This window comes from Sorghum bicolor, chromosome 6, assembly GCF_000003195.3.
Source record: "Sorghum bicolor cultivar BTx623 chromosome 6, Sorghum_bicolor_NCBIv3, whole genome shotgun sequence".
In the NCBI taxonomy this organism is placed as follows: Eukaryota; Viridiplantae; Streptophyta; class Magnoliopsida; order Poales; family Poaceae; genus Sorghum; species Sorghum bicolor.
Window position 1 is genome coordinate 55780162 of NC_012875.2, and position 63655 is coordinate 55843816.

At 44.0% G+C, this 63655-nt stretch overlaps 4 protein-coding genes across 4 annotated transcripts; 2 read left to right on the top strand and 2 right to left on the bottom strand.

Annotated features, from left to right (window-relative positions):
* Positions 8668-14596, bottom strand: LOC8072310 (galacturonokinase). Its single transcript, XM_002448448.2, has 14 exons — positions 14322-14596; positions 13370-13483; positions 12796-12867; positions 12487-12530; positions 12135-12243; positions 11992-12057; positions 11606-11685; positions 11226-11325; positions 10463-10638; positions 10256-10296; positions 10148-10176; positions 10010-10079; positions 9475-9564; positions 8668-9341 (listed from the first exon to the last, which is right to left on the bottom strand). Exons 1-14 carry the CDS (start codon positions 14379-14381, stop codon positions 9073-9075), a joined length of 1320 nt encoding a protein of 439 aa, XP_002448493.1. The 5' UTR covers positions 14382-14596; the 3' UTR covers positions 8668-9072.
* On the top strand, positions 31047-31997 carry LOC8072311. The gene has a single exon (XM_002447017.2). It carries the CDS (start codon positions 31062-31064, stop codon positions 31692-31694), a length of 633 nt encoding a protein of 210 aa, XP_002447062.1. The 5' UTR covers positions 31047-31061; the 3' UTR covers positions 31695-31997.
* Positions 36771-46491, top strand: LOC8063938 (nuclear pore complex protein NUP88). The gene is made up of 9 exons (XM_002447018.2): positions 36771-37241; positions 38224-38375; positions 38633-38755; positions 38891-39035; positions 39591-39652; positions 39886-40099; positions 44219-45133; positions 45363-45612; positions 45700-46491. The coding sequence occupies exons 1-9, from the start codon at positions 36831-36833 to the stop codon at positions 45966-45968; spliced, it is 2541 nt and encodes an 846-aa protein (XP_002447063.1). The 5' UTR covers positions 36771-36830; the 3' UTR covers positions 45969-46491.
* On the bottom strand, positions 47092-53555 carry LOC8063939 (26S proteasome non-ATPase regulatory subunit 1 homolog A). The gene is made up of 13 exons (XM_021463337.1): positions 53296-53555; positions 52094-52157; positions 51894-51999; positions 51687-51798; positions 51441-51609; positions 51174-51308; positions 50747-51093; positions 50515-50650; positions 50190-50438; positions 49889-50109; positions 49550-49808; positions 48648-49391; positions 47092-47740 (listed from the first exon to the last, which is right to left on the bottom strand). The coding sequence occupies exons 1-13, from the start codon at positions 53442-53444 to the stop codon at positions 47405-47407; spliced, it is 3027 nt and encodes a 1008-aa protein (XP_021319012.1). The 5' UTR covers positions 53445-53555; the 3' UTR covers positions 47092-47404.

The window sequence follows — 63655 nt, forward strand, 5'->3', positions numbered from 1 at the left end:
TTCAAATATAAATCCAGCTATATATATATATATATATATATATATATATATATACACGACTAAGTATACATCTTATTATGTCTAATTAATCAATACTGTAGTCAGTGGCGAAGCTAGAGTAAATTGGAGGGGGGTGCACTTAGCTTGTGGGTGCATAGACATCTTCCGTGGAAGGTGCATATATGGTGAAATTTTGAGTCTAATCACTGTTTTTATAATTTTTGGAGGTGCATTTGCACCTCCTAATCAACACCTAGCTTCGCTACTGACTGTAGTAGTTGAAAAGTGGCATGTTTGAAAATTGTTAAAGTGCAGAGGCGCTTTATAAACAAAAAAAAAGGTATTGAGGGAGTACATGCGTACCCTCGTTTAAAATGGTGCATTTTTAGCAGCTTGCTTTATTTGTTCTCTAGCCTCTATTTATTTGCCTCTCAGTATGTACCTTGACGAGACATAGTAGGATTATAAAAAATGTGATTGTTGGTACGATTAACCACCATTCTGACCAGTACGCGCTGTCGGAAGAGCTTGGAAACACACGTGACCTAATTGACGCCTTGAGCATGCATCCTTTGGGGCTCGATCCATTCCCGACGTGCTGCTGGGTAGTCCGCCGCTGCATGCATGCATTTCCAGGGCGCAACACGGAGTTTGGTGAGCAGCAGGGAGCCGGCCGGCCAGTGTCGGTGCGTGCGTGTGGCCGGCGCGCATGCAACCGCACAAACCAAACCCGGCTGGCCACGCGTGTTCAGCAAGCAGGAAGCAGGATCTCTAAACCATACTGCCATGGAGCAAGGGGGTTCCATCCTAGGCACTATGTTGAATGGTATTTTGGCCCTTGCTCTAGAAGGGTCCCTACGAGTCATGAGCAGCTTAGGTTTACTCGGGTTAGTCGTACCGCCCATTTGGTGCCAGGGTCGTGTTAAGATTCATCTCTGCTCAGAGGGCCATACGTCAGGTGAGCTCGGGAAGCTCCAACACTAGTCACTGGGGCTCGCGCTTGCAAGTTCAAACCCATCAGGAAGGCATATGTGCATCATATGTGTAGCCCTCGAGTCCCTTGCCAACTGGGCATATTTGGTCGGGCCGGGTTGGTGCATCTTTGCCTGTTGGTGACGGTACTTATGATACTAGTACTCATTAGTAGTCCTCGAGCCTATGTGATTTGGAAAATTTCATGGAGGTTCCAGCATAGTCGGGGTGTCCCTCCATTTTTGAGAGCATAAGGTACTAGCTGATTTAATCATAGTAGTATATGATGAGTTAGATATTACAATCCTAATTAGTTCATTATCGTGTTCATATGAGTTATAAGATCCCTAGTGCAACCATGATATAGACCTGATTTCAAAATTTATTAGCACAAATGATGATGATATAAATTCTGTTCCAATGCATGGTGCTGCACTTTCTTTTTGCATAAAAAAGTTTGACAACTAGAACTCCCTCCACAACAGATTGTTCTCGGCGTGATAACCTAGCCTAGACCAACACACAACAGGGGCTTGATCCAAGCAAGCCACCACAAGCAGATGGGTAAAACTTGAACATATTGGATAACTACCTTATTTTCCAAGTTTATTACTGAACAAATTTATCCTGGAACATTACGTACTAAGGCCTTGTTTAGTTCTTTTTTTTTGGCAAAATGAGCACTGCAGCACATTCGTTTGTATTTAACAAACATTATCCAATCATAGACTAATTAGGTTCAAAAGATCTGTCTCGCAAATTACAAGCAAATAGTGTAATTAGTTATTATTTTTATCTATATTTAATACTCCATGCATATGCCGCAAGATTCGATTTAACGAAAAATCTAAAAAAATTGCATTTTTTTTGGGAACTAAACAAGACCTAACTACATCATCAGATAACAAGTCTCATGAGCCCACTCACAATGCACAAAATGCTAAAAAAATGTATGATGCAAGTATATTGACTAAGCAGGGACGGAGGGTGAATGAAAATTCAGAGAGGGGGAGGGAGAGGGGCTAATTCAAATAGATCAGCTGGTTAGGTTCCTTGTGGTAGAACCTGTCCAGCCGAGTTCAAGTCTCGGACTTGACACGGGTACTCACATTTTTCTAGATTTATTCTAGGATTCAACAACGCTATGCTTTTAGTAGTAGGCGACGTGCCCGTCGACAGCGAGTCGCTGGTGGTGACTTCGTCAATTTCGAGATTTGTCGGTCCAACTTGGTTCTTCGGAGGTGCTCATAGGGGTAGAGTGTGAGTGTGTTCATAGCAGTGAGTATGCGCTCGTGTTTGTGAGCGTCTGCGTCTGTGGGTCTCCCAAAAAAAGAAGCGGCCTTATTTAGTTCTAGAGTGCAAAGTTTTGACATACACATGAGGTGTTCGGATACTAATAAAAAATAAATTATTCCATAAGACGAATTTATTAAGCCTAATTTATTATGAAGTTTCGGAAATCCTCATTAGCACATCGCACAACCTGTAGGGGAACTACCCACAAACCATTAAAAAAGTTGAGTTCTTATATATGTCACTGCTCTAAACTTTTTTGTCATTCACGGTATTTCTGTTAGATGTCAAACTGCGGGTATAAAAAGTCAAAAATACCCTCAGATCTGAATATGCAATTAATATTTTTAAGCATCTTAATTATCTCAAATGAAAAAAAATTCAAAACTAGAAAGTAAAAATTATCTTCATTTGATTCCGTACAAAAGATATGATTTCTTTAAGACATATTAAACATATCAGATCATATCTTTTTGGTCTGGAATTAGATGAAGATAATTTTTATAAAAAAATTATAGATATTATCGAGATCTACAACTTCCTAGTTTTTAGTTTGTTTCATTTGAGGTTATTAAGATGCTAAAAAATTAATTACATATTCATATCTAAGTGTATTTTTGACTTTTCACAGACGCAGTTTGACATCGTTAGAGCCAAATCTAACGAAAGTGGCGTGAAGGACAAAAGAGTTTAGAGCAGTGGCATCTGTAAAAACTTTTTTTAATGACTTGTAGGTAATTACCAAATTTTGTTATGACATAGAGGTAAAAGCCTCTAGAAAATAGATAAATCTAGACCCTTACTATAGTACCGGATGCAGCTAGAGCTCCACCAAACAAGACCTCAGGTCACTCAAAACAATTAATAATTAAGAGTTTCTGTCTATAAAGTGAAGCCAAAACAATCGAAGACGCCTTACAACTTCCTTAACTCTTCGATTAACTCTGTGTCATCATGTCACTAGAAAATTATATGTGACAGTCATCTAATGTGCATGATATGATGTACACATTGAGACTTCTCTCAGGATTAAAGACCGCATTATTTCAATGTTAATGCCGATATATTTGAACATTTGGGAATGAATGCATTATGTGTGTAATTAACTAGTAATCATTGTGTTAAGTTCAGAAAAACTAGTAATCATTGTGTTGAGGACTTAACTACTACTACTACTACAAGCTTAATATATCGTCAATAATGAGAGTTTGATGATATGGTGATGAACAACTTTGAACACGTAACTAATTAAAAGCTTAAACTGCCAAGGCCGGGGGGAACAACCAGTTGAGAGCATCTCTTTCGCATGCTAGCTGCAGCTCCGCCAGTGACATGATTCGTGTAGTCATGTTCATGTATGACCCGTTTGTGATGAACTATACTATGTATGGTCAACATCTATCCTCTCTAATCGCCTTGTAATGATTGGTGATTTTATACTACATACAATCTCAATCTGTGAAGCCAAATCCTCTTGGCAGCCAACCAACAAGTAGTATGGCGAAATTCTGAAACCACACTTGAACTCAGCAAAGTAACATGTGTCGCCAAACCGTCGTAGGCTGCATCCAGACCGGCCAGGCCCCGGGAGTAGGCAGGAATTGAACTAGCTAGGATATGATGCCAGGACGCAACGCAACTGCCGCCAGCCTTCCTCGCCACCGGTCGCGTTCTAGAAACCACGTCTTCAGCTAAAAGATTAAAAGATATTTTATTTTTTTCTAGATACGTAATGTTTCCTATATATTTAGGCAGTGCTCAAAAGATCCATCTTATAAATTACAAGTAAACTGTATACTTTATACATTTGTCGCAAGATTCGATGTGACGAAGAATCTAAAATTTTTTGTAAAACTTTTTAGGAATTAGACAAGGCCTTAGATATACACTATGTCTAGATATATAAGTAATAAAGCTATTTCAAAATCCAAAAGATCTTATATTTTTAAACATGAGTAATTAAAGAATACACTTTGGTAACTCAAAAAATAAAACTTTCGCACATATATAGTGCATCCATATGTTTACTCACACGCAAAAGTTGAGAGACAAACTTAATTACTTTTGGAAGACTCATATGAAAATAGTAAATTTCACTTATTAAGCTTGTATGTGCACTCATTGAGGGAGCAACCGCACATGGGCTCCTCGGCAAAGTAAAAAGGAAAATTCTTTGTATTATAGAAAAATATTGTATATTTTTAGATAACTAATTTAACATAATATGAATTGTCTAGGTTGCTAAAAGTTTCTTGTTCTGACACAGTGAAACTACAAAAAAAGGGTTTTTTGTGTTTTACAGTACACATTCGCATGGATTTTTTTTTTATTTTCTATTAGTATTTCAAAAAATAGTTTAAGTCTCAACTTTTCAATGACTATATACATGGATGAACTAAAATTTTCGAGTCACTGAGGTATACTTTTTAATATTTTATATTTTTTCCACCGAATTTAGTCTTCACCGAAAATCATGTCATCTTCATAGGAGACGGGCAACCAGCCCGGCGGTCACGTGATCATGTCTGCTCAGCTCGATCCTTAGCCGGCCGGTTATGTATATTATTACATGCTGCCAATCAGTACTCATTAATTAAGATTCTTATAGGCGTTTAATAATTCTCTATTATTGTGTCCAATCTTGTATTATACCCTGAGCCTGAGTTGGTTAACGTATAGGACGATAGCGAGAAGACCTGACGGTGACGGCCAATCATGCCGTGGGAGCAGCGCAGCTGCATGATTGCCGTACATAGGTAAGAAGATGGCAAATCATCAGGCACATTGCATCTCATCCCGTCATCTGTGGTCCAATCCGTTGGTTTAGGCCTTGTTTAGTTCCGAAAAGTGAAAACTTTTCGGAACTGTAGCAATTTCGTTTGTTTATGACAAATATTATCTAATCATAGACTGACTAGGATCAAAAGATTCGTCTCGTGATTTACAGCTAAACTGTGTAATTAGTTTTTATTTTCGTCTATATTTAATGTTTCATGCATGTGCCACAAGATTTGATGTGACGGGGAATCTTGAAAACTTTTTGGTTTTCAGGGTGAACTGAACAAGGCCTTAGTGCCCTTTTTCTGAGCTTGAAATAATTGCATAAAGTACACGGCTGCACATGTACGGTCTAGGACATGCCTTGTACACGTACTACGCTGGTCCGAACAGCTGCTTCTGCATGCATAGATCATTGGTGCCTACTGTCTATACCTTCGTCTCTCGACGTACGTGCGAGCCCGTTCGCTTGTCTTTATTTTTTCTATCAGTCAGCAGCGTTTTTTCTTATACTTCCTCCGTCTATGAATACTGCTATTTTTAGGAGAAAATTTTGTCCACATATACTGCTATTTCTACTAGCATACTTGGTCCACCAACTCATTTAATTTCTTCTCAGAACTTTCATGGTCCACCAGCTCATTTAATTTCTTCTAGGGAGTAGTACTTTGGCTCATGGTAATTGTTTGAGTCTGTTTAGTTGACATTAAATATAGCTCGTTGGAACCAGAGAACCATGGCTTAACGTGCATGATTAAATGGTGGAACCCAAATTAATTGAGGGTAGAATGGTCTTTTATTTGCCACACTAATCTGTCTGAAATCAGCTAGAAATAGCAGTATTTGGGGACGGAGGGAGTAATAAATCAACTAATAGTAATTTTAGTTATAATTTTTCAGATCAGCAAACAGTTATGTTTTGAATTTAAAATAAACAGCGAACTGTGAATTAATTTGACTCTCGGCGTTATGCGTTTGGGTGTGAAATAATGCTCGAGCAATATCCGAAAAACTAACATGCGTCCCTTTTGAAGTTGGAGCTAGCGCACATTAGTCCATTATTATCGATCGCTCGTCACTGTGAGATTCTGCAGGTTGACACAGCGGACTTTAGCAACCAGGCAAGCTTCTCACCTGATTAGTGGTTAGACTCGTTCGATCACTAGCAAACCTCTCAATGATTCGGCTTACTTTTATCCCTAGCAACCTCGCAATAATGCACATTATTATTATTATCATTAAGCGTTAACTCTAGGGCTCGATCGTCCGCGAGCAGAGGCCGGCCGGGCCATATATGCCGGAACGATGCCATTAGCACTAGCAGCACCATGGCATCGTCATCGATCAAGCAGCCATCAACTCACACCTGCTCGATCTGCCAGTGCCACGTGCCCACGTACGTCCCTCTGTCATCCTTGCCTTGGTACGGTCCTTGTCCTTTTGCTTTCTCAACCAGTCAACCGCCAAGAAAAAAAAAAGACAGTTGACAAAGAAACATAAAGAATCGCCTATCGTGGCTGTGTGGACTCTTTGAGGCCGCCGCGGATAAGACGCGTTGGGGAATCCAAACCGCCGCGCCATCTGCTGAGTGGCGCGTAGCGCTCAAGCGTTGGAAGCAGTCGTGGATAGCGATTGGGGGCTAGTAAGGGCTTGTCCAACGCGATGACATGGCGTGCTGCTCCAAACTCCACCTCAACCCCGTGTATCCATGTCAGCTATGAGCTATGCTAGTGGTCTCGCAGAGCTGTAGAGACTCCTGCAGAAGTAACGTTGGCCTCCGCTGACAAAAAGCCGAGGATAACACTCAAGCAAGCGTTGAAGAGCGAGAAGCTGAGACTATGTGGTCCCATTACAACAAAATAAATTAATATATAATTGAAGTTTGAGCTGCTTTTCTACTGCTTGTATTGGAAGATTAACTATCTCATTGTGCTGCTTCATCGATGTGGCTTGTCTTTTAACCGAAACCACCACAGAACGTTCGCCTCCATTGGCCCTGCCCTAAGATGAGATTGCGCCTTGGCAGCCATGCATTTTCTCGGAAGAGAGTGAAAATGTTGAACAGAAACAAGAATATCGGCGCGATACTTTATAATACTTTTTTTTAATGTCATCACATATATTTTTTCTGAATCTGAGAATGAAAATATTCCTGAAACAACATTTTCTAATTGAACTTATTCATTTAACTCGAAATAGTAACAAAATTGCTGAATCAAACACTCACCTCTAGCTTTCAAAAATCTTGGAGCTGAAGCGAGCTTAAATAAATCCTAACAAAACGTATGCTGGTTTAAGCATGCACAGCGGTGAGAACACATGTAAATTAAAAGCACTGAGCCAAAGCTCGACATGAGCATGTGTTCATTCTCTTTCCTTCAACCACCACTAAAACATTATGTGCTATTTAGTATTTGTGATGATTAATTGGTTGTACTACTTTCTAATGTCAGTTGTCATGTTTATTGGGACCTATTATTGATCTATGATGTAGTATTCCTGTTTTCTTTTTATGTGTTGTTCTAGAATGCTACTAAGAGCAACTATTTATATTGCTTAAACTTGCTGATATAGTTCTATCTCTTCTAAATGATTTTATGGTTTTCGTTAGATTGGGATACCAACCTGAACCTCAAATACCAGGTACTATTTCCTCAAGACAAATTTCAACAAAATTTGAAATTATCAAGTAAACCGAATGTTCACCTCTAAGCAGAGCACTTTTACTCGTCCTTGCTCATCGTTCTTGTCGAATGATGACTTTACTGGACTAGCTAGTACTAGCTAACTACTACTACTTGTCCAGTTTATAAGGTGTCTTTTGATAGAGCACAATCACCTAAGTTATACTTTAACTGTTTATTTATTTTATTATATTATATTTTTTATATTTATAATCTTATCATTATTGTTTAGCAATTTATCAAAAAATTCTAAAGATCCACATTTAGAGTGAGATTAGTATCATATGGAAAATTCACCGTAGGAAGGTGCTCAACTTAAATAGAAAATTAGTAAGTGTTTCTATAGACAAGTTGAGGATGAGAGTTAAGGGAGGAGGGGCACACGTGTGTGTCGTCATGCCGAGCCACGCCCATGGCCTTGGCCGAATGTGATGGGCCGCCTTTTAGACAGATAGTCAAGGCAATGGTTAGCAACGATGTAAAAGGGCAAATGGGTAAAAAATGTGTTATTTACCATTGTGCCCCTCCCAGAACCCATCTAGGTTCATCCCCCTCTAATCCTGAGCTTGCTTAAAGGCACCTCCTCCTCCTCCTCCTCCCAGTAGAAGACTACATTTCATCTTACTCCTCATTCCACTATGTCCTTGTACTTGAAGCTGCTCTTAGTGTTCTTCAGTCTGAGCTCCTTGCGCGCACAATGGGTCCGCCTTTGCTCTTCCTTCGTTCTGACGACTTTGATCTAGCAGCTACAATCTTCACCAAGTGAACGACTACTTGGCGACCGCTCGAGGGTGATAGGATCTGCTATTACTTTGTTTCATAGTAGATCTGCATATGCGATGATGGATTGCTCATGCTCGTTTATGACATGATGTATGTTATGTTTGGTTTCTAGATTAAAACATGTCATAAAATATTCAGCAATTATTAGATAGTATGATTACGCTATTGGTATTGCGTTTGTATTACAATAGTTAGTTAAGAGCTGTCAACCAAACCATTGATCAAAGTTTACAAAATTTAATTTCTCATACGTGAATTGAAATGCCTTACAAACTGGACGGAGAGTACTAATCCAGTAGATCGAGTTCCAAGCGCAACGGCAAGGACCAAGCGCAGCGGCAAAGACTACTGGACTAGTTCCACTTCTTTTTACTCAATACAACTTACTGCTACGTTTAAGCTAAAACCAAACGCTTCGCGTCTCAGCTCTACCATTGCCTGCGAAAAAAGCGAGATTTGGATTGCGTGACGCGTCCCCGAGCTCGCTCGCTTTTCTGGCTTCACGCAGCGGAAACAGGGCCGCCACAAACGAACCGGCCAATGCCACGCTTATTGCCATCGATCAGGAGCGCAGGTGAGGATCGGGCAATATGACGCGCGCGGAGTCCCCGGGCTCGCAGACCAGCACGCGGCGATCCGCGGGGATCCTGGAGACCAGCTCGGGCTGGGCCTTCTCGTACTCGGCACGGACGTACGCGGCCGCATCCTCCGCGCGCTCGCTCTCCACGATCGCCAGGCAGCAGCCCCTGAAGCCGGCGCCGCTGAACCGGGCGCCGAGGACGCCGGGGGCCTTGAGCAGGATCTCGTACAGCTGGATCATCTCTTTGCTCCCTGCGGTTTCAGATAAACCATTGCATCACGTACTGCTTACCTGACGATCAACAAGTATGATGGCGCTAACGAGACGGTTAAAATTATAGAGTGAAGCACAAGGTGCCAAGTGTTTCGAGTACAATTAGCATACCACATTCGTAGTTGAGTATGGAGCTGCGACCAGATGCAGAGATCAGCTGTCCAAGTTCTTGTAGGTTCCCACGACCCCATGCATCCCTGCCTGAACAAAGATCGGCGATGAATTATCAGGCCATTGCATGGAAATATAAGTTAAAAGAGTGAAGCGTTAACTGTTGCTGGATAGCATTAGCATACCCAGTGAAACTGTATTGTGAAAGGGAAACAATAAGTGGTCAGTAAGGTTAAACTAAGTCCAATTCATTCATGAATACAAGGTAGAGTAGTACTTATGCAAACAGTACATTTATGCTTATGCAGATGCTGGGAGGTGGCCAACTGTATTTCTTTTTTTTTTCTTCTTTTTTTGAAAAGAACCTAACCGTATTTCTTTGTTAAGATTGTGGTGTTGGTGAGTGGTTGAAATATGGCGAAAATATATTTGAAATAATGAACAAACACTTTGTAGTCACGAGCATGGAAATATGTCATGAACAAGTAGTTTACACACTGCAGGAACACATGCACCAAATGTGTGATTAGCTCACCCTTAGTAACCCGCTTCATTTCAGAAAAGTAGTGCTCAGCTCTCCTGGAAAGATTTTCTTCTAATACACACTGCAGGAATAAATTATGTTAGAATGACATGAAAATGTTAAGAAATTGGACCTAAAAGCGATAAGTACCTTCTGGGCCTCATATACAACTGGATCAACTGTAATAAAAAAGAAAATGTCAGACAAATTATACTTTTACATTGGGTCATGACAAGAAATATTACTTAGATCATGTACCATTGCAAAGTATATTTGGTGTATCTTCGCAGCCTGAAGCACTGAGGATTCAATATCAATGAATCAGACTACATTGAACATGACAATGAATAACAAATACTGTAGCAGAACCACAAATGTCAACCCATATAAAATTGAAAAACATAAGAGTATATTTGTTTACATGATGAAATATAGCTATATCAAGTTATTAACAGAGGAACTCACTGCAAAAGAGCACGGGCAGCCTCTTTGCACTCAAAAACCCGCATATTATACCCACTCTTCTTTGGCAGATTATGTTGCAGTCCTGAAAATGCCAATAAAATCTTGAATGGTAGCTGTCCCTGAGGCTGTTGGCTTTTACTCAGCTCCGAGAAGCAGACGTAGGAAGGTGAAGCAGTCTACTCAAGTAAGAGAGTCTCAGTCACAACAAATGCAAACACTCTCTCCAGTCACAAATACTTGACACGTTTAACTTTGCATGGTTCGATGCGTATCTTTGACCACTGATTACTTCTAGAATAAGTCGTAAAATCCTTATGAGATTTTGCAAGTATTTTGAACACAAATCAACACATATAACTTACACTTCGAAACTAAATAATGTAATAGTTATTGATTTTGTAGTAGTTTTTAAGGTATGACCAAATCTTGGCATAAACAACAAGTTCTTTGTAACTGGAGGCAGTAGAGAAAGAAACACTGCAATGAACACTATCTAACAAAGTATGTACATGTACAACACAAAAAAGAGACACTTGGCAGAATTGACCCAATTAAAGGGTCCCAAAGTTTAGTTTTATCAACAATTGAACTTATGTAAACATATATCCTCATATGTGTTTTATGGCACTAGTTCATCATGCAAACATATCATCATGTGTGTTTTATTAAATAACCCAGTGGCCTTAAAAGTTGAAACATTATAAGAAAAAAAACTCTATCAATAAGAAATTAAATAAATTCGTATAAAATGAAAATATATTACCTTGCAGTCCATGAAGGTGAGATAGCCATACCGTGAAAGCAAAATGGCAGATGGATCTAGAATGCCATTTTTGAGACCCAAGTATTTATTTTCAATGTACCTGACATATAGGAACAGAGTTAAGTGGACAGCTGAAATCCTAACGACCATGAATATCCTTCTAAGAGGGTGACAACAATTAATTTAATATAAAGCAAGCAGTAAAGTCTAAAGTACGAACAGCACTTTCTTGCATTAAGACATTGCTAAGGCGTTAGCTTATGGTAACAGGCTTGCAGTGAGCTCAACATAGCTGTTTGTAATTAAAACAGGTATCAATCAGGTGCATGCACCCATGAAATTATCCTTGTAGGATATTAACGGGAACCAAACAAACTTACTTGTCTAACTGAATGTTGTCCACTGGTGATATAACCAGATCATTTACATGTTCTAAAGCCAGCAAGTAGGCGATGCCAACCTGTTGAAGCAAACAGACAAACAGTTATCTTATAATCAATATCATTGGCCAAATTTTCTTAAAATGCATTTTGAGGTTGTAGGGTAACGGAAATGTACTAGAGAAAAATCAGTGATCTGGGACAAATTTCAATCTATATGCTCGTGAAGTTAATCAGGTTATATATCAGAGTTTCATTGAGATGAAAACACATACAAAAATTTACTGCCACCTTCCAGCACCTAATTTAACACTATCAACAAACAATAGATAGGCCTAGAAGTAATATCAACTCAGTAAATGTATACAGTATATCAGTAAACTTACCGCCGCAGAAGAACTGAGCCCTGAACTATCAAGACCTTTCACACCAGAAATATATCCTATGATACCCTACAAGAAATCATTTGCCAAAATTTTTAAAGTACAAAACAATCTGGACTGTTTAAGAGATAAATGTGATGGGTTACCTTCCTTAGATCATATCCACTATTCTGCAGTGCATAAACAGCGCCTCTTGCATAACTTTCCCAGTTTATGTTCTCAGGTTTATCAATAGGCTTTTGCAAGTCATCAACTCTGTTGGGAAAGAAAAGGATGGAATATGTATGATCATCTTAGCTTGGTGGTATTGGAAGCTTAAATAAGCAAGGATTCAGGTATAAGAACTACAGCTGTTAGCCTGTTACAGAGTGACCTAGAGTATTTCCTAAGCAATGTTGTCAGACAGATGGGGCTAGTTTTCAATACTACGCAGTGTTAGAAGTGCTGAAACACAGTGGAAACTTTGATCAAGGAAAAACAGACTTTTCACGGCATTACCTGAATCTTATAACACCTTCAAATTGACCAGATTGAAGTAACACCTGAAAGAAAAATAAAGTTTGCTGACTTTATAGATAATATAGCACTGTCCTGAATCATGAATGATGCACAAGAACTTCAACTTTGCACAGGGACCATCAGTTCTGCTTGTGATGCATTTTTACCAAACATGTAAACAAGCAGACATGAATACCAAAACACGGACTGATGAGGAGCCAAGGCAGTGTCATATATTATTTCAGGACAAAGAAGCTGACTTGATTTTTTTTAATAAGAAAATTAGGTAAAATATAGTAATTTACCAACCTCAGAACCATTAGAGGGAACAAAACCAAGGAGTACTCCATAATTTATGGTCATAGCTGTGACAACTCCACCCTGCCAGATTGCAGACGAGAATTTAGATAACAATTATGGTGTGATGACTGTCTATACACTGTTTGAAGTTAAAATCAATTATTACTGTAATAGTACAACACTCAAGCATTAATCAAATTGAAATTATGGGTTCGTGCACTCTGATCAGTTGGACTATCTTTGCCATAGGTTTTGAAAGTTTTTACCAAAACTAGTATAAGGCATAGTGTATTCAGGCATCATATTCCAAATGAAAATACCAAAACATGTTCCAAACAATACTCAGATGGTTTTTTGTTTATAGGTGGTGATCAGTTATCATCACAATGTCAAGCCATAATTTCAACAGCGTGACCTCTGGAACATGCTCTGTGTAATATGTGTTGTCAGAATAAAGACTGAATTAATATCAATGACCAAACTGAGATAAATTAAACTAATATGTACTTTAACTTCTCGATTCTAATCGTGACTTGATCTTCTGGAAAAAAAATATATGAACAACATAGTAACACAAGGTCACCTGATGATCAATGTGAGCCCCCAAAGGGCAAATTCTGTAGGGGCAAGCAGCAACCCTAACCTCTTGTTCATCCCTTCCACTAATGTCCACCACCTTCTTCCGTACAATGTCAAGCTGCAATACCAGCATCAAGATGTAAACGGAAAACATAGCCATACACTAACCAACAAGATGAACCTAAGGTCAACCACCCTGCACTAACATGGGGTTTCCCATTTGAGATCATACAACTTTGACAAGATCAGTTTCAGTCCCATTTGTTCGGTTATTTACATGAGCAGGTGGGGTCATCGAAAATTAAGAGAAACGCAATAATATGGACACATCCTTCCTGTCCACAGAAAGTTGAAACTAGGAAGATTCAGGTTGTTGCTCACTTGAAAGTTGAAACTAGGAAGATTCAGGTTGTATTGAGACAAGATGAAAGGTACAGGTCATTATAGCCAGGCACGAACCAACAATGCGAACTCATTATCCAAACAAAGCATACTGGATATACTTTTTGTTTCATCAATCAAATCAAAAGGGAAATAATAGCACCTCACTTTCCTCTACAGGACACATCATCAGAAAGCAAAAGCAGGGCACGATCTTATCCCAAACAAGTCAAGTATCACTAACATTAACTCGGAAGCTAATAGAGACGTCTCAGGAGCATAAGCTTAATAATCAAAAGAGATGCATCTGCAACAAGCAGAAACGGCACGAACGGATCCAGGTAAACTACTCCGAGATTGATTTAGTGACAAATAAATCGAGCACGGGTCACGGGACACGGCATCCCACAACATCCAACAATCTGAAATCGCTGCACCCCTGGATTCCCCGAGGCGGCAAAACCCACGTGGCCGCGAGATCGCAACCCAGCAGCCTACGCCCGCCGCCCCCGCAGCTCCATGCGAACCCCCCCGCGCGCCCCATGTCGGTGCAATGGCACAGGAAAACCTCTCACCTCCTCCGCCGCCGGCCACCGCGACGGACCTCCTCCTGCTCCTCCTCCCGGCGCCACCATTCCTATCCCGCCCACCGGCGGCTCTTGCTGTGGCCTCTCTCTCTCCCTCTCTCTCTCTCTCTCTCTCTCTCTCTCCCGCGCGCGTGCGTGGCGGCGCTGGCGCGGCCGCGGTGGCGAAGGCGCAGCGCGTGTGATGAGAGTGCGGCCGTGCGGGTGGCGAGGCGATCGTACGTGGCGCTCCTAAAAAGGTACTCGTACGTGGTGGGATCGGGGGGATTTGCTTTGATTGCTTCGGCCGTGCGGTCAGTTTTAACTTTAACCCCCCCGTGCGGTTCGACCGTTCGTTCGTCGTGTCGTTTTGCTATAGGTCGCGTGAGTCATTGGCGTCGCCGGGATTGGGTCCAGGTCCATTCCCCGCAGGCAGCTGTAGAGTTAAAAAATACTCCCGCGACCGCGAGTGGATCCGTGAGATCCCAACAATTTTTTTTCTTTTTGGGTGGATTGACACCGCGAGCGAGTGGTAGCGTCGGTGGCCAGTGGTGCATCAGCGGACGGATAAGGCCTCGTTTAGTTCGTGAAAATAAAAATTTCATGACATTGTAGTATTTTCGTTTGTTTGTGGTAATTATTGTCCAACCATGGACTAACTAGGATCAAAAGATTCGTCTTGTCAATTTCGATCAAACTGTGCAATTAGTTTTTATTTTTATCTATATTTAATACTCTATGCATGCGTCTAAAAAATTCGATGTGATGAGGAATCTTGAAAAAATTTAGGTTTTTGGGTGGAAGTAAACAAGACCTAAAGGGATAATAACGGTCGAGCCACAAGGACGAAGTGCGCCGCTGTGCTCCGGGCATGTTTAGTTTCAGAAAGGGAAAAAAATTTACGATATTGTAGAACTTTTATTTATTTATGATAATTATTATTTAACTATGAACTAATTAGTCTTAAAAAATTCGTGAAACGGATCACGAGGACAAACGACGAAGGACACGGAGCAAACGGTTGGTTTGGTTCTTTGTGCCGGTGAGCCCGTGATCCATCCACCGCCGCCGCATACGGCGATGGTCCTTGTTTGTGTTTCTTTCTTCAAAACTCAGAAGAGATCATGGCAAATGAGATTACAGGTGGGCTCGTTTCCCTTTTCCGATCATGGCAAATGCGATCATGGCAAATGACCGGGCCATTTCCCTTTCCCTTGCTCGTCTGCATCAAAGGACGGACCAGTCTTTCTTGCTCGTCGCTACGGAGGCCCGCTCCAGGTTTGCTTTGACGCGGTCATGGCCCAGTTGGACCGAGACTGTTCTGGGCCGTCTACTCGGCTGGCTTACGCAGTCTGGTTTAGCCCACATGTGTGATGCCCAGATTGCTTGATAAATAGTAAGGCCCAAGCGGCAAGCGCCGGAGGGCAAGACAGCACCAGACGAAAATGGTCATATATAAGCAAGTACAAATATATAGACAGACAATTTTCGTACCCATTTTTGTCCTGTTTGAACATAGGAATTTCATAGGATTTACGCATAACACAGAAATTTTACATGAAAAACACAGGAACAGAGGGGGGAGGGGGAGGGGCGGATTCAATGTTCCAAACAGTCCATTCATCTCCATTCAAGTTTATATGGAGAAGTTATGATTTCTTTAAGATAGGACTCCGTGCAAAAATGAGAAACTATGCACGTTGAGTTGCCAAAAACTGGAAATTCCGCCAATTTAATCGGTGCAATTAAAATATCGCCAGTTCAAGTGGACGACATGAGTATATATTCAGGCAATTAATTTTTTGAATAAGGGGATGGATTGAATGAAAAAAAATAAATGAATAAAAGGCCATTCGTTGTGTGGGCGTCTTTTATGTACAACAACCCAACAAAGGGGCAAAGCAGGCAACCGGACCCGCGAACACGAGAGCGGCCGTGGCGTCAGCCCAAAATTCACCGCCTCGCCCAACCAAATCCGCATCTCCTCCGATCCCTCCTAGAGTCCTAGGCAGCGCACGGCCCAGCTTGACCCAAAGCGGTCCCGTTCCGTTTCCAGGTCATGGTCAATACACAAGCGTCATCAGAAACACCAAGGGAAAATAAAGCACAGCGTCGGCGTCGGACGTTCTGCGCACGGGTAAACTGCGGCGACTGACTACGACGAGGACGACGAACGTTTGGCTCTTTGCAGCGGCCCGCGGACGCGCCCAGCTGGCGGCTGATGATGTCGACGGACGACACATTATATTTCCAAAAGATCTGAGAAGATGATGAGCTTGCACGATAACCTGTGGTGTGCATTCCATGTTGGCACAATAGTTATTTTGGTCTCTTAACTATTACTCGAGGCTCAATTTTGTTCTTAAATTTTTAAAACGGTCATTTTGGTCTTCAAATTTTAGTTTTAGGCTCAGTTTTGTCCTACAACTATAAAGATGATAGTTTCAGTCCCTAAATTTTATATCTTGGGCTCAATTTTATCCATAAACTATCAAAAGCGCATTTAACTTTTAATTTTTAACTCGATTTTGTTTATTCAATAATAAAACATTATATTTTAAGTATAATTTTATACATAAATTATCAAAATTATAAATCTGCTATTGTTTTCAATATATCCATGTATTCTTGAAGAATAAATAGTGTTCGATGTAACTATAATTGCTTCCACAAATATCGATTTAGTTGAATATATATAAATGGTACAAATATAAGGTAACATTAAAAATAACAGCTTGGTATTATCAATGGTCATGAAAGAGTTTTTGGATAAATATTATTTTTTTATCTTCAACTGTTGATGGTGTTGGAGCTAATAATGTGCAATAGTACAGCGTTCCACGTACAACATAGATGAAATTGTGTTAAAAATAAAAGTTTAAAGAACAAAATACACTTTAATAGTTTTAAAATAAAAATACAAAGTTTGAGAACTAAAACAATCATTTTGAAAGTTTAAAAACGAAACTGAGCCTGGAGTAATAGTTAAGGGATCAAAATAACTATTCTGGCTTCCATGTTCATACAAATCATTCTACCAGTCTTGGTCCTCGACGTGCCGACTGGGTCACTGCCTCATTGGCAGTGATTGTTGCACGTACGTAATTCGTAGGGCAACTCTATGATCTATCCGTGCGTGACTTGACCGCTGGGTTCTCGGTCTGTGCCGCATGTTTGAGTTCCAAGATAGTTTAGAGTTTTGCGCCTGGTTTCCATGCGCTGTTTTCTTCGTATGGATAAAGAATTCCTTGCCAACGACGCTGAAAGCTCGATCGAGCAGCAGTCGATCGGCCGCCAGTCAGTGATGTGCTGTGGTGGACTGTTACTAGAACCAAGTTTTGAAGATGACGACGGTGAAAAAGCGAGAGGGAAGGTAAAAGTGCAGAGATGACAAGTGAGTGGCAGCCGGCCATTGCTTTTGCGTTCCACCAGTTCTTGCCTGCGTGTGCGCTTTTCCTGTGCTTGTACTACTAGTCGAAAGAAAGCGAATACTAGTACTGTCTACTGACGGAGAGACGCAGCAATAGCATGCGCATGCCCTGCCTGCCTCTGCGTCTGCCTGCGGTCCAGCGACACGCCGCACGCGCGCGCGAGTCGTCGGCTCCTCGGAGCTAGCTGTAGCAACTGCATGCATTTTCGACTCGGGAGAAAGCTCTCGTAGGTCGACAACTTTTGCCCGCAAAATCAAACGCACATGCTGGACATTGCATACATGCCTTTAGAGGGGTCGTCGCATCAATTGTCCCCCCAAAAGCACGAGAAATTTTGGTGCGGCCGAGACCGCGCAAGTTTTCCAACAGGCAACAGACGTCGACGACGATCAGTCGCAGCAGCTGGGCGCTCGTCCTTCTAATCGATCACGACGCCTCTACTCACCGGGCCGGCCTTGCTAGCTGCGGAGTAGTTGTGGAATGTGGATGTCTACAACGACATTTAGTGTTGAAACAATAATTATTAGCTAGCTAGCCAAACACCTAAACTGTACAGTATATGGACATGTTAACGGTTAAAACACAAACTTAGCCAACCAAGTTATACTTACTACATGATGCTATTTATTCAGTTCTACATGCCCCTCGATAATCTCAAGATCAATCTAATCACTTTGGACACGCGTGTGTGTAGTCATACAGGTGTGATACTACTAAAAAAACTTAACCGTGACGGACAAAAGGCATTAACCGAGACGGTTTTTGTAACCGTCTCCGTCGAAAGGTCACGATAAATCAATGATTTATCGAGACGGTTGTCATGCCCGCCACGATAAATAAAATAAAAAACAAAAAAACCCATGGACAGGCCCAACGAGCCCATCCATAGGCCCGCCGAGCTCATCATGGGTTGCCGCCGCTGTCGTCGCTCATCGCCGGGTCTGGTATCCCCGCCACCATATCCTCCCCCATGGACACCCGATCCAGCCTCAGGGCCGCCGCCGCCATGCTTGTGGAGAGGGAAACGGTGCTAGGGTTTCGAGGGGAGGGGGCGCCACCATTGCTGCCGGATCTGGAGGTGCTGGTGGTGGTGGACATGCCATTGGGAGCTCGCCCCCGTGGTGGTCTGGCCCCTCGCCATGGCCGACCGACGCGCCCACGGGAGGGGAGGATGGGCAGATCTGGCCGAGGGGAGGGGCAGGGCGCCGTCAAGGCCTCCATGGCTGGGCGCGTCGCCTGTGCTTGGGGCCGTCACTATGGGCGAGGGAGAGAGGAGGCCGGTGAGGGCCCTCCACGCTCCTGCGCGCCACCTCTGCTTCCTCACCGTTGTGTGCCGTGGTTTGAAGGGAGGGAGAGGCGTCGTTAGCTGGATCTGGGAGGGAGAGATGAGAAGATGACTCAAGCCGAGGGAGGCGTCAGGCTAGGGTGTGGTTGCAACTGAGAGATTTCCTTTATATATCGAAGATAGTAGTGAGCTGGTGTGGGCTAATAATCTGGACTTTATTTATCGTGGCGGTTATTATAAGAGACCGCCACGATTAATGTATTAACCGTGGCAGATGGCTTACAATGCCCGCCACGGTTAATAACCGTGGCGATAACTTTGCAATGCCCATCACGATTAATTATTAACCATGACGGTTAGCTTATAATACCCGCCACGGTTAATGATTAACTGTGGCGGTTGTTCAGCCGACCAAAAATACCCGTGACGGGCAAAAATAACGTCTGCCTCGAAGCTCTTTGTGAAACGTTGTGTAAAATAAAACATGTAGTAGTGTGAGTATGTGTGCGCGCATACCCGTGCTGACATTTCTATTGTGTTTCAAAAAAAGGTAAAGATAATAATAATGATAATTATATCTTTATTGGTTAACCTTCTCAAGCATAAATATATTTTGCCAAATTTACATATGCAACTCTCAGGGCATTCACAGTGCAAGACTCTATCACTGAGTCTAAGATAATTAATTACATATTATTTATGATATTTTATTGATGTGGTAGCATATTTATTGAAAAAAAGAGGTAGAAAAAAATAAAACTTCAAATCTTATTTAGACTATAAGTCAACATTGTTCAAGGTAATAAATAACTTTAGACTCTATAATAAAGTCTGCATTTCGAGTGCCCTCATGCGTCAACTTTTAGCTAGCAACTAGCATGCGGGCAGATCAACTAATTTGATTCTCACAAGACCCAAAGCTTCTAGAGAACGAGAGATCTCCCTCCGATGCTTCATGGCTTTGAAAGTAAGTTACGTCATTAGTCATTACGTACGTGCATGTTTTCTGCTGAAAATTCAGTACTGGCAAATCAACACACCCTCAGCTAGTCAGCTGAAGAAACTTGCAACAATACATCTCGTAGCCGCCCAACATATTCAGCTTTCAGATTTGACACATCATTTTCGCCCGTGCGCAACCACCTCTCGCGCTGAACGTTGTGTTGGACGTATATTCCCACGAGGAGAATAGTATGGCTAAGGGGCTATTTAGTTCCTGAAAAAATTGTATAACTCGCCTGTAATTTGTGAGAAAAATCTTTTAAACTTAATTATTTGGTCCATGATTCGACAATTATTATCAAATACAAACGAAAATGCTATAATTACCAACTAAACTGCCTCTGAGGAGATCTCTTATGTACTAACTCCATGGGAGAAAAAGATAATACTATATACTCCTCCGTTCCAAAATAAATATTATTTTCTAAAAGTCAAAATGCATTTAACTTTAATGATATATATAAGAAAAGTTAATATTTAAAGTTCATAATTAGTATCATTAGATACATCATCGAATCTATTTTCATAATAAATTAAATTTAAAATATTACTATTTTTTTATAAACCTAATTAAATATATATTTTTTATCAACATAAATATCATAGCGACACTTATTTTTAAGATGAAGGGAGTAGTTTTGCTCTAAAACCAAACTATTTTAAGTCTCATCAAGTTTACTGATTTTATATAACCAAATGGTATATCATGGAACTAACATCACTTATTTAGTAATAAAAATATAAATATTCTTGTATAAAAACTTAGTCAAATTAGTTCACCTCAAAATTCAAAAACTTTTCAAGATTCTTCGTCACATCGAATCTTATGATACATGTATGAAGCACTAAATATAGACGAAAACAAAAACTAATTACACAGTTTGTCTGTAAATCACGAGATGAATCTTTTGAGCCTAGTTAGCCTATAATTGGATAATGTTTGTCAAATAAAAACGAAAAATGCTATAGTACCGAAATCCGAAATCTTTTCGGAACTAAACAAAACCTAAAAATGGTTCGTCGTCCAATCAAACAAGGGCCTTGTTTAGTTCCCAGAAAATTTTGCAAATTTTTTCACATTCTCCGTCATATCGAATCTTTAGACGCATGCATGGAGTATTAAGGCCTTGTTTAGTTCGCAAAAATTTTCGTTTTTGGCTACTGTAGTATTTTCGTTTTTATTTGACAAATATTATCCAAACAAAGAGTAACTAGGCTCAAAAGATCCATCTCACAAATTACAGGTAGTGTAATTAATTTTTATTTTTATCTATATTTAATACTCTATGCATGGGACCAAAGATTCGATGTGATGGGGAATCTTGAAAATTTTTGCGAAGTAAACAAGGCCTAAATATAGACGAAAATAAAAATTAATTGCACAGTTTAGTCAGAATTGAGGAGACGAATCTTTTGAGTCTAGTTAGTCCATGATTGAACAATATTTGTCAAATATAAACGAAAATGCTACGGTATCGATTTTCTAAAATTTTTTGAACTAAACAAGGAGGACAAAGATGATCGCACCCTGATGTGATGGGTGTCCACACTTTCAAAGTCCGGTCATCAGATTGACCGTTGGTTGGAGACAATCAGACAATAGACAATCACGCTTGTGTAGGGTTTGACTGTGCGAAAGAACTACTGCATGCATGCTCTGCAGTCTCGAATTTCGATGCTTTGGGGTTTGGCCCTCCTGCTGCGGGAAGTACTGTTGCCTTTGCATGCAGCGTGCAGCGTGCACCGGCCGCACATGAATAGTCAAACTACCCCACAAGAATCTCAGATAGCGTAGGACGTACTGGCAGGTCATGTTACCTACCGATGCAGGTACGGATCAAATGTAAGCAGCGCTGCATTACCAAGTTGATTTATTTTTGAACTAGCTATTTTTAGGTTCGCGGTTGCAGATTATTAATGATGTCACTAAATAAGGCACCAATTATTAAAAATATATTACTAGTAATATTATTTAAAAAATAAGGCACCAATTATTTAAAAATATATTACTAGTAATCTGAATTCTGATCCTAGAATAGGGCCTGGAGGTCGATGTGTGTAACTGTGTATGCACTGACCACCTTTCATTTCCATTTCCATTGAGGTTTAGGATTTATGGTCTCGGGCTCTCGGCCTATGTCACTAATTCTGATCCTTAAGGCCATCTTTAGGGGCTATGGTCTATGGATCGACCCTGTAATCTAAAGGCCACCTTCTTGGCTGGCTTAGGTACCATGAGTCAACCAAAACATATTTTTTTGTTATCATAGACCACAAATACTATCCACACTACTTCTACAGAAGATGGTGTCGAGTACCACAACTAGGGGTATCCAAAATTAGGGTAAAAACGCCGCTTCCTCCCCCTAGGCCAAGCTAAAACAACTGACAACTATTCTACGTCTCGCTCGAGGCCTGACGACGAGCGCTCGGACATGCCCGAGATCAATCATTTCTCCGACTCACCCGTGGCTAACCATTCTTCGACTTGTCCGAGACTGGCTCGGGCCAGCGGCCTTGCAATCTTCGTCTCGCCCGACCCTGGGGATCGGGCGCTACCCTGCCATTGGTGCGCTCGAGGCCCCCGTGACGTTAGCCACGTTCCCACAACGGAACCGTGGTACGACAGGACGAGACAGGGGTCAAACCGTCACTCCAATCACGATAGCATAGGACAGGGTCTGACCACCACTAAGCTGCCAACTCTCATCACTGTGCGTACGGATGAGACCCGTGCAAACATGCAGGTGTCATTCCAAGCTCATGTAGCCACGAATCTATCAGAGTCAAAGCACGATCCCCAGTCTGGGAGGCCTCAGATCTCTCTGTCAGTCAATCAACTGGCCTTGGCACACCGTTCACAAGGTCAAGCATGTCCGTGCAGGGACCAGACATGGTTCAACATGACGTCTACCGGGACAGGCTTGCGGAGCACTATTGCTCCAAGTGCCCACAGTGACTAAAGGACAGAGGCCATCCCTCGACTGCATCATGCCATGACTACTGTGTCGCGCCATACCTCCACGGTATAAGGCTACAAAGCCTCGTATCTGATAAGAGCATCTTCAAGGGCTTTCCATTCTCAGCTTTGCATTTCAGGGGATTTGCAAAGTTGCAAATGAGTTTGCAAAGTTCCCAAAGGGGGGATCTCCAACCGTTTTGCATTCTCATCAAGTCCTTTCCCGAAATTTTTTCCCACGCGCCATCCGGCCAAAAAATTTCGCGCGCAGTGCCAGATCGCGATGAAGATGTTGTGTGGCGGCGGCGAAGGGAGCTGTCGCGCGATGAAGAAGCCGAGCGATGAAGAAGCCGCGCGATGAAGAAGTCGCGTGGCGGCAGCGGAGGGAGATCGCGGGGGGGAGATAAATCGCGCGGGAGCCCTTTGGCGCGCCGAGTCGGGCAACCGCGATGCCGTCCAAAATATTTCGCGCGAGGGGACCGAGCGGCCTACGTGGCGGACCGAATTCCTTGCGAATCCCAAATGCAAAGCCTTGAGGAGGTTTGCATATATGCAAAGTTTCCACCTCTATTTGCAAACCTTACCAAATTGCAAACCTCATTTGCAAAGCCATTGGAGAGGTGTTTTCTACTCTTTTTTGCAAATTGGGCAATGCAAAGTTGATTTGCAAAGCCCTTGGAGATGCTCTAGGGAATCCGATATAGTACGCATGTGTAACCCTACACCCTCCTTGTGGCTATAAAATGAAGGGCCAGGAACAGCTTCTTGCGACAACCACACTGCACACACGCACACGCTCACACACCTAGAGAACACACGCTGATAGTATTCTCTCCACTCATACCCACATTGAGACTTTTTTTTGTGAAATTACCCACATTGAGAGACTTGGGAAGAGCATCCTTGCGCATGACAGTTGTGACTTGTGACACTCTGCAGGAGAGAACATATTAAAGTACAGCATCCTTGCGCATCACGAGAGAGGTTGTTAATTCTGTTTCCGCTGGATCTCGAAGTTTTAACAGTACTACTAGTACTTCTTTAAGTAGTGTTGCATTGCTAGCGGAATAGTTTCATGTTCTTCGCTTTGCAAATTGTCGTGTCACGTTTAATTTCCGTTCATGAATGTCTCGATTAGCAAGGCCGGCTACCAAACAAAGTACGTATAATTCAGAGGCACGTACGGTACTGTACCCGCCAGCAGGGATCATCGTGATGCCAATGAGGAATCCACATGACCTGCATGTTGTGTCGACCAAGAAGAGATAAACTCTCTCTATATTCAAGCTCCCACTGGTTACTGTGACTACCAACGGCTTATCTTAATTTAATTTACAGGGTATAGAAGTACTCCTACTTGAACAGATAGCCATATATGTTAATGCTATTATTAATTAGTGTCTCGCGTCACCTAGCTAGGGCACTCATCTTGATGTGTACGGCATCCACGCGATGTCTTGCAGCTGGTATGGTACGGTACGTTATGGTTTTGAGCGAGAGTCTCTTGGAACGTACGTATTATCAGGACATGTCATCGGGTTTATCTCACCCAATGGTGTGTAAAGAGCTTGTTCGAATAAACCATTTCTCATAAAAATGGTTTGTTCGAACAAGTTATGAGGTGTGGTTAATTAAATACAATGAGACCACAAAGGGGCAAAGTGCTTCATCAATATATGTTGCTAGAATGAGGGTTCCAATGTGCGCTGCCTAGCTAGCTAGGTGGAACCACTCTCCAGTCTCCAGTCTCCACTAGCTAGTTTAGTAAGTCTAATATTTAGGCCTTGTTTAGTTTCCAAAAAATAGATTTTCTGTCACATCAAATCTTTAGACGCATACATGAAGTACTCCCTCCTTTCAAAAATCTCCAGCGTTTAAGCCCTGGACGCAATGACCAAGAAGCATGGAAACATGCAGCCAGAAGCGCCGATTTTCATTTAATCGCCATGCATGTCTTAACGCCCGGCGTCGGTTCATTTGCCCGAGTAAACACCGCTGAAAACGCCGCCGTTAGCGCACGCAAGACCGAACGGCGAACGCCCGCACTCACGTATGCATTCTAACGGGAGGAAACGGAGGGGCTAGTCGAAGCGATGGGCAACATTGCAGAAGTGAATGTGTACGCGTACGAGGAGCTACGCGGGTGCCTGGAACGATGCATTAGCGTGGTCCCAGACTTAAACGATGGAGACTTTTGAAGAAAAAAAATTGCTAATACGCTGGAGATTTTTGAAAGGAGGGAGTATTAAATATAAATAAAAGAAATAACTAATTACACAGTTTTGTCTGTAATTTGAGAGACGAATTTTTTGAGCCTAGTTAGTCTATAATTGGATAATAATTTCCAAATACAAACGAAAGTGCTACAGTAGCCAAAACTAAAAAATTTCTACAACTAAACAAGGCCTTAAGAGAGTCCTCTAATAATGATGGTTCATGGTAGAGTAATCAACTATATGCAAATTATTATGCTTCGACCAGATGATAGTCGCCATATATGATAATGGTGGTATGTTAGTATTGGGAAAGGGCACATGAACTTTCTAGGGATGACCAAGTCTAAATAATGATGTTATATATAGCAGCATTATGAAGGTGGAAGTACTTCCACTTGCGCTGGTTATTGACTAGTGATAACAATTGCGTTTGCTTTAGTTGGTTTAGCGACGAAATATATATTAGTGCCGATCTTTCTGGAGCATGCATGCGGCTTAAGTCTGTCATCACGTGCCTCACTGGAATTTGCGAGTAGTTTAGGACGAAGAACAGCCCGGAAATGTAATGGAGCTAAATATGGCTGCACATTGTATTGGCTGGGGTTTGTCAGTCGTACAAACCATGCATATGCATCTCGCCGCCGACGCGAGCGCTGATCAGAACACATGACACACAACTACACAAGCCTGCTGGCCGCGCGCCTGGAAGAAGTGTACCGTATATACTAGTATTAGTAACAGGAGCAGCCACATGTCAAGGCATGCAGTCAAGTTGCGATCACCCATGCAAGTGTCCATCATGTTACCTCTCTGGAGCTGAACTCTAGGTTCAGGCAAGAAGACGATCACAGATGCTTTGTTTCATCTGTAGGGTACGGCCTGGGGTTATTTTATCATTTATTAGGCCCTCTGTCCTAATACATAAGATATAATTATTTTTTTCAAGTCCAATAATGCAAGATGTGCTCTATCTAAATGCACATAGAAATATATCCATGCACTAATAATAGTGTTGAGAGAGAGAGAGAATTAAACGTGTTATATTTGGTCTTTAAACTAAAGATAGTTACTCTCCGTCCATTTTAAATTATAAGTTATTCCAAAAATTTTAGAAAGTCAAAACGATCAAATTTATATTATAACATAATAATATTTATGATATCAACTAAGTATCATTAGATTTTTTATTAGTTATATTTTTATAGTAGTATCTGGTTAATGTTATAAATCTTTCTATTTTGTTCTATAATGTTTGTCAAACTTGAGATGTTTTGATTTTTCAAGATTTTTGTAATAACTTATAAATTGGGACGGAGAGAGTACATTAGACCGAGGGAGTAGTAGCTTATGGATCTATTGATGAATGATGAATAGAGCAAATAAAGGAACAGGCCAAACTCTCAGAGCAGATAGCAGACGAGTAACAACAATGCAGAAAGGTGAAAGAGGAATCATGAATCTGCCGCTCACTCACTAACTAACTAACCTAACGCGCCAACAAATGATTGGTTTGTTCTGCCTCCCGTCGTGGTCGCAACTCGATCGCAAGTAATCGAGCTTACCAACTAATGCAAAATGATGAGACCTCGATCGCGAACAAAATCCGCCACCACCAGCTAGCAACTCCTTGATAGAAGAGAACAAGACGACGATGATGACGACTTAACGAACACGAACCCGTTGGCATTGCGATTTGGGGCACACTTGCCGTTGCGCCGGCCCGCGTTATTAACCACCAGCCATGGCGGTGTGCCGGTGTTCAGACTATAAGGCCTTGTTTATTTACATGTAAATCTATTTTTTTTCAAAATTATTCGTGATATCAAATCTTGCGGTACATATATGACACTAAATATAGATAAAAAAAAAACTAATTATACAGTTTACCTATAAATCATGAGATAAATCTTTTGAACCTAATTAGTTTATGATTGGATAATAATTGTCAAAAACAAACAAAAGTACTACAGTAGCCAAATTCAAAAATTTTGACCAACTAAACAACGTCTAATTTGGTTAACCGGCCAAAACCGATCAGACTAGCAGAGAGAGTAGATCAGAATACTCCACTGATCATGTGGTACGTTTCGTACGGGACAGCACGCGGTTGCGCCGGTGCACGCAGGACGACGCCGGAGAGACGACGCCGCCGTAGATGCCGAAATCTGATGGGAGGACATTTTTAAAGTAAACGAGCACAGGCCGGCCAAACTTTTTTTTTTCTTTATCCAAGTCAATGCTGCCAGTGCCAACCGCCAAAATGATTAGGGCAATGCAAGGGCAATCACAGGCCGCAGCAGGTTGGCTAATTAATTAAGCTTAGGAAATTAGTGCTTGGCTGGTGCATTATTCAGTGTGTTCATCACATGGATCATGGATGCAGCTAGTAGCTTCTTCCACCTGCCGTGTTCATATATATTCTGATCCCGGCCTCAGGAAGAAGGAGACGTACTGTACGATGGAGCGACCCCGTAGACACGACGCATGCATCTGCATGCAGTGCAGGTCTTCGCTGGATTCCTGGCCGCCCAAACCGCAGAGGCCCTGACACGCCCGACCTGCTGTAGATCTGTGTTGCAGTTGCAGCAGATGCTAAGGGGGGAAACTGTTGGTCAACTGTTGGCAAAATTGCAAAAAGCTCTGGAGATCGGCAACGCTTCGTTTGACTGAATATTTCAGTTCAGGTGACGGTAGATTTGCGGTGGTCTTGGATCCATTTTCCCTTCGCTAGATCTGACTGAGCCGCCGTCAGAATAGCAAACGAGTTTTGGATTATACTAGGTCAGCATTTTGTCCAAGATGGCAATGGCAGGGCGCCAGAAAATCTACAGCGTCTCCAACACGTCAATTAGGAGAGAGCACCGCTAGTTCTCTCGTAACCTTACAAACCATACATACGGGTTTATATCTATTCCGTTAGTTCGTTCACTAAGTAGAGAAATGACTTTATTCACACCTTTAGTCTTGGTTGTGTTAGGGTCCACAATGAATATGAACATTAGTCCTAGTTCTAAATTTCACGGGCACTAAATGACCTTTTATTCTGTTTGTAAAGAAAGTTGATGTCATCAACTAGAACTAAAGATCTCCTACTTGAGATTAAAGATCCCCCACGAGCGAATTTAAAAGGAGAGTACCTAGGACTATGTCACATGTGATTTATAGTTGAGTTATATTAGTCCTAGGTCTAAATTTTACGGGCATTGAAGGACCTTTTTGTTCTGGTTGGTAAAGTCAGTTGGTGTCATCAAGTGGAACTAAAGGTATCCTACCTTAGAGTAAAGATCCTCCACGAGCGAATTCAAAAGGAGAGCACCTAAGATTTCGTCACATGTGATTTATAGTTGAGTACGTAAGGAAGGCTAGGAAGCTATATGCATGACACAAATGGTTCTGGGTTCGAATCTCATGCACCGCAAGAGAAGTCTCTACGTTTTAAATTAATTTTTAGTCCTGGTTGAAGCTCACCTGTGTACCTACAGTGGTTCTAAGACTTATCCAAGATTGGTTAAGTTTCTCTTTCTAAAAATATATATAAATATATAAAAATATATATTAGCATCTAAAATTTGAAAATAAATGCAATATCAAGATGTTAATATATTTTATTTGACTGGTTTGATATTTTAGGCACTCTCAAATTTAAAGCTCTAGAGATAGGTAGAGGCACTTTGTCTGGTTGAATATTTTAGCTCATGTGACATAGATTTGTACTACCTGCATTCCAAATTTTAAGACAATTTGACTTTTTTTCTAAATATATAGTTTTTTACTATACAGTTAGAGCAACTACATATCTAGGTTATTTTTACATTTTCAAAGTAAAAAAATAAAGTTCAACAAGTGTGCTATCTGGTTTGCTAAAATAGTAAGTTTGTTATTCCTAAACTTTCACTTATCATATATAGCATGTCGTCCTCACTAGCTATTCTATAGAAAGCTATTGTGGAACTCTATGCTTTGAGTGAGTTTTTTATTTTACACAATGGCTAAATCTTATAGTTTAGAATATAATTTTATCTAGTCTATTAGAGATGCTCTTAGATATATAGTAAAATCAATAAATTTTTAAAAAAGTTAAAATATCTTATAATTTAAAACAGGGAAAGTAGTGGGTTTGGATCCATCTTTCATGGATTTTAATGAATGACCGAAAAGCTACAAGTTTTGCATTCACATACTGAAGCTAGCATTTTGTTCGAGATGGGTTCCTTATTTTTGGTCTTGTTTAGTTTACCCAAAAACCAAAAAGTTTTCAAGATTTCTCGTCACATCGAATCTTGCGGTACATGCATGAAGCATTAAATATAGACGAAAATAAAAATCAATTGCACAGTTTATCGTAAATCATGAGATGAATCTTTTGATCCTAGTTAGTCCATGATTGGACAATATTTGCCATAAATAAATGAAAGTGCTACAGTAGCGAAATCCAAAAACTTTTCACATCTAAACAAAAGCCTTTTTCTATCCGCCACCACGAAGACACCGATATATTCTGTGGCCTTGCCATCTCTAGTGGTAAAGTCACCATCCGAAGACACGAATAAGGGCAGCCCTTGTTGTTCTATATAGTAGAGGCAATTTAGGATGTCTAGTGGTAAAGTCACTATCAATAAGAAACATCTATACACTAGAAAATGAGACAATTTAGGATGTCTCTAGTGGTAAAGTCACTATCTATAAGAAATATACATATCAACCGAAGATATAGACAACAATTACAATGGATAAATTATAACTCGCTCTTCAAAGTTAACATGGGTCCATATGGCATAGAGCTTCATTAGTTACTTCTTTAACTAAAATAAGATATTTTCAGGTATCCTAAGTCAAACCATTTTGAGTTTGTATATATTCACTATCAAATGTTTTTCATGATTTATGATTTTGATATAGTAGACATTAATAAGCTTCTCATAAATCTGATTAAATTTAGTACATTAATATCCTCTCTGGGTTTGAATGATGAAAGGACTGACGAAATCATGTCTAAGGGCAATCACAATGCAAGACTCTATCACAAAGTCCAAGACAATTAACTACATATTATTTATGGTATTTTGCTGATGTGGCAGTATATTTATTGAAGAAAGAGATAGAAAAAATAAGACTCCAAGTCTTATTTAGACTCCAAGTCCACATTGTTCGAGGTAATAAATAATTTTAGACTCTATAATAAAGTCTGCATTGTGAATGCCCTAAGGGCACTCGCAATGCAAGACTCTATCATGGAGTCCAAGACAATTAATTACATATTATTTATAGTTTTTTCTGATGTGGCACCATATTTATTGTAGAAAGAGGTAGAAAAAATAAGACTCCAAGTCTTATTTAGACTCCAAATCCACATTGTTCGAGGTAATAAATGACTTTAGACTCCATGATAGAGTCTGCATTGTGAGTGCCCTAAGGGCACTCAGAATGCAAGACTCTATCACAGAGTCCAAAACAATTAATTACATATTATTTATAGTATTTTGCTAATGTGGCAGCATATTTATTGAAGAAAGAGATATAAAAAAAAAGACTCCAAGTTATTTAGACTTTAAGTCCACATTGTTCGAGGTAATAAATAACTTTAGACTCTATGATAGAGTCTGCATTGTGAGTGCTCTAAGAAGATGGAGAGAGAAGAGCTTCCTTGACCAGTTAAAAATCATGCCTCAGAAGATGGAGAGAGAAGAGCTTTCTTGACCGGTTAAACTAAAATCGACAGTTTGCTTGAATCAGCAGGGCTTAAGATAAATCAGCAGGGAGAAATTCACAAAAAAAAAAAATCTAAAGTGGACCCACCCGAGAAAGAGCCTAAGCAGGGGCTGTGGGGTCCATGGCTCTCCTGCCTTTAAAACCCCCTCGATGGGCGCGGCAGAGCTCCACCACACCATCAAAACAAACTCCGTCGAGAGCGCCTCAAAACCACCAGAAAATTTCCCCAAGATCGTCCCCAGCACAAAGAAGCAGCGCAGATCGCAGATGGAGCAGTCCGGCGCCAAGAAGTCGAACAAGATCACCGAGATCGTGCGCATGCAGCAGATGCTGAAGAAGTGGCGCAAGCTCTCGGTCACCCCCAAGGACAAGGAGCCAAGCTCGCCCACCGCCGCCGGCGGCGGCGGCAATGCCGGCGAGAGCAAGGCCAAGAAGTTCCTGAAGCGGACGCTTTCCTTCACGGACGGCCCGCCGTCGGGCTCCCCTCCGCCGCCGCCCAAGGGCCACCTCGCCGTGTGCGTGGGCCCCGCGATGCAGAGGTTCGTGATCCCGATGGAGTACCTGAAGCACCGCGCCTTCGCGGCGCTGCTGCGGGAGGCCGAGGAGGAGTTCGGCTTCCAGCAGGAGGGCGTGCTCCGCATCCCCTGCGAGGTCCCCGTCTTCGAGTCCATCCTCAAGGCCGTCGAGAAGAACAAGAAGGACGCCGCCTTCTGTTACTGCAGCGTCGAGTACGCCGCCGACGAGGTCGGACGTGGCACGCCCAACAACCCGCTCTGCAGATAGGCGGAGCTCAAGAGTCAAGAACAAAACAAAAAGGAATATTTTCTTCCTCTTTTTTTTCCCCCCTTGTTCTTTGTAACGTGGTGTGGTGAGGGATGAGTCAATAGTATCTCCCCCCGCGGATTAGAATTACTGCTCTGATTTTTATCTCTGCTGAACTGAGCTGATCTGGACTGGGTAATGCAGCCCTCATGGATGCAAATTATTATGGAAAAATTGATGCGGAAACGAAGGATTTTCTGTGTTCTTTTGAAAGGCATTGAGGAGGAGCTAGCTATCTGTAACTGAAAGATTCGATTTTTTTTCTTTCCGTTTGTCCTTTGTCATCCTCGATTTGCAGTAATTGCTATTCTATCTCTATGTAGTACTCATCACTGGTTTATAAAGAATCTTGACTAGTTGGGCATACTATAAAATACAATGTACATTGTGTACTTCATCAGTACATTAAATTGTTCCCAAAATTGTTCAAGATTTCCGTCACACCGAATCTTGCGGCACATGCATGAAGCATTAAATATAGACGAAAAAAACTAATTACACTGACTGTAAATCGTGAGATGAATTTTTGGATCCTAGTTAGTCTATAATTGGACAATATTTGTCATAAACAAACAAAAGTGCTACAGTAGCGAAATCTAAAAAATTTCGCCAACTGAACCAGACCTATGTAGTACTGATATTTTAATGAAACGGTTGCTACTTTAAAATTAATTTGTGCATAGTTTGATGGACTCTGGAATATCAGTTGTTGTTTAAAGTGATTACCAAATTTTGATGTTTTTTGTTCGGATGAGAGTTTTGACTATTTAGTACTTCACATGAAGGCAAAGTATGAGGAATGCATCAGGTCTTACTTTTTTTTTCTCGAATACGTAGGAGATCTACGTATTATTATATTAAGAAGAAAGAGTTTACAATACAATGAATGCGCAACAAGTAGCTAGGTGGTCACCAGCTGGACAGACCTAGCAAAGAGTTTTGTGGACCGATATTACATAAATGGATGAGCGAAGAAATGAGCAACAGCTCTGATACTGATTGCTGCAAATTAGCAGCTAGTTGTTTGACGTAGAAAAACACATCTTTTGAATTCCTGAAGCAATGTGCTGATACCTGATGTATGCATGTTTGTTTTTGATCCCTTGTGGAATATAGGGTGTGTCATGGACTCATGGGATAAAAAACAAACACGCATTTGAAAATTGTGGCATATAAGAGATGAGAACTTTTCCATCGGCAACCAAGGAATGATGGATAAGAAATAATCTCAAGATGATTAGCACGAAATTTTCACTTTGAAAATGAAAAAAAAAACTTTGTAAGCACGAGGGATCTGAAAAAATTCACTCTTGTCAAAGTATGATGGTTTTTTCCTTTCTCTAGAACACTCAGGAGATCTGAGTTTGATGTTTCTTTGACCTTCTTTTGTTTCATTTTGCTGTTTTATTTTCACCCTTTCTTAGTGGTGATACTAGTAGTTATCTAATGGTCTATTCCTACTTATCCTTGAGAGTTCTCTACTAATTCTGCACCTTTCCAGGTCAATGTTTTGTTTTTGTCCGTTGTTTTCCTCCTTTCACGTTGGCTTGAACCCAAAGGAAAAAGCGAAGTGCCTTTTTCTCAATTAAAAAGGAACGGCCTACTAATGATTTCATCTGTCATCTTACCATTTCATTTCCAATAAATGTGGCGAGAAAATTAGTCCTTCAGGTTATGATGAAGACATCTCCATGCTACTCCAAGAAAAGAAGACATCTCCAAGAAGAGTAGCTTCAAACAATCGAGCATCTGATTGCTCCCCGTGGCTTATAGTATCTTGGCCTCTCAAAAAGGTCCATCCATCAGCTGGTCCAACAATTCATCTCGATAAGGTGCGGCTTCGCCTCCCAATGCAAGCGCATGCAGTACCTCACCGGAGGTCTACTACGCCTAGTCGCCTACGTTGAAATTCGGGTTAGAAGCACAAGGTCGTTCACCCCGAGGAACGTGGATGCCGATCCCCTGCCTGAAGTCCAACCCAATTATGCAGCTTCTATATTTTGAAAGCTTCAGTCCAACTCAATTATCCAGTGTACTATATATGCTATACGAAATTGTGAACAAATGAGCCGTTTCTCAATAACTTGCAGCAAATTCTTCGCATGTGCTTCTCAAGACTGCAAGAGGATATCGCCTCAGAAAGACTTGTGCCGGCTGCCGGGTCTATTATCATTTGTCAAGACTGAAAGGTGAAGCTGTCAAAGGTTCTGAACCATTCAGATTTGTGACTTAATCGCACTGTGAAATTGTCCTCATTATTAGCCTGTTCTTAAACCACCGCCATGCATCTTCGACGACCGTTACACATCTGAGAAAGAAGAGTGAAAACTTGTAACGGGTTTCATGCCGATCCCCATGAGCCTTTCGAAACTGCAAGAACCACCGGCCATGTGAGCGCGGGCGAGCATGTGCTCGGCACGTTGCGAAGTGCCAAGCAAGCAACCGTGAGCGTCCCCGTAGGTTGGGGGGGCTAGGCAGACTTGTTTTTATTATGGCCATGGATGATGGGTCACCAGCAGCCAACTGAGGCAAGTCATTGCCCAGCCCAGGTACCTGCAAGGACGTACCTGCAGGTGCGGCTCCAGTACTTGCATATGCATTGCGTCTGCGTTGGATCCCATGGATCCATTGAATTGAATCGCATTTACCAAGACGCGCAGTGCAGCACACACATTGCATCCATCCGCAAACTACCAGTGGTTGCCGGCTACCGCTGCTTGTTTTTGGGCAGTCGGGTCGCCGCATGTGGGATTCACGCGACTGCCGATGGGGAGAACCGTCCGGGCCGGCCTACTATGCAATCATAGACAATAGGAAAGTAGCACTGAGAGTTATCTGCTCTACCTGTCGCTGCCTGTGAATATTGCAGATGATAGGGAAATAGGAGCAGCATTGCTTGCTCGGCAGGCACAACAAAGATGATGAGAAAGTGTCTTCGCTCTCTTGTGCAGATAAAACATAAAAGTATGAAATGAGAAAACCTAGTTTGAATTGTGAGACGTAACTGACGTTGTGAAATAGACGTCCTGTTCTTTTTCACTGTCGCGGTTGCAAAAGAATCCAACAGAGTTGGAGCTGGAATGAAAGTAAAGGAAGCATTATAATTATTTGCTGCCATATGGTTTATTATGCAGATAAAGAAGTATTACTGAATGGACCACGAAGGAAGCTTGAGTCAACTTTGCATCTCCACTTCTCAGTATAAGATTCTTTTTTGGAATGGAAGGAAATATCAGTACATGTTTGAATTCTGATTCTGAAGAAATTCAAAGCTATAAAAGTTAGACCGAGCATTTGGTTGTTTCTGCAACTAGCTGTTGACAATTAATTCAAGCCAAAGAACGATGCATCACCATCTTCAGTTGTCAGGCAAATGATCGCCATGTTTCGTCTGTCTGAAAAGAAGTTTCTTGTTGTAGCGTGGCATTGCAAACAAAAGGTGGACCACAGCAAAGCTATAGCAGCAATTAACAAACAACCACCCTTGCTCGGACAGTGCTCCTGGCCTACTGACAGTTATTCAGCTGAAACCATACGTCGGGTTATTGGAATGGTTTCATGTTCCGCAAACTGCAAACATCAGAGCGTGAACGAAATGATGTTGCCATGCAGGCGCATGTGGCAAGGCACCTCGATTTGAAGGCAGCATACAACTCGCATTACTTGCTCTGCCCTACGGATGGATGGCCAGGGAGATCGTGTTCATGTGCATCTGTTTGCAACTGTCCATAACACAGGAGCATCAGAAGCTTATGCAGAGCTGTTGTCATTCATTTGCACGTGATGGGATTTGGAGAAGGATTTTGCTCGTGTTTTGGTTCCAGTTCGTGTCGGAGGTATGTGTGTCTGAGTTGCCGCTTGCAGAACCAAGATCGACAACTGAATAGAGAGAGATTAGAAACGAAGGCACACATGGTTCTACCAAAGAAAGAAGATATGGATGCACATGACCTAAATCCTATAGCACGTTTTGTGCCCAAGTTTCATGTGTAAAAGGAAGAATAAGAAGAAGGATTGATCCCGATTTTCTAACCATGTGAGATTCTGAGAGGGTATCAAAGGTTTCAGAACATGTTCGGTATGGTATGACTGCCGTGTCTCTGCAAATGGAATAGAAGTATTGATTACGACCGCGATTTCCATAGTTGCTTTGTTTTATTTTCGATTCCAATGACTTCCAAGATAGAAAAGAAGCACAAGCCACAAGGTGACAAAGCATACATCGCCTAATACTGATATCATTCATGTGACAAGATCCTAGCTCATGTAATCATGTTTTCTGTCGTAGGGATGCCTAAAACCTGTAGCTTAAGCAGTTAAGCTTCAGATATGGATCTGTGTAGTTTCAACCGTTATCCAGCGCAGACAAGACGGCTTTGCACGAAACGCTATCAGAAATTCAGAATCACCACATCTATCAGACTGACCGAGCAACGAAGACAGATGAATCACTGACAGATCTGCACTTCGTTCGCCGCTGCATCGACTCATGAACACAGACATGGATTCAGACATTGTGGCCATGCCATCCATGTGACGGAGGTACGCAAGAGGTTTTGGCTCCACGTTTTGCTGTCCTGAGCAACCTGCCATATGGACTCTTTGAGTAACTACACATGTCCAGAGACCAGATAGGCAGACAGAGAAGCCATTCAGTTCAGAAATGTTCACAATAGCTGCTTTGCTCCAATTGCCATGAATAGGGTTCATGAAAACTGCAAAATCATATGAATCCAGCACACCGTCTATTTTGAGTAAATACATATGATGATATCGCCTCATGAATCATGATCTGATCCCTACAAAAATGATGAAGAAGACTACCATACGCCTATTGCTATCCCTTTTTCTTGTTTCTATTTTCACTAGGCTATAAATTGTATCCTTGTACTGTGCGATTATTTTGGGCCAATTTCTAAATGGGCCCTTGATGTGTCATTTTGGGTTTTATAGATGGGCCTATGACACAGCTGGGTTTGTTGGATTGTGTGACGTGTGGCCCATTTTTGATAATCTCAATCCAATCAAAACTGTAACTCCAGCCCAAGTAACCTGCTCCCGACCGTTCCACTACACTCGTCGTCCCCGTCGTCGCCGATGACTCGCATCACCGCGCCGCCGCCGCCGTCCTCGCCCCCGGGGTCCCCGCCACCCATCCGCCACTCCCCAGCGCCGGCAACCCCACCCTCTCGCCGCCGCGGACGCCACTCGCCCTCCCCATCCCTCGCGCTCACCCCCTCCTCCGCTTCCACCTCCTCGAGGACGAAGCTGCGGCCCACTCCGAAGCGGGCCTACTCTCCGGCGCAGTGGGTGCCTCTGAACTCTCACCCCGTCTTCTCCCGACGCGACGGCGGCAGCGGCGGCGCCGCGTGGGACGCCGTAGCGTCGCGGCTGTACGCCTGGGACCCTTCGGCGTGCGGCGCCCACCGGATTGGCGTGCGGATTAGGGACCCGGACGCGGAGAATGGTGAGGTGGATGTCGTCGTGGAAGCCGCCGTGCCTTCCGAGGTGAGGTGTTTCCCCTTGCTTTTGCGTTTTGCTGCTAGTGCAATACTGCACTCCCCGTGTTCGATCTGATGGGACGTATGCTTGAGGATTCAACCTAGGGACGAGCTTAATACACAATTCACTGCCACATCGATATCCAATTTGATAGTAAAGCTTCTGTTGGCTAAGTGTAATGCAACTGTTTGCATATTGGGTTTTTTTAGTGCTCTGAGGGGTATTAGAATTCAGACATTACTTTTTTGCTCTATTATCTTCAGTGGTACCTTGTACTTTCGAATTTGTAGAAATGGGAAGCTTGTTTTCAGCATCATACATGGCAAGATGGGGAAGGCTGGAAGAGGCAGGACTACCTTCCTATCTCTGTTACCATATGGCTTCAAGGCCCCTTTCCCTCTTCCAATCATGCTGAGTATTTCATAAAAACAGGTCAGCAAGGTCAGATTGTTAGTTCAATAAGTGTCAAAAAAAAGTGGTTAACTAGTGTCGTTGCGTAAAAGGATAACTAGTGGCCTGTTTGGTTGAGCCAATTTTCTGTTTTGTATTAAACACAGAAGTTTGGACCACTTTTTATCTATCATACAAACTCCAACTGCTGCATGGGTCTTGGAGCTGGAGCTCTGCTAGACAGCCCTGTAGCACTGTAGCAGTAGTAGTATGTGTGCAACATGAAACTTGCACTATAGTGATTTGACTTGAACAAGGATGCAGCAGCCATCGCCATCCTTATTACTTCTGCAAAGAAATTTCTCATATTCCCTCCTTTGTGCTGGTGTATTTGTGGTATTCCTAATGGGAGCTGAAATTCGTCGCATCTAATGCAATTCTCCTGTCTACCCATTTGAATTTTATCTTAGCACTATTGTCTCATCTGGCCTCAGTTTTGTACATGAAATTGTTTCATCGTTATGCATCAGTTTATTATTGAGATCATATTCCATGTTATCTCATTGACTCATTCTGATATGTTGCTTTTACTATACAGCTGTTGATGCCAGAGTCCGATCTTGGTTATACGGTCACTCACATATCACTTAATGCTGATGGTTCATCACTGCTACTTGTTGGATCACATAACTTAAGTATCCTGTATGTACATGAGAGGGTGTCTGAAGATGGGGATACAATCATATGCAGGTATGTAGCTCCATTACTCTATCACATGCTGACAGCATTCTCTTTTTTGCTTCATTTCCTAACTGTTATGATTATGTAAGTTACTGAACTAAAATCAATGGAAAACTTGTGTCCCCTGCATTCCATTGGTTATGCACAAGATTATTAATTATTTGAAGATTGTGCCCAAAAACTTGTGTTATTCTGCCTTATAGGTTAATGAGCTGTTTAGCTATCTCTTTGCTACGTTTGACTTGTACATATGAAATTCACAACAGGACTGCACCGGTTGCTTCTCAGATCCTACCCAGTGACAGTGATGGCATAAAAGTTCTCCAGGCATCTTGGCATCCCTTTAGCAACAACCATTTTGCAGTTTTGTCATCAGATGCTGTTTTCCGGTATGCTACATGGATGAGTGTCATATTACCTCATCTCTGTCCAGTTTATAGTTGGTGTGATGAAGTGTGTCTCACCAGCTTTCTTATATTTTTCTGAATAAACCTTTTATTGAAACTCAAGAAACCATTCTGCAGGTTATTTGATCTTTCATCCGATTTAGAACAGCCAGAGCAGGAATTTTATTTGCAGCCAATTCTACCTGGGAAATGTAAAAATGCTTCAGCGATTTGTCCAGTGGCTTTCTCTTATGGGAGTGATCATCTGTGGGATAGATTTTCGGTATGTCACATAAATAAGCATATCAATATTTTAGAGAAGTCCTTTAGAAAGAATACTTATCAGTAGCGTTGATAACTTATGTTAGGTGCTAAGGAGAAAAAACTAGAGTTGATTTCACATTCCTGGATTATTATGGTAACTACCAATGAAGATTACAACCAAGATAGTTCTACTTCAAATAGATAACCTGTTCAAACCATCCTTGAGTTGATTTACTGGTGACAATTTTTTAAGTCTTCAGGTTTTTACAATATTAATCTACATGATTTGCATTACTGCAAACTTTGTACAGTGAGCATGGGAATGGCATGCTGTTTTTGTTTGTTTGTGTGTGTGTTTACATGGCACATGTATTTCTTTCTCTTTTTTTTTGCGTGACTATGCCCGCACCATAAGTCATAGCAGAGTTCACAAATACATGACATGATTGCCATGTATCACGTTTGGTTTTAAGTTACCATTTGGACATGCATACTCTTTATAGCTATCATTTGGTTTTGTGTTGGTGGCTCATTCTTCTGCTTGATTTCACATGCAAACCCATTCTTTATGCAGGTTTTCATCTTATTCAGTGATGGTTCAATCTTTGTGCTCTGTCCTGTTGTTCCATTTGGAAGGTAATATGGCGTTTTTCTGCTTTATTTGTTGAATTCTTATGATTTTCTGTAATGCCTGGCATTTTGAAGCTACAAATTGTTGAGCTGATTTTCTTTTGTAAAAGGAAAATATGGTGCATCTATTAGGCAATGAAATGGAAATTTAATGTTTCAGTATCCTTAAATCCACAATATACATTCTTTTTTATCTGTGGGTTGGTTTTAAATTTTGAAATTTCTTTTTCATGATGCAGTGACTATAGCAAGAAACATATTCAAGAAATATATGAAGATGTCAATGCATTTGGATTGAAATCTTCAAATCCAAATGTTGTCACTAATTCACATTTGGCCATAGCTTGGTTGGAAGCAACGTTTCCTGACCTGTTACATCAATCAACAGATACCAGTTTTCTGATGTCAAAAGCTCATGCATATGCACCGGTAGATGATTCTCTAACATTACAGGTCTGGTTCCACTATGCATCTATAACTGATATTGTAAGATATAATCTGCTGTCCCTCTTGTACTTTTGTCCTGCATTCGGCAGGTTCAAGTGGTCAGCTCTTGGCTGCCACTGTAGAGGTATGGCAATAGGCCATTTTAGTCTTCCATAGTTGGTAGAAGTACACCAGCTAGAGTAGTGGGCTGGTACAAGAGTAGGAATTGGCTGAGATAAGCCATGTAGAGTAGTTGTTGGAGAGGTGTAGTCACCATCCAAGTAGTGTACCAGCAGGTACATAGTTTGTGTATATATATCCTACCTAATGCAATGGAAAAACTCAGTTCATTGCCACTCATTCAGTCCTCCAGCTTTCAGTTCAAGTCTGAAAGCTGAGTGTGTGTGTGCTGCGTGAGTGAGTGAGGGAGCTCAGGGCTCTTCCTCTTCCTTGGAGCAGGGGTGAGGGAGAGGGAAGGTGAGCAGGGTCTGCTCACCTGGTGCTTGTGTGCAGGTGCCAACAATTGGTATCAAAGCCGTACAAGCCGTGTGCTAGGTCCATCGACCAGCAATGGCGGAGGATGCGGGCCGGAATGGTGGCGGGGAGGGCGCGGAGCGTCAGCTCCAGCCGGCGCCACCGCAGGTGGAGGTGCGCGTGGTCAAGGAGTTCGGTGGCAGCGGCTCTTGGCCCACGCTCACCCGCACCAACTACGGTGAGTGGGCGATGCAGATGAAGTGGAAGCTGCGCGCGCGGAAGTGGTGGCGGGCGATTGAGGAGGATGACCGCACGGAGGACGCCCAGGTGGGAGTCATGGAGGCGCTCATGGCCTCGACGCCGGCGGAATACCACGAGGCGCTGGGCGCCAAGGAAACCGCGAAGCAGGCCTGGGAGATGCTGGAGTCGCTGCGTGTCGGCTCGGACCGAGCCAAGCGGGCAAGAATTCAGCAGCTCCGCAGGGAGCTAAACGACATCAAGTTCAAGCCCGGAGAATCGGTGGGAGGAGGAAGACTTGGCGGGAGAAGAGGGCGCGCTCGGGATCGGTGGGACCTTCACCGTCGAGCAACTAGTAATCACCAGTCAAGCCAACGCACCAACCGGAATCGTGGAGGAAGCAGCAGCCCCTGGAGCAGGGGAAGCAGGGGGCGAGGCGCCAGCAGCAGGGGAAGCTGAGCCGCCCAGCCCCACCACGACGGGTGGCACCCCGCCTCACTATGTCTCAAGACAGGAGCAGAGGACTCCGACCACGACTCAAGTGGAGTATGCCACTCCACCACCAGACATCACCAAGTTCGTGGACGCCTTCCACGACGGCGAGGAGGTACGATTTCGTCGTATGGACAATGTTCTCGGTGATGCAGCAACTCCGGGACTGGCAGCACGGCTGCTGGGCGAAGAGGAGGAGCTCATGATGCTGAGCACAGAAGAGCCGGCCACCTTCGCCGCAGCAGAGCGCGAGCCGGAATGGCGGCGCGCTATGCTGGAGGAGATGCGACAGATCGAGGCAAACCGGACCTGGGAGTTGGTCGATCCACCGGCTGGATGCCGGCCGATCGGACTCAAATGGGTCTACAAGGTGAAGAAGGACGAGCACGGCGCGGTGGTGAAGCACAAGGCGCGGCTCGTCGCTCGGGGGTTTGTGCAGCGAGAAGGGATCGATTTCGAGGAGGTGTTCGCGCCAGTGGCGCGCATGGAGTCGGTGCGACTCGTCCTAGCCATGGCGGCGGCCAAGGACTGGGATGTTCACCACCTCGACGTCAAATCCGCCTTCCTCAACGGCGACTTGACGGAGGAGGTCTTCGTCAAGCAGGCCCCAGGTTTCACTGCACAGGGGGCTGAGCACAAGGTGCTCCGCCTCAGGAAGGCGCTCTACGGCTTGCGGCAGGCGCCGCGAGCATGGAACTCCAAGCTCGACGCCACCATGGCGGAACTCGGGTTCACGCGGTGTGCAACAGAGCATGCCCTGTACACCCGCCGACGGGGGAAGGAAGAACTCGTCGTCGGGGTGTACGTGGATGACTTGATCGTCACCGGCGCGCGGGAGAAGGACATCTCATCCTTCAAAACCGAGATGGCGGCAAAGTTCCAGATGACCGATCTCGGTGCGCTGAGCTACTACCTCGGCATCGAGGTGAAGCAGGGAGGCAAGGCAGTCACGCTGGGACAGCGTGCCTACGCGCGCAAGGTGCTGGAGCGGGCGGGCATGGAGAATTGCAGGCCTGCGGCGACTCCGATGGAGGAGCGGATCAAGCTGTCGAAGCAGAGCACGGCGGAGAAGGTGGACGCAACGCGCTACCGGAGCATCGTCGGCAGGCTGCGCTGGCTCACCCATACTCGGCCGGACATCGCGTTCGCGGTCGGATATGTAAGCCGGTTCATGGAGGACCCGCGGGAGGATCACTGGTTGGCAGTCAAGCGGGTGCTGCGCTACATCCAGGGGACGATGGACCAGGCTCTCGTCTTCCCGAAAGGCGGGGGGTCTGGTGGAGGCGGGCTGGAGCTCGCGGCTTTCAGCGACGCGGACATGGCAGGCGATGTCGATGGACGACGCAGCACCTCAGGCGTGTTGATCCTCCTCGGCACGGCACCTGTCGCCTGGCAATCGCTGAAGCAGAAGACGGTGGCCCTGTCGACTTGCGAAGCAGAATATGTCGCTGCAGCCACCGCGGCATGCCAGTTGGTGTGGATGCGCCGGTTGCTAAGGGAGCTCACAGGCATTGAGCCCCGGCCGCCTGTGCTCAAAGTGGACAATCAGCCAGCAATAGCGCTGGCAAAGAACCCTGTTCTCCACGACCGAAGCAAACACATCGATGTGAAGTTCCACTTCCTACGTGATTGCGTCGAGGAGAAGCAGATTGTTATCGAGTTTGTTGAAACTGGTCGACAGCTCGCTGACATCTTCACTAAGCCAGTTGGGCGACTTCGGTTCTTGGAGCTAAGGAGCAAGATTGGCATGGTGGAGGTCAAGAGTACACAGCAGGATTAGGGGAAGATTGTAAGATATAATCTGCTGTCCCTCTTGTACTTTTGTCCTGCATTCGGCAGGTTCAAGTGGTCAGCTCTTGGCTGCCACTGTAGAGGTATGGCAATAGGCCATTTTAGTCTTCCATAGTTGGTAGAAGTACACCAGCTAGAGTAGTGGGCTGGTACAAGAGTAGGAATTGGCTGAGATAAGCCATGTAGAGTAGTTGTTGGAGAGGTGTAGTCACCATCCAAGTAGTGTACCAGCAGGTACATAGTTTGTGTATATATATCCTACCTAATGCAATGGAAAAACTCAGTTCATTGCCACTCATTCAGTCCTCCAGCTTTCAGTTCAAGTCTGAAAGCTGAGTGTGTGTGTGCTGCGTGAGTGAGTGAGGGAGCTCAGGGCTCTTCCTCTTCCTTGGAGCAGGGGTGAGGGAGAGGGAAGGTGAGCAGGGTCTGCTCACCTGGTGCTTGTGTGCAGGTGCCAACAGATATGTGTTGGGTAACAAAATAATTTTTCAATGGATTAGTATGGAAAATGGTGAAGAAATTCATATTTATTTTGGAATATGGGCTGGTATTTCTCACAATTTTAGCTAGTTTTATCAAATTTTGGGGGTGTGGGATGGTTAGCTTTGTAACATGTCCTCATACTACATTATTACATCTATTATTGCACTATATGTGCATTGACATCAAGTCAATACTTTTTAAAAGGAAAGAAGGGGATGGCTATGTTCCCAAATTATATATGACACTTAATTTTGTGTAAAAAGAGGATAGAATCTCTACAAGTTTGGGTATATAAAAATCTACACTTTTGGAGGTTCACAGTATTTATGGATAACTGAACTCAAATATTAGAAGGTCACCTTACTTTCAATATAGGTCTAATGTCTTCTATAAATCGATTTATTCTAAACCTGAAGTTTCTTTGATTGCCATTTATTTTTCTTATTGGTGTATCTGAATAGTTAATAACATATATGGAATTTACAGTTTTTATTAAAAGGAAAGTTTTAAAATATCATATGGAACTGAAAAACTACTCAAAAAGTGTTCATTCGTTTAGATTTGGCATTCCAAATTTGAACTTCCTATTGTGTATAACTTGTGTTCTTTGCTTTTAACGTGAAGCTCATGAATCACTATCTATGTTGATCTTGTTGAGAACCTATGCAGGGGCCTCTTTGTAGAGTTTGTGAGGAAAGTAATGAATCTGAAGGCAAGAACAGCAGTTGCGAAGGAAAAGCTGTAGGTTTTATGTACAGTTCTGCTGGCAAAGATTCAATTCTTGTGACTGCCTGGGGTAGTGGACAGCTCCAGATTGATGCTCTTGCAGATGAAATTCAACCGCAGTGGAACATTGGGGTTCCTTCTCGCCTTAATGTCGATCCACATGGACAAATAAAGAGTGTTGCCATGATATGTGACTCCAATTCACAAGATCCATTGGCTTTGAGATCACATCGACCATCTAGTACAGGATCAAACATGAAGAGCAACATAGAAGCTGTTTGGATGGGGAACTCTCCTCCTTTGCTAAGGCTCGCAATTGTGGATTTGGCACTACCAAAAACTCCTAATGATAACTCTCTGTCATTGTTTCCTGACCCCCTTGTTCCAGAGAGATTTTATTGTGCGCATGGTGGGGGGCTTGACATGGTCACACTGCACTTCCTACCTTTTTCATACCCCGAAATGTCTTCGACACCACCCTCTGTGCATCCTGTCCTCACTACAGGCAACAGCGAAACAAGTTCTCCTTTTCTTTCTGGATTTGTTATCATAGCTGATGCATATGGTCATGTACAGTTAGTTGGCATCACATGCTTGGGTGAGTGCTTTGTGGTGGAGATGAAGGGTTGGAAGGAACCGACACCTCTTCAGCTAGACATAGAAAGCAAAAGCACCAAGGATGTGGAGCCTCCTGCAACTGGAATGATCAGCAAAGAGCTTATTGCTGGTCCAGACCCACCCATACTTCCATCTTCATCAAGCTTGAAATCGTTGACCCCTGACTCTATTGAAGGAAAATCCACGCTTCATCACTATATTAAGGTCTTCCATGAGTACTATGTGGAGTACGGGCACAAGGTAAAAAATTGCTACAATGATATTTTTGTATTCAACCATTATCGTTTTTGCAATTTTTTCAGGCCGTAAAACATGTTATCTGGAATTATTAACCAAAGTTTGGTGGACAACTGAAATCACTTGATTCTGTACACCATAATATAAATGTGTCATTATTGATCCAGTAATAATGAATGAAGGGATGAAAGGAAAACACACTGATCAAGAGGTTTATTTTGTTGATAATTAGGTTTTCATCGAACTCAAGGAGCATGCGGACTATTTAAAGACAGAAATGGAAGACAAACAGAAACGCTTAGAAGCAGTGAAGAAATCACTTATATCCATAGAAGCCAAAGACGGAGACATTAACAAGAGGATAGATAGGGCCTTCAAGGTGTATGAACTGTTGGAGAAGCGAATAGATAGCTTCAAGATGCTTCCTGCTGCAAACAAGAAACCATTATCCCAGGCAGAGCAGGAGTTCAAGGCACAGCTTGGTCCGTTTACGTGTTATCTGACTTCGCATTCTTCACCTTGCAGTTTCATGTGCTAACCGAATTTGTATCTGCTAAAACCTTTTGCAGATAGGTTTGCAGATGTGGAGTTGGATGCTTTGCGCTCTTCCATTGCCGCCCTGAGTGCTAGGATGAAACGGTTTGCTCAGCAATCCATGGGCGGTGCAGCTAGCACAGGAGTGATACCATGGCAGGCACCAAAGGCTGGACGGAGCCATATCTCAGAATCCCAGATGTCACTGCTGAAATCTTCGCTCGAGAAGCTCTCTCTCCTCAACGAAGAGAACAATCTGAAGCTGCGCCTTATTGATCATGAACTCAAGAACCAGGAACAATAGGTTGGCAGGTCCATGCGACTTATTGTACAGGATCCTTTTGCTATCACTTTCTGCGGGGGCGTGAAAGGGTTGGGTCTGTGGACTGCCCTTGATTGCAGCAGCAGAACCTCTACATATGTGGCGAACTGCATTTGCATGTCAGCGTGATGTAACTAGCACTCCAGAAGCACGTGCAAACCCCTTCACTTTATTCTGTGTACTGCGTGGTCTGAAGCTGCAGACTACGATTGAGGGTAATGAGGTTTTGATATTCTGTGTACTGCGTGGTCTGAAGCTGCACGATTGAGGGTAATTTGTAATGACAGCAAGTGGTACTGGAAAAGTAAGTGGTACAGGCGAGATGGCTTGTGCCTGAGAAATGAGAACAGAGTGATCGAACATGATTCGAATACGGCTATCGTTTAGGAGACATGATTTATGATTACTTGCTGCTCTTATGTCATTTTTTGGCGGCTTGGCTTGTACTGGATTTAGTATCGACGCTTGTTTATTTTGCTATCAGGTATAGCCTGTTTGTGTGTCATTTGCCGTGCTGACCTTTTCCCACTTTTGTGCCGGTACTGCTACTGTTCTTGCTACCGTATAAAACACATATACGCTCGCGTGGCGATCGTTGGCGCACATTGCATTCTCGGCGAAACTTTTTTTTTTGGGAAACATTCTCGGCGAAACCTGGAGGCGACGGCGTGTTTAGAAATTGTAGCCACACATTGCATTTTTCGGCTAAACCTGGAGAAACAAGCCTTGTAGAGTGAGTGACCGACCATCGATTTCTGCAGAAAGGTGGTGGGGGAAACGATAGCGCCGTCGGTGCTCGACTTCAATGGCGCGTGCCTTCGCGCTTGGTTCAATTTCAATGGTCTGCACGGTTCAATTTCAATGGTTAGCACGCTTGCTAGTTGCTACATGCTCAGAGTCACAGTGCATGCGCCTCTGGTTCATCTTCCGGTCCACCTTACATTGGCGTGACGTTGCTGACGTAAACAAGAATGCTACCTTCACATTTGCAAGGGTGAACCCTGCCGCCGTGTTCTGTTCATGTATACTCCAGACTTTGCATTCAAGCTCCAGATTACGTAGGTAGATCAGATTCAGATAGAACGCACAGCAGAGAAAAGACAAGTATCATGCTCACAGGTGTCCAGCGTCGACATTTTTGCAATACCAGCATTGCAACAGATAATGAAACCGTGGCAAAATTGTGTTCCAGGGAAAATACTTGAGCATATTACATCACAGGGAAAAAAAAAAGAGCAAGCAGGAGCGCAGGGGTTGACCCAGGTGATATCCCAGATTTCCAACGTTGACCCTATAGCGCCAATTCAAGTAAAATTCCCTGCTCATGTTCTACAAAAGGTCTTCCAACCAACAACAAATTTCCGCACACTACATACTCAAAGGGGGAAAAAAGGAACAAAAGTCCCAGGCATCTACGCTTATGAGGTGTACTCAAAGGGTTGTGGCGGCTGTGGCTCATCGTCGACAGCCATAGCTGATGATCCGGACCCCTGTTGACCTGCAGCAGGGGCAGTGTTGCCGGTGCTTCCTGCAACTGTTGTGGGAGCATCGGTCAGTGCAAGGTCCTCAGCCTCAGTGGGCTGCAGGTCTCGGAGGAGGATGAATCCAGAAGGCGCTGGTTTCACAGGGACATATCGGCTGTTTTCAAGGAACTTGATGAACTTCTCCTGGGCAGGGATTACGCGAGCTGGGTTTGTCAGGAGCTGATAGGTTGCTTCTGGTTCAGGAGCTTTCTTCTCGGTGGCATTGTCAACCTTGAAACAAAAAAGATCAGTCAGTTAAGTTTACGGTCTAACTTCAAATAGCTCCAAGCCAGTTTAGGTAAAATAGCAAATTCATTTGATCATGGCAGTAAATTATAACCAAATGTCCAATAAAAAAAATACACACTGTTTATGAGCTTATCACAGTGGTCTTCACTGGCACAGCAGTGGCTTTTCAAAAATACTTTTTTTTTCTGAGTAAGTTCATTGAATTTTTGGGCTGCCATCATCAGTGAAGACTTCCCAAGGTATGCAGACCATAGCCCCTAGGTGACTAGATGTACATATACTAGGAGAATTCCCCACGCGTTGCCGCGGGTATGAAGGAGAAATATAAATGTCCTCACTGTAGTCTATCGAGTCATCTATATATAGCTTGATTATTAGTAGTCAGTTTTCGAGGAGGAAAAGAGGAAGTCATGTGAGAGAATAATGCTAGTATGTGTGTATGGTCATGTGTACGTAACTGCATCCACTACTGAAATCATTTATGAGTGGGCACTTGCATGCGGCGGCAGGAGAAGTGGATGATGACGTGGCTCAAGGAGGTGCGAGAGAATTAGGCTAGCGGGGTTTATCTTTATAAGAGATATAGATTTAGCTGCGAATTAGTTAAATTGATTGATGGGTAGATTGTTGATGCATTATGTACTTTGTTGAATTATGAAGAGGGATTGAGATATGAAATAAAAGTAAATTTGATTCATATTGTGTTATTTAGTATTTGTGTACCGTGGGGCAAATACTTTGATTGTTTATCAATTTCCTAAATGTGTTTGACGCTAAATGTGTTTTACCGAATTACATATGGAAATATTGTTGTGGCATGGCCCATGAAAAAATCCTAGGCCCTTGCTCATGGATGTTAACACAATGAAGACAAAGACATAGTTGTTACCTGCATTGCATCAGCATCCTTCTCCTGAGCTTTAGCCGCCTTGCTTGAGGTAGAACCCGAAGCCTCTTCTGTGGCCTTCTCCTGGTTAGCTTTGCTTTCTGCGTCCTTCTTTGCTCTAGATTTTGCCTTCGCGTAAGTTGACAAAATGGCTGTTGGCAGCTTCACTGTTGAAGTAGTAGTCTGCTGAGTTGTCGGTTTGGGATACTCAAAGAGAGACGGTTTAGCATGTGATAGGAACTCAAACTTTGGCACTTTCAAATCAGAGTTGAGCCCAATGAAGGCTGTTGGCGAGAAGGCCAGGCTGATGAAATACAAGAGGGGATACCAGTACCAGAACTGACTGAAAACAGCAAGACCAACCACAGCAGTGAGTTTGTCATGCTTGTTTCTTGAGAGGAGCTTGATTGTAACATTCCTACCACCAGCATCGAGGATACCAGAAGCTAGTATGGCACCCATCTTGCTCATGGTGTCCTCATGTTTGTCAAGAATGATCTTCTCCAACTGACGCCTAAATGCCCCAACACGAGAATCAAAGGATTCATTTGTTTGGATCATTACCATTGCCATGGCAATGAGAGCTCCCTGACGCACAAAGTCAACAACATCTGATGTAAGAGGCTCCAACAAGGAAATTGCATCACTCAATCCAGACCCTGCACATGATATCCCAACAGCTAAGGCTGCACCATAGCGAACATGTGGGTTGTATGATTCAGAGAGCAGGGATACGATTCTTGGAGTCTGCAAAAATACAGCATGAAATGTGCGGGTTAAAAAAATGGGATTGATGCTTGTGGGTCAAATTCATGTATGATAACCAATGAAACAGATTTCAGCAAAAGGCTGATTGTTCAAATAAGATAATTTAATCTGACGACAGATTCCAGTATTACACAAACCTGCTCAGGCTCATTGTACAGAACAAATCCAAGAGCCATAACTGCAGTCCTCCGAACATCATCACTGACGTCTGATACAGCAAAATGCAACAGCTGGTGGATGGCTTTGTTGTTTGCAGTTCCCCTGTAGGCTAGAGCCAATGCATACATACCACCATAACGTAATATGGGATCTTGATCTCTAGTCATTTGTTCAATCAAGGTGTCTGCTTCCTCTTCCCTGCCATATACTGTCAATGCAATTCCCAGTGACAAACCCCTGGAGAAAGAGAGAATTGTCAGAGGATTGTTCTTGAGATCAAGTGCATAAGCACTGTACAGAAATCAAACAGCACCAACCTTATAATCTTTTCATGCTGTGTATCATGTGCATAAGCAAGCATCTCACTAGCCTTCTCACTGGCGGTCCCAACCATGAGCAAGCCCATGCCAATACCAGCTGCCTCACCAGCAACAGCACTGTCAGTGTAAAGGACATTCTTTATGTCCTCATATATTTCCTCATCTGCTGTGCCCAAAGCTGCGAGCCCAAGTCCCAAACATGCACCATGCTGGATGACCTGTATGACATTGGGGGTTGGAGTTAGCACAATATGCATGAAATGAATAACAAAAATTAAGGACAAATAAAAATAATCACCTCTGCACTGGTGTTGCGAAGACTTTCACGGAGGAATTGTTTGATCCCTTCACCATGATTGGCATGAATCAGACCTAGCGCATAGAGGGCACCACCTTCTGAATATGGACTGCCACCACCAACTGCACCACTTTGAGGTAGGTAGGGGGCCATCAAAGCCCGGCCTTGTTGAAGGTGGCCTCTATGAATGACACCTAGTCCAGCAGTCGCACTGAATTTCGCCCAATTAGTTGCCCTGCTTAACCACTCCTGGAACACAATGGCAACATGAAACAGTGCAACAGCTAAAATTAATGCAGAGGCAGCAAGTAGAAAAAACATATACCAGGTTCTCTCTTAGAAAGGTATCTACAGTAGTCCCCGCATGCATGATTGCATTGGCACATATTGTTGCACTGTGGCAAACGCTATTCCTCATTTCCACAGCCTGCTTTATTGTCTTCAGAATTAAAAGATCAGATCTGTTGAAACAACCAACCACACCACATCAGTATCAGGAGGAAAAGGCATATGCTCAAGGCCAGTTGCCACCATTTAGCAAGAAATAATTGCTTTACCTGTTGTGGCTATATAGAAATTGCAATGTCAGCTGAATAGAAGTCTCCCCTGACAGTATCCCTTTAATTTTTGCAAGCCTGTCAGCATGTGCTACCTCATTCGGATCCACAGTGTGGGCATTTCCGTTTGGTGTAGTTGTATCATCTCTCATCTGAACATCCCCAGCTGCTTCTGTGCCTGTACCCACAGTACTGGCAGTTTGATCATCTTGTACAGTTGGCTCACTCTCAGGGTTAGATGGCTCAGGAGTCGGTGAGGCCAAACGATTCCTCACATTCAAAAGGAAAGCCTGGTTTTCATTCTCAACAAGATCGAAGGCAATTTGATACGCAAGTAGAGCATCATCCTGGAGACCGAGCATAACATCTCATATAAGCAACTGCAAATGCCATTAATAATGCAGCAGAAGAAAGAACAAAAATGAACCTTGCTTCCAGAAAGCAGCTTGTCCAATATGCTTGCAACAGTTTCGGGCTCACCCAAAAACATAAGACACTGGCAAATGCTCAGATAGTCTGGGTTAGGCAAAGTTTGGTATATTTTGACAAGACAACGGAGAACCTGCAAAAAGTGTAAGATATTTGATAAGTCAGTTAATTTCATTTTACCAGTATCTACTATATGCCAGAAACAGACACAAAAATCTAAAAAGAACCATGCATTTGTCTCCAACAAAGCAAAAGGAATAAATACCTCAAAACGATATTCACGGTGATTGACATACTGATGAGAAAGATTGATGCAATACAATAGAGCCCCTTGAATATTATCACACCGAACAATTGCTTCCTCCAACTTATCCAGCCTTCTGCATTCAACAGCCATACCCATGGCCTGTTGATATTTCCCATCAAGAATACACCTGAGTCAAAGAATTTATATTAGATTCATAACCCATCCGACAAATTGATGGCACCAAACAATATAATCTTATCATACTTCTCAAGCATCCTCTCCACTATGGCCTCTAATCGAGGATCAATGTTCTCTTCCTCCTCTGTAGCTTTAGAGGCTCTGGTCTTGATACTAGCATATTCATCTAATGCTTTGGCTGAAAAAGAATAACCAGCAATTCAACATGATGACCAAAAGATCATGATAAAAAACTATCATTCATAATAGCTCAAAACTTATGACCCTTATCACCTAAAAGAGCATGGGCATAGTCAGAATCATCGGAAACATGAAATAGAGGTCCAGCACCAAGTGCGTATGACAGTGAATCATTTAACTCGCCCAGGTAGTAAAATACCTACATGATATACAACAAACATCAGTATTGACATTTAACAATACAGAAGAATGATCTTTTCATAGGAATAAAAAAAGCTATTGAGGCATGATACCTTAGAAACAACAAGTGCTGCAAGTTGCCTCTGCTCAAACTCCTCATCTTCATACAAGCTCTCGCTGCAGGGAATGGATAACAGTTGGAAACTAATGAGTGATTAAAATTATTGGAAATGGCCAAATGGGAAATACAAAGGCACACTTTTTGTGCTTCTCTAGTCATGAACTTCAAACGATGATCCGATCATCTTCACCGCAAAAAATAAGGGGCCGAGTAGCTTCATAAACTAAATGAGAATTAAAACTAAAGCTACATTTGTATCAAAAAATCAGACATCTACCATGAAACAAACATAGGCATGTAATGAAATCTAACTAGCTGTATAGCAATTAAAAACAAAATTGAGGTTAATAATTCAAACAAAGAAGGGTGCTCCATGTGGAACAGGCATTCCAGAAACAAGATGTTCATAATATATATATATAAGAAAGCAACTACTAACGAGATACATAACGACCAAAAACAACAAGCTTATCACACTGCAACCGAATTATATATAACTGAGCAGAACAGGGAAGCCCCTAATAAATTAAATAAAATTGTTGAAGGAAGATGATGCATGTATTCATTTTCCTTTGATATGTGAAGACCAAGCCTTCCCATCCTCACTTCACAGTTTCACACAATATTTCCCTTAGCATATCAAAACACAACAGCAATTATAAAATGTAAACCTGTCCACCCATGAAATTTCAAAAAAAAAAAATCTGAATTACCTACACTCAGTTCACTCCTACTGATATCCTTTCCTTATATAGTTGCCTCGAATAGCTTAGCCTCTCCACCAAAACACACGCTAAATCCAAATATAATAAGGGCAAAAGAAGTACAAGACCATGACCAGTTCAGCTGCAATCACTGTACGAAAGTATGGTTAGCAGTTAGCGCACTGAGACACTCTTGCACACGGACGCTAATTGGGTCTCTGGAATCCGCATCTAACATATCAGAACCAACCCATGACCTACGGTCACCTCGCACAAACGCCTGATTCTGAACGAATTACGCAAAATAAACTGTATCTAGGGCAAGGTCTCCTCCAGAGTCATCATCATCAGTAAGAGAAGCAGATCGAAACACTTGAGAAATTCAGCCAAACCAAGGTGGGCGCCTGAACAAATCGCGCAAACACTGCAGCTACAGCGGCGGCTACTGGGACTCTCAGCGGAAGCGAGGAGGGGAGGAGGCCGGACTCACATGGTGGGAACGCTGGTGGAGATCTCGGGCCAGAAGAGGTGGACGACGGAGTTGAGGCTGGCGAGCGCGTGCAGCTTCAGCTCCGGCGCCGGCTCCTGCAGCATAGCAAGGAGCCCACTGGCGGAGCTCACCGTGGCCACGGCTGCCATGGCCACCTCTGCCGTCCCGTACGCCGCAGCCGCAGCCGCCGCCGAGAAGGTGCGAGGGTTTGGGTATCGCGGGGGTCCTGCTTGGACGAGTCGACGACAACTGATGAAAACAATAAGGAACGAAGGTGCTGTATGCAAATATAGAGACGATAATATGAGGGTTTATATGTCAATGTAATTTCCATTTTTTTAATGTATTCCAAATTATATAATCCTGTGTCGCTTCTTAATAAGTACTCTTATGTTCCTAAATAACTGTTGTTTTCATATCAATAATAACATTAACATCATAACTTCATAAGATAGATCGTTAAATCTATTTTTAAAGTAAATTTATTTAGAGATATAAACATTGTACGTATTTTTTAAAAATTTAGTCAAATTTACGGTATGAAAACAAAAAATAACTGTTATTTAGCGACAAAGAGAGTATATCGCTAGATTTTTGTGCCAAACGTTTTCTCAAACACGACTAGATTTATAGAAAATATTAATAACATTTGTATCTTCCAATAAGTATATTATAAAAATACATGCAATGATTAATGATTAATTTAATAATATTTATTATAAACTGTAAATATTGATAGTTTAGTTTATATATTTGATTGTTCATTTGTGAGACGATAATTAAAAGGGGACGGAGAAAGTACTTTATTTTAGCTTTGGCCTAAAACTACTTTCATTTTAGTCTTGGCCTACAAGTCAAATAACTTAGACTAAGTTTATCACCAAAAAAGTGTCTTAACAAATGGACTAAAAGAGTGTATTGACATTTAAAATGTCAATAGATGCATTATCAAATTATGTTTATGGTGTAACCAATTAATCTAGTTTGATGTTGTAAATACTTGTACATTTTTCCATAACTTTGATCAAAGTTGAAAAAAATAACTTAAAACAAAACTAAGAAGGACTTAAACTTGTTTGGCAGCCAGGGCTCCTCCTCAAAACTCCTCCAGAGGAGCTCGAGACATTTTGAAAGAGTCAAGCCACAAATTATGGCTCATCTAAAGAGGCTTCAACTCTTTTTTAAAAAAAAAATGACTCCAAACGACTCCTCTTACTAAACCATTTGGAAGGTCTCCTCCACATGAGCTAGAGTCAGAACTAGAGAAGAGCCCTACCGAACGAGGTCTTTATGTTTGGTTCAGCTTCTAAAAAGTGCTTTTGCTAAAAAAAAGAGTAAAACTACTTCTGTTGCTATAAAGTATAACACCAACTAAATGGTAGAATCAAAAGTTGTTTTTAGGTAGCATATTTTTATAGCACCTTGGGCCCTATTTTTGGCTTTAAACTTTCTGCTTTTCTAAGTGGGTGGAAATAGAAAAAAAATATATAATTGTTTCAAGGGAGATAAAGATATATGATAGATTTTATAGTTGTTGCAACCAAATAGCTTATAACTTCTTTAAAGCACATAGCGTACAATAATTATGTTCATAGCTCATAACTTATAGCACATCTATTAGAGCCAACCTTTTAGTATACAGATTCTAAAATATCCTCTACAGCAAGAATAATCAACCCGTTGAAGTTACTCTAAGAGGATTTTCAATAGTTTCTTTTCCTAATTCATTTCTTTGTAAAAAATAGCCCTCAAAAAAATCTGAACTTTTTAAATATAAACATAAACACTCAGTAAATCTCCACATCAGTTCATCGTGGCCACTTTCTTTCTGTTTTTTTTTTGAGGGGACGTTGCACACTTTCTACAAATACTTATTGTTGGTTTTCCCGCATGAGAAAGTCCCTCGTTGTTGTTCTACCACTCATGTTTGTCGCCTAGTTGGCTGTGGAGTGCTTGACTAACTCTAGCTTCGACGATGTGTCTTGTTCGTTTGAGTTTATCAGTCGAATCTGTCAGCCATTTAGTAGTGTTTTTTCTCACAACAAATCAACCAACAGTACTTTCTGTCATAGCTTATTCAGCCAAACGATACAACAGAAATTTGATGATGAATGGTTGATTCCTAGAGTTTGATTATAATAATTAAATCTCCAAGTTGTATGTTCCTAAGTCATCTTTTTTACGACTATGAGTATGATAATAATTGTTATCTAATAATATTACTGCTTGGGAGAGATATGGAGGTGAAAAAGGACCCACATGGACATCAAAACCAAATTCGAGTCTGTCTCAGATATGTTGCGCATAAACTAATTACCATGGAGTGCATCATAGGTTTTTATAGTGCACTCTACCTTAACTAAGCCAATAAAAGATTTATAATGTAGAGAGTTAAGGTTGGATAACGAGCCAGCTCGTTCTGGCTCGTTAGAATAACAAGCTAGCTCGGCTTGGCTCGGCTCGCTATCTTAACGAGCCAGAAAGCTAACTTAGCTTGGCTCGTTACGAGCTCGAGCTGACTTGTTAAATTCATGAGCTAGATAAAAAATATATAAAATATAATATTTGTACTTACCTAGAGCTTAAAAATAGTAATATTACAAAAATAATATATCTAATAATCTTAAGTCAAATAAATTATTTATATGAGCTAATATATTAACTATTTATAAAGCGTAAGACATGAAGTAATACAAAATTAATACAATTTATGATGACTTTTCGCTAAAACTATAGTTCGTTTGGCTCGCAAGTTAGTTCGTTATAGCTTACGAGCTAAAATCTTAGCTCGGCTTGTTATAATAACGACTCGAGTTGAGTTGAGCTGAGCCGAGCCACCCACAAGCTGAGTGAGCTTACGAGTTTCGAGTTTTTTGCCCAGCCTTACGTAGAGTCAATTCTATCAATAGCGTATGGTAATATGAGAAATATTAAATGTGACACAAGACAAATCCAATGCGAAAGCTTAAATTTAAGTAAACAACAAATCAAGATATACCAAACTCTCCAAGAGGATGATGTATCCTATGGGTCTAAGTTAACGACTAATCTATATTTGTTTTTTAAATTATATGAGTACGGACGTAGATACTCAACATGTATGTACACTTATCTCTATGAATACATGTATGCAAACTCTACTCATACGATCTCTATGATTATAAGTATGTAAATCTTATTTCTATAAACACCTAAAAAAACGGTGCCGATGTATCTTATCGTCGTCTATCCTAAAAGCAAAATGTCGTGCTAAGTCGAGAACTTAAACTTGAATGGAAAGGTTCTATCACAAATAACCTAATCAACTGAGCTAGACTTAGTTCGCCTAGTCCATATTTATTTAACCTGTGAAATAACAATTTCGTTGAAATGTTACCAAAATTTCTAAAATAAATTGGTTGTCACTGCCCGTTGGTTATTATCGTGCTCTAGCGTCATACCAGCATGGACTCGCAACAGAAGTCCTTTTTAGGTCCATGATGTTGTTATATAAAATACGAGTAATTCAAAACAAACACAATAAGGCAACTTGTTAAATAAGGCTATGGTTTAACTTGCTATAATTATAAGTTTTGACTTTTTTACATTTTCCCTCATCTTAAAATAGAGTGTATTTTGACGTTCAAGAGATGTTTCCAAATATAATGCATTTAGAGAACAAAAAAGAATAATGTTTACTTAAATAAAAATATGTGTTTTGCTGTTTTCTTTTTCATTTATTCTCTCTTCTACTTAACTAATGAAAGTAACTCAATGTTTACTATATTTTCTATAAGGAAACGTAGGTTCTACCTTTTAGTCATGTAAAATAGGATCAAATTTTAATAAATTAGAAAGTTAAGTGAGGAGTACTGTCGGTGTTTTCCCCACGGGGGGTCACACCAACGAGTAAATTTGTATGCGTGCTCCTTTTTCCAGATGGTGATGCAAGAAGACACAGAGATTTATCCTAGTTCGGACAAGAGAAGGCCCTACGTCCAGCGGGGGGAGAGAGTTTGTATTATCTTGCACCTAAGTGCTTGTACAGGGGTGAATACAAGCGTGGTATGGAGTGTGTGTGTGTGCTACTGCGTATGAGCGTGGTTTTGTTCTTGTCGTCCCCCCTGATCTATTCCTGAGTCTCTCCTTTTATAGCTCCAAGGAGAGACCTAGGGTACATGCTTAGATGTTAGAGTAGGGGTCGATAGCCGCATGGAGCGCTGACCTACTCGAGGCTTCCGTACGGCATGGCCTCGAGCCGTCCCATCTTGATAGCCCGGTGATGATTACACGTGCTCCTGCGTTCTGCCCTGCACGCCGCCTCGCGCTGGTTCTGAGGTCGCACGCTTGTACGGTGTGGCGGCAGATCCGGCGGGGTAGTTGTGGTGTTGTCAGTCGACGCCCAACTCGTCCCTAGGAAGGGTCCCTGTTCGGTCGAGGGTCGGACGCCGTGTAATGTGCTGATATCTGGAGCGCTGACCTTGGAGGTCTCGAGGGGGTCCCGATTAGACGTTTCATCTTTGTTTCTCGCGTCCTGACACGCCCTGGGTCGTTCGGTGGGAAGGCTGCAAAAAGAACGATGGGACAGAAGCCTGTTCCCTATCACGCCTCCCGTGACCTGTGTGTTAGGTGGGGAAGCATCCGGCGCATTTAATGCCCCGGCCCGCGTGCGCGCGTCAGGCGGCGGACAGTGTCCTTGCGCTCGACGCCTCTCGGTTCGCTCGAGCCCGCTTCCGTATTCGACGGCTGTTGTCGCTCGACCCCTGATCGATTCGCTCGACGCTATTTCCGTCTTCGAGGCTGCGGCCGTCGATGGCCGCGCGTGTGTGCGGACGGAGCGTCGAATCGAGGAGCTAGTTTTATGTACGGATGGTCTCGTTATACGCATTGGTGAGGGTACCCCTTGTTGATACCCTCGACAGTAGCCCCCGAGTCTTCATTCGAGCGCTGACGCTCGAGTGGAGACTTTCGCTTTTATGGTCGAGCTTCCGCGGGGGCGCGCGAGCGACCCTGTAGGGGTAGCCCCCGAGCCCTCGAGGGAGTATTTAACTCCTTCGAGGGTTATTTTGCCAAATTTGCAGAAACGCTGTCAACACCCATGGTGGAAGGTTCTGTTTGGCTTTGCCTTGCGTGAGGTTTCGACGTACTCTCGATAGAGCGAGCGTCTTCCACCCCAGATTGAGTTCCTAGCGGGTAGTCCAAGTGAGAACCTGTGCCCCTTTCGAGGGGGTCAGCTGTAGCCCGGAGGCGTCCTCATAAAGCAGGGTCGGCGTGGTCGGGGATACCGGTCTCATTCGATAGAGTCCAGCGGCTCGATGCCTCCCTTCGGGGGGATTCCTCTCGACTATCTCGACCCTACCTTGGACATCGCCAGCGAGTCCTCGAGGTGGGCCTCGATTTTCGACCGCTCGCTGGGGATCCCTGACTCTTGATGCTCGAGATCGGCTGTCGAACCCTTTCGACGGGCCAGCCATCGACCTCTCGAGACTATCGTGGGCGCATACCTTGGCTTACGAAGTAAGGAAGCTGTCGTGCCGGTTTGTCTTTCTGCCCGTTGGGCGCACCTTTTGAGGTAAGTGACGTTGCGACACTATATCGGCGTGGAATTCGGAGCGCCCAGCCTGTGAAGGGGGAAAGACTGTTAGGTAGCGCATTTATGGGGGACGTTACCTTATTTCTCGGATCTGTCCGTTGGCGGATCTTGGCTTATAAATACGCCGCGGCACCACCGCCGTTCTTTCTTCCGCCTCCCATCTTCGCTCTCGCCTTAGCCTTCTTGCCGCCCTAGCTCTCTCGCCATCTCACGCGCACATGACCCCTCGAGCAGTAGCGGGTCCACCGTCCCTCCGGTTGTGATGCCTGTAAGACTCGTCGCCGCTGACGACTGGCGCCCGTCGTCGATGACGGAGCGCCGGTTGTTAGAGCTCGAAAAAGAGGGACTGCTGCGCCGCCGTACCTCGTTATCGTCGCCAGAGTGGATCGCGCCGCCGGCGAATCACAGGGAGCCCCAGCCGCCCGAGGGCTACGTGGTGTCGTTCGCCAAGTTCCACCGCCACGGCCTGAGCGCACCCCCTAGCCGCTTCATGCGGGCCCTCTGCTTCCACTATGGGGTGGAGCTCCAGCACTTCTCCCCGAACGCCATCACCGTCGCGGCGGTCTTCGCCGCTGTGTGTGAGGGCTACTTGGGGATGATGCCGCACTGGGAGCTGTGGCTCCACCTCTACAGGGGCGAGCTTTTCCATGCCCCCACCGGAACCACGGGCGTAAGGAAGCCCGTGCGGGCGGGATGCCTCAACCTTGTGCAGAAGACGGGGAAGACGGACAGGCCGCGGGAGTACATCCCGATAGGGTTATCGACCAACCACGCCGGCTGGGACTCCCAGTGGTTTTACCTGTGGAACGATGACAACCTCCTGCCTTCCTACTCGGGCCGTCTGATCATGGAGCGTCCGGCGGACTGGACATACGGCGTCGTCCAAGCTCATCAATCTCGGCTCGACCCCCTCCTTGACACCATGAAGAGACTGCGCTCGGAGGGCTTGACCGCCGCCCTCGTCCCCTCGGCCGTCCATCACCGGAGAGTTCTCCCTTTGATGTCTCGGCCGTTGAGGATGGATGAGATAGGCCCTGGCGTCTCATCTCGGGACCTCGAGGCATGCCGGATGTCCAACGAGGCTCCGGCGGATGACGAAGTCGCGGCCCGAGTCAGGGCTGCAATTGCCGGTGATTTTCAGCCGGAGCACGTCAACGGCCTCCCCATGAGGCCAGATGCTGGCTCGATCGATCTGGTATGTTTTCTCCATGCGCGCAGCCTCGATTCTGGGTTTCTTTTCTTCCCCTCTCTTTTTTCTTTCTAAGTCTGCCTTTATTTCGACAGGGACGGATCGACGTCCGGTCCTCGAGGCCTCCGGTAAAGGAGGACGAGGTCGATCGCGACAAACGGCGCCAATCCGCCGAAAAGCTAAAGTCCGCCAAGGACTCTGCCAAGAAGGGGGAGAAGAAGAAGAACCTCGACCGTCAAGCGTTAGAGGCGCGTCGAGCCAAATCCAGGCAGAGGGGGGAGCCTGAGGAAGAATCCCCCAACGACGATGATGACGACGACGACGACAGCGACGATTCCGAGGGGATGGCGTCACGCCTTGACCGAATCCTCGAGGGTCCACCTCGAGGTGATGTCGACGCTCCTCGGACGGAAGTTCCGACGGGGGGTCCAGGTGGATCCCACCGTCCGCGCGCCGACTCCCCTCCTGCGCCCGTGGCTGGTCAGGTCGCCCCGCGCCCTCCTCCCGTGCCCAAGACGGGTGGCCACGCTAGGTCCCAGGCGACTGGGCCACTGACTCGTGGTCGTGCCGCGGCCTCCGACAAAGGAGAGGCCGGTCGCAGGAGCGCCAGTCCCGGCGCCCGCCAGGCGGGTACTGACGCGCCTGGGCCAGCGCCTGCCCTCGAGGGGTCTGGAGCCTTGACGCGGGGTGGCTCGAGGCCCACCGGTCGGGGCGGCGAGAGGCGAGCTGTTCTTCCTGTGGGGTAAGCCTTTTCGACGTTGTGGCTTTTGTCTTTCTCCTCTTCCGCCTTTCCTCATATGCTGATCTTTTTCGCGCTCGTTTCTTTCTTTTCTCAGGCTAAAGCGGATCCTCGAGCAGGCCCAGCCGTCCATGGCGAAGAGGCTCAAAGCGGGTGCCGCCTCCAAGGAGCCAGGTTTGTGGCTTACTTTTGGGATCTGTGATGTTCTCGTGTCGGTCATTGTAGTGACCGACCTTTATTCTTTGCTTCGCAGGCTCCTCCGACTCTCAACCTCCGGCCGACGCTGGGAGTGCTCCGTCTCGTCCCGAGCCTACTCCGTCGCCACCAACTCGTGGTGAGGCGCCCCAGACGCAAGCGTCAGGGGGAGCCCCCGAGCCCCCTCGATTGGGGGTCGAGGTGGAACCCATCACCATCAGCGATACGTCTGATGGTAACGAAGCGTCTGGGGATGCCCGCCCTATGGAGGAGGAAACGTCGACCTCCCGCGTCGCGGGACGGACTCCCTGGCCTGCTGGCCTTCGAGCTCTTGAAGAGCAAAGGAAAATGGAGGAGGAGTGGGAGCGCGAGGCGATGCGGCCGTCACCGGAGCAGCAGCAGCAGCAGCAACCCCAGCCGGAGGAGCAGCAGCAGCAGCTGGAGCAGCAACAGCAGCAGCAGCAGGGGGGCCAAGAGGACGAGCCACTCGAGCCCCCGCCTCAAGTTTTGGCCCAACCGGCGCCACTGGCGCCGCAAGAGCCCGGCGATCAGGAGGAAAATTTGCCGGTGTACGGCCCTCCCACCCCAGCGTGGCTCCTCCCGGGGGCGCCTGCCGCGATCCGGGCAGAGCCGGGGCGAGCGAACGGAGTGGTGGCGCTTGCCTGTATGATGCGCACCCCCACCGACCCCGAGTCCGAGATCAAGAGGACAATCTATGGTATGGACGGGATCGCGCCAGGGTTCCTCCGGGAGCGTCGGGCGTGGGAGGACCACTTTCCCTCTGAGGAGGATGAAATCGGGACATCGGGGACCAAGGACGGTACCTGGCAGACGGTGGACGACGATGGGCGGTTCCCATGCCTCGTCGACCTATTCCTGTGCCATGGGGGTTTCCTCGAGACCGCCGAAGACCTCATCCGCGGCGTCAAGGCACGGGCCGACCGGGAGATGGAGCACTGGTGCCCCGATCGGATCCGCATCTGGGCCTCCCACGACCCGTCCGAGCCTAACATCTTCCTGGACGATCGGAAGGAGGCGGAGAAGTGGGAACACGTCGAGGAGCTCCGCCTTTGGATGAAGCACGTGGTGGGGCTCCTCGCAGACGTTATCAACAACGGGCTTGGACCGGCTTATTTCGTAAGTGTTTTTCGATCTTCAACGCTCATGGAGTCTTTCGGTTTTTATGTTCTAACCGCTCGACCCTTGGTTCGCAGGATATGAAAGAGACCTCCCGCATCAAGTCCAGTTTCATTCACGCCACGAGAGGCGGCTGGGAGCAGCTCCCCCTCCTCAAGGATCAACTCCTCGAGTCGCAGGAGAAGCTCCTTCAGACCTACAAAGACCTCATAGCGCTCGGGGAGGAGAAGAAAGCGAGTGAGGCTGCCTTGGTCGAGGCTCGAGAGGCCTCAAGGAGGGCGGAGGAGGAGACGACGATGCTGCAGAAGAGGGCTCTTACGGTCGAGGAGGCCGCGTCCAAAGCCTGGGAGGAGGCCCTGTCCTACAAGAGCGTCGCAGACCTGGACAAGGAGAAAGGCCTTCTCAAGACCGACCTGGACTCCCTCCGCGACTCCTTCTAGAAGATGAAGGTGGCGTACGTTGACAGTGAGGTCGCCAGGGGTGCCGCCGAGGATGTAAAGAAGAAGGCCCTCGAAGACCTCGAGGCGGAGCGGGCTCGATCCCGCAATCTCTCTGACGACATCGAGCGTCTGAAGGGAGAATTGCTGGAGAAGAGTGGAGCCATTGCTCAGGCTGGCAAGGCGATCGAGGATCTCCGTGTTGCCAATACTGAGCTGGCGCGCTCCAACAGGGAGATCGAGAGGGCCAATACCAGATTGGTCGGCGAGAACACAGCCCTGGAGGAGAGTATTCGCGGTATGTTCTTGTTGCTAAATTTCTTCTTCGAGGTGCGCTTGGTTCTTCCTAAAGTTTCTTGGTTTGATGTTTACAGGGCTCAAGGACGAGCTCCTAGCTGCCCAAGCCGAGGCCCGTGATGTCAAGACCCAGCTCGAGGCTGAGGTTGCTTTGAACCGTCGAGTGCGGACGGCGATAAGCGACCTCTCGACCTCCTGGGAGGTCGAGCCTATGGATGAGTCAAGGGAGGGCGCTCGAGGCGACGCGCTGGTCGACCAGCTGTGCTACATAGGCGCGACGCTGCGAGATCGGGTGCGGGATGCCCTCCACATCGGGGTGAAGCGGGCGATGGCAGTTGTCTGCTCGGGCTTCTCCTACGACATGGAGGTGGTGTCCCACGGCTTCGTCACCGACATTTCCAAGACCGACGCGGAGAACGAGGAGAGGCTCCACGCCTTGATCGACGACGCGGAGGCTCCTGGGGAAAGGTTGGCTAAGCTTTTTGAGCCTGAGGTGCTCCCTCTCGAGACTAGCTCAGGCGGAGGCGAGGGCGGTGAGGATCGTGCCGCGGACTGAGGCCTGTGAGCCTGCTCAGGGCGCCTGGGGCCCCTTGTATGATACTTTGTTAATTCTGTTGCTAAGTGATACAGTGTCTTTTTGTAATTGTTAAATGCTTATTTGTCTTTCCGCTCGGGGTCCTTTTATTTCTCTTTGTTCCTACGTTTGTATCCCCTGCTCGATCTTTCGTCAGAAACAACCTCGATCACCTCAATGGTGAGGAAGTGAGTAGAGTTTCCGTGGCCCGAGGGCGTAG

Coding starts and splice junctions, on each gene's coding strand:
- LOC8063939 (XM_021463337.1), bottom strand. CDS start 53,444: ATGGCAGCCGTGGCCACGGTGAGCTCCGCCAGTGGGCTCCTTGCTATG. Junction 52,000..52,093: donor CAGCACTTGTTGTTTCTAAG/GTATCATGCCTC, acceptor TATATCATGTAG/GTATTTTACTACCTGGGCGA. Junction 49,392..49,549: donor TGTACAATGAGCCTGAGCAG/GTTTGTGTAATA, acceptor GTATTTTTGCAG/ACTCCAAGAATCGTATCCCT.
- LOC8063938 (XM_002447018.2), top strand. CDS start 36,831: ATGACTCGCATCACCGCGCCGCCGCCGCCGTCCTCGCCCCCGGGGTCC. Junction 39,036..39,590: donor ATCTGTGGGATAGATTTTCG/GTATGTCACATA, acceptor TTCTTTATGCAG/GTTTTCATCTTATTCAGTGA. Junction 45,134..45,362: donor ATGTGGAGTACGGGCACAAG/GTAAAAAATTGC, acceptor GTTGATAATTAG/GTTTTCATCGAACTCAAGGA.
- LOC8072311 (XM_002447017.2), top strand. CDS start 31,062: ATGGGCGCGGCAGAGCTCCACCACACCATCAAAACAAACTCCGTCGAG.
- LOC8072310 (XM_002448448.2), bottom strand. CDS start 14,381: ATGGTGGCGCCGGGAGGAGGAGCAGGAGGAGGTCCGTCGCGGTGGCCG. Junction 10,080..10,147: donor TTGTATATGAGGCCCAGAAG/GTACTTATCGCT, acceptor TTATTCCTGCAG/TGTGTATTAGAAGAAAATCT. Junction 9,342..9,474: donor CATACTCAACTACGAATGTG/GTATGCTAATTG, acceptor CTGAAACCGCAG/GGAGCAAAGAGATGATCCAG.